Source organism: Aulonocara sp. 'chitande type north' Nkhata Bay, linkage group LG6 (assembly GCF_057382095.1).
Source record: "Aulonocara sp. 'chitande type north' Nkhata Bay isolate Kocher_YH1m ecotype deep benthic linkage group LG6, A_spYH_male_GT1.1, whole genome shotgun sequence".
In the NCBI taxonomy this organism is placed as follows: domain Eukaryota; kingdom Metazoa; phylum Chordata; class Actinopteri; order Cichliformes; family Cichlidae; genus Aulonocara; species Aulonocara sp. 'chitande type north' Nkhata Bay.
The window spans coordinates 33,124,773-33,196,861 of NC_141349.1; the positions used below are offsets into that span (position 1 = coordinate 33,124,773).

The window sequence follows — 72,089 nt, forward strand, 5'->3', positions numbered from 1 at the left end:
AAACTTACAGGAGGGGGTTGTGAGGAAAGTGCTGCATTAGCAGAAAAACAACTCCATAAAAGGAAAGCGGCCTTGGGTGTTCTAGTCTCTTCGCTTGCAGATATCTTTCACCTGCAGGATGAGGCGATCGCTTCTTATCGCTCTCAAGGCCAAAGTCGTGAGCACATTTTTATTACACAGTTGCACAGTAACTTTAAAGCTGAACAATATTTAAAGCTGAATAATGTTTGATCAGATTATATTTTCTTCAAATCCCCCTTTTGACCCATCTTAAATGGGTCAACACACAAAAATAAGTAACATTCAAAGGAACACAGAGACGTGTCGAAGCCTGGCTCGAAAAACTCCTCGGGTCTTATCATTTGTCTTTATCTGTCATTGCAGATGAGGAGAAAAGAGTCCAGGCACCACCCTGCCCAGGGGTCGGCTGCAAGCAGTCTCGGTTCCCGACGAAAGCAGTAACAGCTGTCCTGCACACAAGGGTACAACGAGTTAGTGCAACCAGGGTAGTGACACAAAATTAACAGTTCCTGTAACTCAGCAACCAAAAAGCATAAGTAATGATAAAAATGTGGAGAGTACAGAGTATACTATAATAATGAGAGATATAAACGTGAAAATGTGAAAGAATAAATCAACCGTAAAATAAACTCAGAACGGTAACTGCTAAGGACATTCAAAAGTGAATATGGTAAAACTGGAGAGGAAGTGGTGGGCAAGACCCTAGGGGCTACATTTGTCAGATTGGGACTGTCAGAAGGGGGCGAAGCTTTTGAACTTGAAGGTGTCAGAAGTGTCGGGGGCCCTTCACAGATCAGGATTATGCCAATGGGAATGAGACCCAGGGCCAGGAAGCAAACAAAGACGCAACATCTTTGCCTGCCTGTCATTTCAGGGGGAAAGGGCCAAGACATGTTTACTTAGCTTGGATGTCGTTTAATAGAGGATGATGGGGCAGAGAAAGGTGGTCCAGTTCCCCCCACCTCGCCAAGGGCGTGTTCTAGGAGTTAAAGAGCAACAACCTGCAATCTGTACCAAAAAATCTTCATAGTCCCACCGGAAAATCATAAGAGTAATAAACGATTCAGCTCAACAGACAAGTATCATGTTCAGGTTTCTCCAATCATTAAATCACTATTATTGTCACAATTTGCTTTATTCACCCTTTGGGCAATGTTATTCCAAGAGAGAGAGAGAGAGAGAGAGAGAGAGAGAGAGAGAGAGAGAGAGAGCGAGAGAGAGAGCGAGAGAGAGCCCCTAATGGCCAGTTAGTGGGCTCTAGGTCAAACTGTCCCCAAATTTGTTATTTGTTATTATTACTTGTTTTCATGTCACTTGTCTGTTTTCTACTGCACCCCTCTCACCAAAGCAAAGCAAACATTAGCAGCACATTGACCGTAGTCAGGCATCCTCATTCCATAGGTGCTATAAAACATTTCCTGTAAAAGAATCACAGTTTTCAAGACAGGGTGTGTCTCCCCCAACACTCTCACCAGAATACAGTGTAATAGCATCCCCAACTCCTAACCCATAAACACCGTTTCTTCACACATCCGCCCAGAAATCCTGTAATAGAAAAACATTAAAACTGTAACCCTGTAGGGAAGAAAATGTAAATGGTAACGCTGCGCAGTTACCTCTGTAAGCAACACAAGACACAAAAATGGCATTTACAGGTTCACTCATCCTCGAATATTTTGTCATCCTTCTACTCCTGTAAAAGAAACCCACATAAATTCATCCACCCTTTTATCCTATCTAGGTGGAGGTGGTTAACCTTGAGTCATGGTCAAGTCTTGTCATCTTTTACCAGTCAGTCCGTTTGTTTTTATTCCCAGTCTTTCATCCATTCATCCGTTCTTTGCTGATAGTGAAACCTGTCGTCGCATCTAGTTTCCACACTCAGCAAAATGACGTCATCTCAAAAAGAAACCAGAACTTGAGTTTGGATTACCTCGCTGAATCCTTTTTTAAACAGGGACTCTCGTTTCTAATTGTCCCCACAAGTGTTTCCTCCAGAACCCATTTCAATGCGGAGAAACTCACTTACAACAATTTTCTCGCCGACGTGTAATGCTTGTAATTTCCGATGTGCAGATCTGCTTAAAGAAAAGATTCACAAACAAAAATCAGTAAATATAAAACAAAATAAAATGAAAAATAACAAAAACAAAATGCAGACGCCCGGGTCTTAGGACTTGTCACTGAATATTCTTCCCATCAATAAAAATACCAACCTAAACCTACACAGAGTCAAATCAACACCACCTCAACCTTTTCATATTCATAAACCTATATGTTTTGCGTTCGTGAAACAAAGTTGAACCATTAAGTAAGTTGAGCTCTTGAAATGTTTTAATTCTCTTAATTCTGCCAGTTTATTTCAACACTTATTCAATGACTTTTATTCAACTGCTACTTGGTCACTCGACTTTTACCTGTTCAAATTGCCTAGGGTTCAACAAAGTCTAGATCCCCGTTTTCATGAAACTTGAACGGTGTACGATGATTTACTTACAGTAATTTAGAATCATCACTCAACCTAGCTCTACTACTGGCACTGCGTGACTTTTCTCACACTGGAAACCAGAATTTAGTACAGAACTTTAATGCCTCAGGCAATCGCGTTCAAGGGCTGCCCCCCCTTCTCTTCTTCTTTGTCCGTGTGTTCCTCCTTTATTAAATCTCCATCACAATGACGTGGCGCTCTGAAATAAACTCACACTGTTAATTCCTCGTTTTCACTCTGCACCACTGCTCAGAGTGTTTTCTTTTCTTTTTAGTGTAGAGTAAACAATTAAGTCGAGGCCTTAAGCCCCAGATATCTCGCACGGGCATCATTTTCATAACCAAAGCGCTCCGGACTCTGCTCCCCAGACCACACAAATGCCCTCTGGGCTTATTATTATAGCAAATTCTGTATTTGACTTTGTTGTGTGCAGCATTGAGCCTTTGTCAGTAAAGCATTCTTCATTGCAGCAGCTGGAGCATTGTGTGTCACTTCTTAGTAAATTAAATCAACATTTTGATTTTAGTGCATGGGTATGTATCAGTTTTTACTCCCTCAACAAGTGCATAAGTGTTCATGTGTGTGTTTCCCTTCATTCTAAGTAGGCGCATGCAGAAGTGTGTGTTCGTGTGTTGGTATATGTTTGTGTTCATCACCTTCCTGTTCTGTAGTTTAGGTAAACCAGCGGCCTGACGCATGGCCTAGGGTCCTCCCCTCCTCTTTGGGTCTGTTTATGTTGTCCTTACTTTGCTCCACGGCCTTCTGCAGCTCTGCTGTTCGGCTCTTCTCAGAGGTCAGCATCCTTCTGCTCACCGTCCCTTTTCCTCCGGGCTTAATGCGCGTCTCGTCACAGCTCTGTCAGCTGACGCAGCCTGGGAATTTCCCCCGTGTAGTGAAACGGGCTTTAGGTTTAGTGCTCTCCGTCTCTGCTGCATGAGATCACTCTTTTGCAGCACTGTTGACATCCTCAAGTTGTTGTTGTGAGTCCAGCTGCTGTGGCCTTCAGGGGTCAAAGGGTCAAAGATGGTCGCGGAGAGGGCAACGATGGTAGAGGGGAGGGTAGGAGTCCAGGTCAGCTTCGGCTCTCAGAAAAAACAAAAACAAAACAAAACAGGCGAACAGGAAAATGATGTTGTGTTGGCTGTGCTGTGTTGGCTGTGTTATCCCGAGAGGGGAGAAACAACGAGATCTCGTCTCCCCCCTTTTTTGTTTTTGTTTTTTTTTTTTTCTCACCATATAATCAACTCATAACCCCTCAAGTTGACAGGACAACACAGGTACGTGTTAAAATTCTTAAGATCCTGTTTAGAAACCTAAAAAGGAATTTCCTATCATTCAGTAGTCATTTGTCTTAAACAATCAACAAAAACATGTCCCAAGTCGACCCTTTTAACCACTAAATTTGTCGTGTCCTCACTTAATCCTCAGACCAGTGTCTTTGTCTTTTGACGTTACGTTGTTGTCCTGCAACCCAAAGCGTTTAATTGTCAGTAATGTATAAACTATATCATTTAAAAACAGGTGTATGTTAAGTGTCGCTACTTTAACCTTGCATGTACGTGCACATGTATGTAAGCTGTTTCTTCATTGCATGTATGGGTGCGTCTGTATATGGGTTACTTTAACTTTTTCTCAAACGAGGCATGTCTCTAACACGCACATGTGTCTGTTCCTCACCCTTCTCATATCTTTCTCTGGTTGTGTGTGGTTTTATTTGTTTCAGTGATTTACCAGGAACATCTTTTCCTTTTCTCCATGTCTTCCGCCAGAGGTTAACACTGGTGAGATTCAGGGACACAGCACCCAGAGCAGTTCAGCGAGAAAAACCCGCCTCAAACTACATTCTCTCTTTTTTGTTTTACCGGGAGGGGTGAGGACAACTCTGGTGTCCAGCCGTGAATTTTAGCCAAAGCTTGGCCTGTCTTCTGCTGCCGTACTCAGGCTTCCAGGTTAAGAAAAAACACCTGTATGAAGACACTAAACATACATTTAGTATTTGTATAAACATAACTGCCTAAATCATTGAACTCTTGAGGAGGGTGTATTTCAGAATCAGAATCAAAATCAAAAACTTTATTATCATTGTCATGAGACCGACGACATTAAGAATGGTCCCCGATCATTGCATCATCCCTAGTAATATCAAATATAAAAAAACAATAAAATTCAATCAATAAAATAGATAGAATACTTAAAATACTAAGTATTCCCACCGTCATGCTTCAGACCGTGCATAGATTAACACAAGAGTGGCATGGTGGACATTTTTGTAGTATTCAGATGTGTTATTGCAGTTGGATAACAGCTGTGTTTGAGTCTATTAGTCCTTGCTCTGATTGCCCTGTACCGTCTGCCTTAGGGCAACAGTTCGAACAGGGAGTGGCCAGGATGTGAGGTGTCTTTTATGATGTTTTGGGCCTTTTTAAAACAGTGGGCGTTGTTTGACTCTTTACTAACTTTAAAACCCCACCATAACAATTTCTCACTGACAAACTTCTATGCATCCATTTAAACATGCGAAGCCAGCACAAAATCACACACATACCCCTACAGCAAAGCTTTAACATAACCACAATGCAACTCCTCCCTTAAACGGGAGAAATCACCCTGAATCAACCAACTCTATATAAAACGTCAAACAAAGATAAACCACAAACATTTCTACACTTCTGTGTCTTCCACGCAGCACAATAGGCAGAAAAACACCGATTACTCACAGTCTACAACAAAAGAAAAACCTGCTCTTTTCACAACTCTCACAGCTAAAGTCAAAACTCTTACCCAGTGCCTCTGAAATAATAAAAAAAATCACCAAATACTCGATTACTCTTTTCACTCGCTCCCTCTCACTCCCTTCTTCCTCATACAGCATACACGCTCGCTCCCGCGGACCCGCTCGGCCCCGCGGGCTCACTCGGCCCCCACCTTTTTCCTCTCACAGAGACAGAGAGAGAGACCCTTTTCCTTTTTTTATTTCTCCAGCACACATACACACACAGAATCCCAACTGAGAGAAAGAGGGAGAGAAGAGAAAAGAGTTGTAGAGAGGAAGTTTTTTAGCAGGAGTTTCAGATCTAACAGATTTATACAACTTATTTACACACACCGGTAATTTATGTTCTATTTATTGATTTTAAAGGAGAATTTGGGCCAGCTGGGTTTCTGCCTCTGTTAGGCACTAACAGCTGGGGCGCTGCTTTAAAGGTGAGTCAGCACTGAAATATCCCTTCAGGTGTTACCAGGCTTCTACCAAACCGGAGTCTGGCGGGTAACCTTGCCTAGAGCTTCCTGATAGGGGTGCTAGTTGGTTGTCACCTTGTTCACACGTCTCATTCACACTTCATACATTACCTGCAGTCACTCATTACCCTCCTTATGTATGTAATAAATGTGTAAAAAAATTCTATGTGTGGTGTATTATTTTAACCAAAAGAGGAACCTAGTTCCTTTAATTGTGTAATCTGTGAACAACGGAGAACCAAACTGTCCTGCCCAGTGTTCCACAGCAAGCATTCAGCGTGTATTTATGTGTGTCCAATATCAAACAGAACATCAAAACATTTAAAACACTAAAATCATCGGGGTTTTAAGAAGAGATCCGTTTTCTCCTATTGATCAAAGGGACCCCTCCTTTGGACTCCAACCAGTACTTCTCCTTTTTAAGTTTTAGAGGATCTTTTCTAATAAAGTCCTCTGGGCCTTCCTAACCCTTCTGTAGTTTAGAGAATATTACTAAAAAATATTCTCAAGGCCTTTAACCTTTTAATTTGTTTAGAAAGGCGTTACTAATAAACCCTTTCAAGGTCCCAGACCTGCACTGAGGTATATATCCGACACCGGAGAGCAACCCGTCGGCTGCAACCGTGGTCAGACCTCAGTTCACTCTTATCTTTATTCACTTATTCACTTATTTCTTATTCACTTATCTCTTATTCACTTGTCTGATTCTCAGCAAGCCTTAAGTAAGCCAGACAATTTTGGTTATGAATTACTAGGAGTTTGGACACTAAGTATTTTTATAATGTTCAATATAGCAGAAATAAAAGGTCTGCTTACCTTGTTTTTGTGTGCACACAGCTTTTTGTCCAAACTCCGTTCACTCAGACCACTGCCGATGTCCTCCCAGCCGTTCCAGTTGCCCTGGAGCGGATCCTGTTCCGTGACGCCAATTGAAGGATTTAAAAAAACAACAACAGCAATAGAATAATATTAAACACAAAGTGAACCCGTCTTCCTTCATTAAATAGGTTCTTTTAGATGTTAAGGAGGAATTGACTTAACCAGGCTGGCGGAGAATGAAGACAACCGGACACCTGCTGCAGATGGGGAATCAGTGAACTTTTATTGAGACAGAGACAACCTCTCAACACAGCTCACATCAGGAGATTCCTAATATTTGCTGTGAGGATGGGTATATATTCTCTAAAACTTACAGGAGGGGGTTGTGAGGAAAGTGCTGCATTAGCAGAAAAACAACTCCATAAAAGGAAAGCGGCCTTGGGTGTTCTAGTCTCTTCGCTTGCAGATATCTTTCACCTGCAGGATGAGGCGATCGCTTCTTATCGCTCTCAAGGCCAAAGTCGTGAGCACATTTTTATTACACAGTTGCACAGTAACTTTAAAGCTGAACAATATTTAAAGCTGAATAATGTTTGATCAGATTATATTTTCTTCAATAGTCAGAAGGAAGAGCACAGGACAAGCTAGCGAGACAGAAGTTAAGCTCTCCTTGCAACAGGCAAATTGACCCTCATTCAGATCTGGCGTTTGGAATTATTTTGGTTTTCATGTGACGTATGACCCTGAAGGTAAGCGAGTCATGGACTAAAGTAAAACAGTATGTTGGATGTGCCATGCAATGCTCAATTACATTGGTGTGAACTAGTGTGTTAGCGCAGTTAGCTCGTTAACGTGTTGGCCGTCTAGCCCCATGCACGGAGCGATCGGCGGTAGCTCGTTAACGGAGATTTGCCTGTTGTGGCGTTAAGGTCATTTCAACGAGATTAACCTGAAAGCACTAGTGGGAACACAACGAATATGAGTGCACATTTACACCGACATCATCCTAGTGCAAAGACAAAAACAACAAGCATGCTACTAACTTTAGCCGAGTCATTTAGACAGCTGTTAGCACATGATTCTCCTTATGCTGCTGAGAATATAGCCCAGAAGAAGCGGATAGTATAGCTTTTATTTTGGAAAGAGCCATTTCTCTGTAATAAACTCTCTTTTCCAAAGATGAGTGATTCCTCAATCAGATACAGGGCTTGCAATATCGCTAGCCCGACGTCCCGGAGCTAGCGATTTTTTCAGTCGGGCTACCAAAATCTATCTCTTCCCTGCCCATCGGGCTATTGTAGGAAAAATATATGTCAATGCTTTTGCATTCTTTCAGAAATGTAGCTGGGTAATTATGTCATTGGCATCGGTGAGCCACTGTCAATATGTGACATATTGAAGTCGCGTTTGAATTTGCGCTTGTTTTTTTGCTTTCACTTTGCAATCGTGCGAACTGTGTATAGAGAGCGACAGCACTGATCTGTGAGTGATGATAATTTGTGCACCAATTCCTCTGACATCGTCTTATTAATCGTTAGCTTACTATGCAAACATGACAAGTGAAATCTCCCGCAGCAAGCTTAAACATGTGAGAGGTTGATCGCGCAGAGAATCGCTGAGCTTATGTGAGTGCATGTGTAAAAGCATTTCAGTTCTGCTGAGCCAAATAAGACAGGTCAGGGTGAAGAAGTGACAGCCAAAGAAAAGCTTACCACAAAACGGAGAAGTTATGACAAATCAGACTATAAGGCAAAAAGAAAGTGCAGCTTTATGGTTTCATGGACAAAATAATTTCTGTGGCTGCAATATGACGAGCTATATAACCAGGGCTGCACATAAGTGGTCCGCAGGTGCGCATACGCTGTCAAAATAAAAAACGCGCACAAGGGTTAGGGTTAGGGTTAAATTTAAAAACTGTACTTTTGAGTTAAAATATATATTTATAATTTTAATAAATGACAAATTAAAAATGCATGAACATTTTTTTTGTATCGAAAAAATATCGAACCGTGACACCAAAGTATCGAACCGAACCGTGAATTTTGTGTATCGTTGCACCCCTAGTAATAATATCTACAAATGCATCTTAAAGCTGTTATATTAGCACTCGGTGTATTACTAACCCACATTAACATTATTGACACTCGCTGACTTTTAACAGTCATTCTATAAATGCTGTCCGTTTAAATGGTCTTACCTGTACACACTGCTGTATCCACCGGATTGCAGCCAGAGTGGATTCTGGAGTCTTCCACGCTCCTTTGTTCTTTTTACCATATTTTGCATCAGGATGCATTATGTTGCAGGCTGTGAAGACTGTTAAATTCATCTGAACCAGAGTATTACATCAGTACTACAGCTTTCTTACTGATGAAGGCAACAGGTGGAAGAGTTACTGATTAGGCAGATGGTCAATGTCTCACACTGGCTTTGGAATTACAAATAATGTATCAATGTTCATTTTAATTGGATGAAAATGATTAAATTATATTGAAAAACTGATAAATATAATCATTTAATAATTCATTGAATGTTTAGAATATACTTGTACTTAAACAGATTTGACTTTTTAAAATTAATACTATTATGCAGTTATTTTCCTTGTGCAACCCACTTGAGGCACCGCTGGACATGTAGCAGCAGTCACCATTTAAATTCCTTTGCTGGCTCAACATCCCATCCTTTGAGTGAGTGGCAGCTGTTGTCTGATGACTTAAAAAATCTAAAGCTGCCTTGTCACTAACAAAACCATCTCTCTTTTTTTTGTTATTGCTGAGTGAGAGATATATTATCCCGCGTTTAGGATTTCACATTTTGCTAACAGTGTGCTTTGTTTATTCGCTTCAGTTAACATCAGGGGCAGATCCCAGGTTACCCTGTTAACCCCACCACCAACCTTATACGGCAAACCTGTGACTTTATATAACAAGTGCCAGTCTAATTATAATCTTGGCCAAAATGTTCAAAAGCAAAGTTATCCAGAGTATAAGTACAAACCTTTGGGGTTTTCGAGGTGTGGCTGCACCTGTAACAATACATTAGCCATTAGCCATGTAGCTAATTAGTCATGTAGCACACATGCGCAAAGTTACAGGCATGAAACTAAAGCCTGATACAGTGTTAGGTTAGTTGTTCAAACGACTATATGGGCCTGAACATAAGCTCTTTTTTTCCTTACCTTCTCGTTTGCAGAGAAACAGGTAAAGGCGCATGCGCACACCTGTGTGAAAGTCCATCAGATCCGTCCCTGCTTGCTGAGTAGCTGTTCAAGTTGATTGTTGCAGAACAAAAATCAACATAAGTTACCCGTGGTTAAGATCAAGGACGTCAGCTACCCATTTCAAATCATCAGCTAACATAAAAAAAAAAATATTAATAAAATAAAAAAAATTAAATGTTTTGAAAAAAAGAAGAAGCAGTACATTTAGTAAATTTATAAAATAAAATATTTAAAAAAAAGTTGGATGTGGCTGCATTTACAACATTAGGAAAATTGGGAAATTTGGGTTTACATAGTAGCTCCTTAGAATTATAGCATGTTTACATACCTATCTAATACATACATATATTAGAAAGGTATGTAGGAGATTTCACTAGTATTTGTGTTTTATTTATTCTAAACTTGTAAACTTACTCAGAGATATTTAATTAACTCAATGTGCCAAATGAGGTGTTGTAGCTGGTAGCTATATTATCTGCACTTTATCCCAAGATCCATCCAAAAAATCCATTTGCAGAGTTACCGCATTACAAATGTTGGTCCAGGACTTCCATAACTTAGGATTTTGTGAATGTACACAAAGCCAGATTTATTTTTACAATTTGTAGCAGGATATACTCACTGTGCTTACTGGGATCTAATAAATTAGTTTTCTTTTCTCCTTCGGAGAGCAAAAGTCTCTAACCCTTCTGCAATTCATCTCTCACCACAACGTCCAGGGGCTTCAGGTCAGGCTTTGGATCAGTTACATGACCACAATCACATGTCTGTGATGGGAAAAACAGTGAGACAAATAGACAGATGACAGACTGACTGATCAGCTGACAGGCGCTTAAAACAGACGGATGACTTTGGAGCGGCCGGGAGGAATAAGCAGTCAGAGTGTTGGGCCTACATGGCAGATGGACCACCATGAAGTGCAAGGACAGAGCCAATCTTTTCACATGGTTCCCCCCTCCTCCTCTCTCCACTGCAGTTAATAAGCACCTGTTACACAACAAATTAACTTGACTGAAAAAATACCCGGACAGCTTTATGCCTTTTCTATGATAAGGAGCTTGATTATGGGAGCTGGTATTATCTGTCTATTACTGTACTCCATATTTTGATAGCAGGGAGCAGAGGGGTGAGCAGATGGCTTGAAAGGATATGGTGTTTATTGTTTGACTATGAGAAGAAGCTTGATGCCGGGCGAGAGGTGGTGCTGGTCTGATGATTAATCTGTTAATTAAAAATGAAATTCAAAGCTGCACAAAGTTTTTGGCTTATAAACATGTCAGTATTTTATATGAATAAAGTTGACATCAGCAGATTCATGCATCTGGCTATTCATGCTGGCTCATTTATTAATCCAACCATCCATTTTCTTCCGCAGCATTTTCTTGGGCAGCAGCCCAAGCAGAGAAGCCCAGACCTCCCTCTCCCCAGCCACCTCCGCCAGCTTATCCGGGGGAACACCAAGGCGTTCCCAGGCCAGCCAAGAGATATAATCTCTCCAGCGTGTCCTGGGTCTGCCCCGGGGCCTCCTCCCGGTGGGACATGCCTGGAAAACCTCGCCCAGGAGGCGCCCAGGAGGCATCCTTGTCAGATGCCCGATCGAACCACCTCAACTGGCTCCTTTCAATGTGGAGGAGCAGCGGCTCTACTCTGAGCCCCTCCCGGATGGCCGAACTTCTCACCCTATCACTAAGGGAGAGGCCGCCCTTTGGAGGAAACCCATTTCCATCGCTTGTATTCGCGATCTCGTTCTTTTGGTCACTACCCACAGCTCGTGACCATAGGTGAGGATGGGGGCGTAGACTGACCGGTAAATTGAGAGCTTTACTTTTACATTCAGCTCTCTCTTCACCAGGCTCCGCATCACTGCAGCCGCTGCACCAATCCGTCTGTCGATCTCCCGCTCCCTTCTCCCATCACTCATGAACCACTCCCCGAGATACTTAAACTCCTCCACTTGGGGCAGGCTCTCGTCCCTGACCCAGAGTGGCGTGAGAGAATCCTGCAAATAAACCAAGTAAAGCTTAATGAGGATGGGATGGATTTGAATTTTACTTGCTGTCTTTGCTGTTTACACCTGTGTGAGAGGAGAGCAGATCATGCTTTTCTATTGGTGGAATGAGAACGTCAGTGTGGGTAGGTACGTGTGACGCTTTTTGACGTATGTCAGCTGACGTGGTGACAGAGAGCATGCAGAGTTGTTAATATGTGACACATCTGCATCCACGGGGTGAGGGGGGACAGGCGGATGAGCTGTGCTGACAATGAGGTGAGGTATAAGCAGGTGTTTTTATTACAGCTGTGGACATTTAAGAGGGAATAACTGTTCTGGATGAGGTGGGATAAATGGTTGTTATTTTCCAATTGTTTATGTCAAGAGTGTGAATTAGATTTAGAGGCACTGGCTCTTAAATACAGAAAACCTGTCATGGCTGGAGAAAGTCAAAATTTATTCCTGTTTGATTTCTCTTAGCAGTCACCCCCACACACCAACTTCAGGCCAGAAATAGATTTCTGTTTTAGATCACGACTAACAACAGAAGTGGAGTCATGAAGTGGAGGACAAAGCTCCTGGTGCTCTGCTTTCAAAGGGGAAAGCACTCTGACGTAAGATACCACGCGAGTGCTGGCAAACGCCGTGGACCGAGATGCTCTGGAGGTCTGCAGTATTACAAGAGGGATCTAAGACTTGATCTCAAGAGGTCACAACCTTTTAAATGCGCTGCCAGAGCAAGGTGATGTTACACTGGAATGGCAGCCATGCATGGGTGACATGCGGGAGCTCCCCTGGCACAAAGTAATTCAGGATCATTGCTATCAAAAAGAAAATATAACACAGGTGTAAGGGCTGTGTAATGTGTGCCAGACACCGACCTTGTTGCTACAGTTGCTGACCACATGTCTACTGTGCCCTGTGTCTGAATCTACAGCGGCCGTGGATTAGGTTTCCTTCTTAAGTTAGATTAATTTGGTGTTGAAATTAAGGATTAGACACAGACAAGTGTTGTGACGGAACACAATCGGGTGTGAGAATATACACGGGCTTTTCTTTTTGTAAATACATCTTTCTTTCATGAATGTAGCTTTTCAAAGATGTTTTAAGATCAAATCTATCAGTTTACATTGCCAGTATACAGTGCTTATCACATTTATTAGACCAAGATCTAATCTAAGGTTTATGACACAGCTGTAGCTTCAAGGTATCCATCAGGTACAAAATCACATTTTTAATACTACTAAAACACATTTATTTTTATTAAGTGGCCAAATAGTCATTTACTTGGATTTATGATCAGAAACAGTTTTTAATGGTTGAACATTGAACCTGCACACAAATTAATCAAGTCTAAAGTTCGGTATAAAACATGAAATTATTATTTGCATTAATTATTATCCATGTATATTTTTCAATATATTTTTAAACATTTTTGCTTTGTTTTAATCACAGGTGGACTAATAAATATATTGAGCACGGTAAAACCAAACATAATTGCTCTAAAATATTTTTGTTGAGATAATTTGATTAGTTTGGCTGTACACACACACTTGTGTTCTGATGAAAATGTGAAGAAACTAAATGTAAAAGTAACATATATCATAAATATGTTACTTTACCACCAATGGACTTTGCTGTAAAAAAAAAAAAAATCAATTAAAGAGCACCACCTAGTGGTGGCAGTCTCATGAAGCGGAGATGACGTGTTTATTTATTTTATTTTATTTTTTTTCACCTTTTATTATTTTCTATTTTCTCATTACATAAAAAGGAACACAAACATTTAAAAAAAAGAAAGCTTTGAAACAAGGTACAACATATGAGGAGTTCAATCCCAAACAAAGACTCCATGAAGGAAATTTAAGATTAATAACATCTTGGCTTCCTAGAAAACAGCGACTGACCGAGTACTGAACCCAAGTGGACACGGTCAGGTTTCACAAACATTCTTGTTAGGAGGATGTGTTGGTTCCCAAATGGGTATCTGTTGTTTTGGAATTAAACTTCATATATTGAAATGACCTCAAGACCAGAATTGACAGAATACAAGCATAAAAAGGGAACCACAAGCTTTGAACATTTTAAGCCAAGTGGCTTTTGTGACAGAAGTAATATTTCATGAGTACAAAGAGTATACATTACAGAAACCAGAGTAAGAATGAACACATCCAGATGAGCCTAAGGCCCCCAAAGATTCATCCAAGTCATATCAAAACACTCAACTGTACACAAGAGGAAAGATCCTGAAGGGTTACATCTCTGGTGCTTTTATCATTGGATGACAGATTACCAAAATTCGGCTAAAATAAATCATCGCAGTAACACAAACATGAAGTGCTCCCTTCAGAACCTTTTTTTTTTCAGTGTAAAATAACTACACCTCTCTTAACTGTCATCTATAATGAGGCTGATTCACATCAAGTCCGTCAGCTTAAAGATTATCAACATAGCCGCATTTTGTCCTCCAGATTTTTCGTATCAGCCTTTGAAGATTTAACTCTAAATATGAGTAATGGTCAGTTTCTGGGCATGAATTAAATTACATCTTAATCACAAGGACGTCACAAGAAGCTGAGACTTCCTGTGTTGTTTATGTTTAACACGACTATAAAAAGGTTTTTGGACTGAGTGGGATATGTCTGTGTTTGGGCCCTGTTTTGGAGGCCTTTGAGGTTTGCAGTGCGCTGTAGAGATGGAGGAAGAGGGGCTGGAGGTGGGGGCCGAGAGGACGATAAAGAGCAGGAGACTCTTAACCATGGGTGGTGTCATCCTCCACAAAGTCTTTGGCCTGCTCCGCTGTGATCACGTCGATGTGACTCACCTAAAAAACACAGAGACGGTTAATGACTAATCAATGCTGCACCGACTGAGCAGTAATCGTTTTTCTTAAGAGACAGACACAAAAGAAATTACTATCACTTTTCTGATGGAGAACAAAGACACAAATGAACTTTGAATGCTATTGATTTAAGACAAATGGAGTTTGAACAGAATGCAAAATTATGTTTACAACACTGTCACCACCACTGCATTTTCTCCCTTGAATCCTAAAGCTAAAGTGAAGAAAATAGTTGTTTTTCCCCCCACTGACTTTAGTAGGCTGGGCTGTGTGAGAACAAATGAGCAGCCTCTCTTAAGACTTATTTTTCTTGCTATTGTTGTAAAAAAATAAATAAAATAAAATCACCACCTACTATTGGGAGAAAAAAAAAGTCAAATGCATTTGAATTCTCAGAAACATCATCACGCTGTAAACGATCACCGATGATTGTGAGAAAACTTGCTCAGGTACGTTTAAAACTTGTTAATCCCGGAGCATAGTCTGACTCTCAGTAGATATACAGAGACTCGAAGGAAGAGGCCTCACCTTGTTTCTGAATTTGACACCATAGAACTTGTCGGCAGATTCGAGCAGCTCAGGTCTGAAGGTGGTGGTGATGAACTGGGCGTGGCCAGCCAGCTCAACAATCATATCTGTAATAAGAAGGTTGGTTTGCTTTGAATAAAGTTTCCAATATTTCAGCAACTGTCATTTTAACTTTCTTTTGGTCAGTAAATATTTTCTCCAAACCATGCATCGCACCAGGTCTCACTACAGTTTCATAAGCCTTCCCTTTCACCCCTGATGCTCATCTCCTACTTCTACTAGCTTTCATTTGTTTTCTCTCCAGGCTATCGTCCACCTTCTACCTACTCTTACTACAGAGGAGACTGCGATCAATGATGAGAGGTATTTTTATTAATCAACCCTACTAAGCCATAGGGATTAAATTGCCATCATTTAATCTGTGTAGACACATAACTCATCGTTACCTGAGACAGCCTTTCTGTGCTGTGCGTCCAGGGCCTGGTCGATCTCATCAAACAGGTAGAAAGGAGCAGGGTCACACTTCTGGATGGCAAATATCAGAGCCAAAGCCACCAGAGACTTCTGACCTCCAGACAGCTGCTGCATCTCTCTCATCTCGCCCTGCTTCCCGGTGAAGGACACCTACGCAGGACGTGCATCAAATTAGACCATCAAACTTTACTTGAAACAAAAACAGAGAAATCAATTTCTTTACTGTAAGAACTTTATTATAAGAGTCTCTGATTCATGAAGTTAAACAAATCCTCTGCAATGTTACAACAGCTCTGATAATGATAAAGATAAATTTAGCCCTAAGAGGACTGCGCATTACTCATTGCATGACCAATCTCACCTTGGTTCTTTCTCTGTGTGGGAGGACCAGAAATCATAACAGTCCAGAAATACACATTCACATGTTTCCAAACAAAGACTCAAGGAAACTCAATATACTGAGGGTACTCAAGAAGCACAATTCTACCTCAGAAATGATAAAACTTTATATAATGGGAAAAACTAAAGAGCTGAAGCATTTTGCTTACTTATAGCATCTTCTTCTTATTTGATTATCTTCCATTCATTTTTAAAAAAAAAGCTGATTTATAAATGGTAATCAGTAAAGCCCGTCAACTAACAGCAGATAAAACAACTGAACTGAAAAAGACTCCCACCCTGATGCCGACTCCAGTGAACTGGTCCACGGAGGGAACGCTACTCTGTGAACCGGAGCCCCTCTCGCTGTCAGCACCCCCCTCTCCTTCATCCTGAGACTGGCTTCCTTCAGCATCACCTTTCTTCATCACCAGCGTAGCTTTGCCACCCGGCACCAGTTTCTGGAAAACCTCACTGAAGTTCTTCGACACCTGAGAGGAGCAGAAGGTAAGAAGAGATAGAAAGTGAATTTTAGTCACATTTTGATGAATTTTTCACATTCTGAGAAAATGCTTTAAATTAGTGTTGAACTTCTTCAGGGATAAACCTCTTGCCATCTTCTAGGTTTCACCTCAGTCGAAGTGAGGTCACCACACTGGACCACTCAACCATGTTTGTAGCTTCTGAAGCATTTTTAATGTAGCTTTTGTGTAACTGGGTGTACTAACAGTCTGCCCAAGAAAGATTTGCTCCAGTTTTGGGTGTGTGAAATTATAGTGTGTTATTAGTGTCTTACCAGGAATTTACAATCCTACGATTTACGTATGAAGTGTGCTAGCTTTGGCTGGTAAGTTAGCACTGCTTATCCAAATAAGATCACTTCTGCTTTCCCCAAAAAATGTGGGTGATTTACATACAGGTCTAAGGTAAAAACCATGGACTTGTATCACTGAAGATTTTAATCAGAGTCTGAGCTGCAATGTACCTGTTTGAAGGTGAGCTGAATGGCCTCGTACTTGCGCAGCTCCAAGACATTCATGAGCTCCATGATGGATTTGTAGCCACGGTCCAGCTCATCCTGACGCTTGATTAGCTTTTCCTTCTGCTCGGAGAAGTTGACAAACTGGTCTAGAGCCTTTTTGTTGACATGGCTGTACTTCTTCAGCTCAGTGTTGCACTGCTCCAGTTTTCTGAACAACTGTTGGAGGAGAGGAAAAAAAGTGGAATACAATACCTCATTAGTTCCAGGCAAGATCAGATCTGCTTTAAATCAGTATCATTTTAAATTACGCCTCAAAACATGCTCTCTTTCAAAATTATAATTTAGATTGCTTGTGCATTCATCCATCCATCTTTCAGAAAACAATACTTTTTGTGTCTGTGAAGGTTCTCAGTCATCCAGGTCATCGTAGTCAAAGGAGCTTGCAAAAGAAAAGCGTCTGGACTTCTTTAAGTTGTTTGAAGACGTTTCACCTCTCATCAAGAAGCTTCTCGGATGAGAGGTGAAACGTCTTCAAGCAACTTAAAGAAGTCCAGATGCTTTTCTTTTGCAAGCTCCTTTGAATACTTTTTGTGAAATAACAGTATATTAAGTGATGCACACAGAAAGCCACCAATGTAAAAAATAATAATAATAAAAAATGCATACATGCGTGTTTTAATTTTTATGTTTTTAAAACCTGAACTCACTAATTTGGCAATTTTGCTTTGATGTTACAACTACACTTTCAGGAAATATTGCTCAGTACTTTTATATTTTCAGATTATTTTTCCACTCAAGGACAGGTTTCATAATGCTAGAAAATGAGTTTCACATGTTTAACTAAACATACATTCATTATGCATTTCATGGACGCGTTTTGCACCTTTTATTCATATCTGAAAGAGGACACGGCCTGATCAATTAAGATCTAGTTTAGTCTAGCCTGAAAGTGTCTCACTGTCTCTCCAAACTCTCAAACTATAAATTCATCTCTTTGAGTCACTAATGACCAAGTGCCATTATTACATGGCTCTCTCAAACACTTCTGCAATCAATGGCACCATCATGCCCCCAAGCAGTGTCCTGTGGAGAAAGATTAACTATATGGAGTGTTTATGAGCAAGCGAGCCTATTTTCGGCATTGTTGAGGAGGGGGGCTTACACAAGCACACACGCATAGACACACACATAGTGTGCGCACTCAGACACTTATGAAAGAAGCAGCCAAGTCCACTCAACACACAGTCTTTACCCCCAGTGTCTAGTGAGTCACTAGTGAGTGGGTGGGATGTGATGGCCTTGGGCTTTATTCCTAAAGAGACCTGGCTCTGGCTGCATGTGTATGTGCAGATATTTCTAAATGGATTTGGGGGACAAAATGCACATAAAGACTGACCTCAACCCAGCTATTTCATTATTGTTTGTGTTGCTGCTGTAATGGCTAACATGTGAAATAAAACTGTTCCTGTAAGATTGCGCTGCTTTGCAGGATACTGTCTTTCAGGTCACCAATTTACTCTCACTGATGCCAACAGCTTTTCAGGAGCAAGGCTCTCTACTCAGCTGAACCCCAGAACAAAGGTTATAAGCTAATGAACATTGGTGGGAATAGATTTTGGACCTAAAATAATCAGGCAGACAGTAATGTGATTCCAAGCTAGTGTTGTTCTGTGTCTGTTAAATGTGTGCTAGAGTAATGATTTGAATGTATTTTGTACAATCACCAATTCAACTTCATAAAGTAATGAATAATATGTCAGTGTGTTCAATGACTCGAGTGATCCACAGTGGGTGTGTGGATGTTTTGTGATTTACTCTTTCTGATCCTATGCATGTAACTTGCCAAGGGACTGCCGATTCATATTAGCTTTATGAATTTGAATTTTGAATTTATTTATTTAAAGGGACAGTGCAGTTAAACATAGTTCAAGTGCAAGACATGAGACTGATGTACTGCACATAGGTTTATAGCTACTGCTATGCTAACTAAAGCTAACTAAGCTAACAGTTAATATTGTACATATTTCCTTCTTAAGTGAAACCAATTAAATTAAAATGAATAATTATTATCTTTACCAGTCTATCTATTCATATAAAGTCACTCTAAACAACACATGGAGGATGCCATCAACTGGCTCCTGCACCCAGCACACTCCCTCTTTGAAATAACTGCAAACACTGTGAGAATTATGCTCTTTGCTGTCTTTGTGTGGATGTGGGTGGATGGTGTTTTGGGACGGGATCAATAGGATGTTACTTTGGGCATAACCCGGCTGGTATGAGCCCCTCTCCAAGAATTGAGAGGGTTTCATTGCATAACTGATGTACAGAAGTACAGCAGAGTGGTGGACAGTTTTATAGATGGTGTGAGCTAATCTACAGCTTGCCATCACTAATACTAAGCCACTGATTTTAGCCAATAGGAAACAGGTTCCTCCTATTCTCCTGGCAGCACCAAGGAGTTAGATTAAGAGGTGGCTGAGGACAACAGATACGCATAGACAGTGAATTGTGACTGGTCCAGGAACGCTGAAGTTGTCTTTAAGAAGGTCCAACAAGCTGATCAGGAAAGCTGGGCCAATTCTAGGAGTAGAACTTAAGACTCTGTGTCTGAGAGCAGGATGCTGAAGAAAGTCTTCAGCATCATGGAAAATCCATTCTACCCTGTGCATGCTTCCCTGACTGGTCACCAGAGCAAATACAGTAAAAGCCTCATTGCCCTGAGATGCAGGTCTGAGTGCTACAGAAGATATTTGTCTCACTGTGACTCTATAACTCCTCTCCATTGTGTATGGGAGGTGGGACTCTTACAAACACTTTAACACACGCACAACAGTGCTCTTTTAAATCACTCCATCTGTTCTTTCCAGGATAGATGGATTATTATAATCTCTGATTTTTCTCTCTCTATTATCACTTACCTCATCTGCTCATAGCATAGACATCATTATCACTGTGTCAGTTTCTGCCTATTTGCACTTCAACTCACATGCGAGATGCTGTACATATGTGTATTTCTACTCATACTAAAACTGCTTTTCTTTTTTGTGTATCTTGTTTTTCCAATAAACTGTGCCTTATTCTATGTTTAAAATGCATTTTATTCTGTTTTTGACACTTTCCCACTGAAACTTGTTAGTTTAAAGTGACTGAGCATGACTCCCAGCTCCCAGTGAAAATAAAAGCCCCCAGTGCTTTGTTTCCATTGAGCATGTAAAAGGCAGAACAATTTCCCCACTGAAAATAATAAATATTGTATTTTAATAAACTCCCACTGAAAAATAACACTGTACACTACATGTCTGAAAAGTGCTAGGGCTGGCTGATAAAAAAGAAAAGAAATTTTAAAGCCAGCGGCGAGCATATAACGTCATTAAGCACTGTGTGTGAGTGTGTGTGTGTGTGTGGGTGGCAAGGCGTACCTGTTTGAGTGTGAGGGTCTGGTATTTCTCAAACGCCTCCTGAGGCAGCGAGCCAAGCTCTCTGATTTTCTTCATGCACTCCTCTTTCTTCTTGAGCAGCATGCCCTGTCTGTTGGTCATTTTCTCCAGCTCCTTTGTGTCATGGTTGATGGCGTCATTCTGCTCCTTCTCTATGTTCTTCCATCGCTCCATGCTCTTTATGTGCTCCTTGATCTCCGCCTCAGTCTTGTCAATCAGAGAATCCAGATCTGGGAAAGACATTTGAGGAGGTGATATGGGTTAGATTTTTATCTACACATAGTATACTGCCGAATTCCTGACTTTAAAAAAAGATGACTTTCTTTAATAGTTACTGCAATTTGCTTCGTCTGGGAAAAACAAACAAACAAACAAAAAAAAACAAACAACAAAGATGGTAAGGGGAAGTTTTTTACCAACTTATTTTGGGTGGACTGTTTGAGCCTTTTATTGAATTAGATTTGAGTGGTTACTTTCTTTGATGATGTAACATTTTAAATGCTGCTGACATGTGCGGCACAACATGCATGCACTTTCAGATGAGTTTGCCAACAGTAGCCAATGCTAGCCAGTGTACTGGCAGTGTAAAACCCATCCACATCCACACACCTTTGCTGAATGTGGTTACACACTGAAAGCCTCGACTTTTCTTTCCTTGATCAAAGGAGAACGCACCAAGTTTGTAGCACTGCCACCTCCTTTGATTTCCAACTTGTCACAGACCAGAGAGAGAAAGGTGCTGCAAAGATCACGGCTGGAAAGATCTTTGAGATGTTGTAACTCACTAAAATACGAATAATTACTTAAACTGACTATTTTAAGTGCCATCTAGCGAAGGCCTGCAACTTTTAATTATTTTGTCGACCACTCTCGTATATCCTTAGTTTCAAGATGGCTCGTAAGACTTTGTGTCATCTTTGTTCAGCAGAAGCGATTACATCATTTGTCTTTAGAGCCTTTTCTCAACAACCTACAAAAAGGGAGACAATGTCTCTTACTTTCATTTAAATAAAGAAGAAATTAAGATTTTTCTTCTTTCTTTTTTGGAACAAAGGTAAAACTGACAATAGTCAAGAGTGGATGACTGAATATAGCGCCTACATAAGAAAAGGATGATGCTGTGAATGCCTTTAATTAGTTAGTGCCAATGATGAAATATGAATCCATGCAAATTAAGGGTATTCAGAAACAAGTGCTTTTTGACAACTGCATTTTATCACCTCTGAGTCACTGCACCACATTTATAGAACATTTATACAAATGTGCGACCAGGCAGTCTGTGCAAAAACATATTATTCAAATTGTGATTCGAAGGCATCACAGCCATTCTCACCATCTGCTGGCAGTACCAACTCAATGAAGGTATCCTACAGTTTTTCAATTTACACTCAAATGACAACAATAAATTGAGCCAGACAGGTAATAAATTAACTAAGCATAAGAGATAGAAGACTGGAACGATTTGATTTTTTTTTCTCTGCTTTCATTTTACCCGGAAATGTGCAGTAATGAGCACTACATAGCTACAGATTACACAGAGATACAGATATTTACCTATAGCCTATCTATAGATGAAAAAATAAGACTTAAAAGTCAACGTCAAAAGTTAAGGTATAATTTAAAGTCCAGCTGCAGCCTCTCCTCTCGAACACTAGAGCAGGCAGTGAACCTAGTTGTTAAAGTATTATTTACAGCTGTCAGCTATGCTTTAAGGGCAAAGCCTTTGTGACAGCAGAAGACCCAGATACTTGATCCACCTTTTATATTAGCTCAATGATGTTTAATTAAAAAAAATAACTGAATATTGTGTCCTATATAATTACTGTAAAAAAGGTTTTAACTGAGTCACATTATTTCATGTGTATTTTTAAAGCAAGTGTCCATGGCTTTTTGGGTTTATTTCATTTTCAAAAACCCTTCCTGCCCTGAAAAATAACATTTTCATTATTTTTCCTGGTCTTTAATGACAAAAATCAGTAATTTACTTTAAATACTAAAAACTCTTTAAAAATACTTTTCTTTGTGATCATAATAAAATTAAAACTTATTCCAAAACACATGCTTTCAGGCATTTTCTTTATAAATTCAAATTTAACTTCTGGACAACTGTAAGACAGACTTACATTTAATGAAAGCAAACAATTACAATAGAGGAGCAACCATTAAAAATACACCAACAGGATCCCCTGTAAGTGATTATGTCTAAAGTGAAACCTAATCTAACTTAAACCACTTTTAAGTAGGTATAAACTGTCCTGTTAGTAAAATAATACGTGAGCTTCTATATATGTGTCATAAATGTAGCCACAACCACAGCAGTGACTATTTTATCCCAACATATGAGCAGTAGTACTGACAAACATATCAATAAATTAAAAACCACATACCTTCTGATCGAGCTAAAGTCTCTTTAACACGTTTGTTGATGCCGTCCAGCTCAGAGGTTGTGGCCGTGAGCACCGTGCCTCCCTCCGTCTCACGCAGCTCGTTTAGCTCCTGTGAAATACAAAGTGAGGGAACATCAAAATAGTAGAATAAATAAAAAGGGAGGGTCATTCAAACACCCCTCTACCTAGAAAATGAAAACATTATTTATAATTAAATCGGCTATATCCAAGAATTAATTTGTAACAGACCACAATTTAACAGCAGAAAACAAAGAATCAGAACTTAAAATAATCTGACTTTGTTAATATGAAAAGGGAAATAATTCAACAAACATACACATATAGATCATGTGACAAACATATTCTACAAGCAAAGTGCTTAAAGGGATGATGTACCTGCTCCACTTGGTCAAGACGTTTCCTTAAGTTCTCATTGAGATATGTTTCCACTCTGGTCATGATGCCCTCAAGCTTGATTCTCTCATTCAGCAACTGTCTGTTGTCCTGCAAGTGAATAAAGACATCGAAGCACAAAAGTTACTTATGTGATATTTTCACTATGTGTTGAAATACCAGTGATTTGATATTTGAATGGGTTTTTCTTGCTTTGTTTATCACATAAAAGAAATCTCTTGCATGAAATGGTGCTGTCAGAGTGACGGATGTGTGAGGAGTGATAGTCATTTATCTAAAAGCCAATTTTGCAGTTTCTGCCTTTATAAACATCCTGACAATCCTAAGATGAGAGCAACTTTAACTGTTCAGTCTACACAGAATACAATCTGCTAAAAATAAATAAATAAAAATTGTGTATACACTTATCTGCCTCAGCGACAGTTATCAGTGAATGTTATGTAAAGGAACAAGTCTTTGCCCACTTATGTCGAAGCAAATATCATATTAACCAAAACCCATGAAAACTAAACCAGGAGTTCTGTTGCAGGTAATATAATCTGACAACAGCAAACATAACAGAACCATATATGAAAGGCTTCATGTTGTGGGGGCGGAGTTGTTGCACAACGATGGCAGGAATGGCTGAAAGTTCAATGAGGGGAAAGCCGAGAGCAGCTGGCCGTGAAAGAGAAAGACAGGGCAATGCTGTATCACAGGAACATCCCACACACAGCTGCTGCCTGCTTCTCTCACCTCAGTCAGAGCATGTGAATACACTAGGAGGAGGCAGAAAGCGAAAGGACACCGAGAAACAAATGTAGGTAACCGGCATGTTCTCTGAACTCCATGTAAGCACGCACAGATGCTGCCACAATTTCAGATTCAACACATTTCTAAAAGACAGTAATTATTTCACTGGAACATTTTTCTTAAATGTCTCACAGTTGATACATAAGTTTTTTGTTTTTTCACATCAGTGTGATTTCCCCCCCTGAAAAACCTGAATAAATTGCACAATAAAGTTTTGAGCAATAAACTGCTGTAAACTGATATAGCACAATTACACAAATGAAAATTCATGTGTGTGTGTCAGTTATTTTACAGTGCAGAAACACTGTCACAAATGCTGCAACAGACACAGTCTGTGTCCACTGACCTGCTGCAACTGACGAATCTCATCGTTGAGGTCGTCGACACGCCTCTGATCTTCCAGGCTGAGCTGAGACAGCAAATCTGTACCGAGCTCCGCCTTTAGCGACTCTCTGGTGGACTCCATGGCATGGAGGCTGGCCTCCAAACTCTGAAGGCTGCGTTGCTGGACAGAGAGAGAGAAAAAACGAAGGAACGTTAGACAGCAGTGGGCAACATTAAGACAATAATGGGGACAGGCTGAACCTGAGGCACAGACCAAGTTAAACATCAATAACAAAATCTGGTCATAGTGATCTTGAACACAGGGTTTTTATACAGGTTACAATACACTACAACAATGAGGTAATATTACCTTGGGCATGAAAGTCTTCTCTGACTGCTGCCTCTTCTCCTTCAGCATCTTCATTTCTGACAGAATACTGTCTCTGGATGCCTTAAACTTCCTCTGCTGTGTCTCGATCTGCTGCATCTGATTCATCAGTTGGTCAATCTCATTGTTGATACGTGGAGGTGGCAGTTAAGGAAGTATATGCCAATTTTTACTACAGACGAGCATTTTCAGTTTTTCTTAATAGCCACTCTTGAGCTAATCACAGTTACGTCATATTGCAGTGCCTATTATAAGGTCCCTGATGCGATGCATTGTTAAATCGTTATTACCATTTCCCCAAGCAAGTTAAGTGCTGGGACTGCAAGAAACCTGGATATGCAGCCCATGAAACCCATTCAAGCATTGAAACACTAGTGACTTACACAATAAATACAACTGTATGTCAACTCAGCTGAGCAAACATTACAAACCAACATAAAACATGCCAGACAATGAAAACACCTGCAAACTGCAATATTTACAAGAGTAAACACTACATTTCAAACCTCACAAACAATCTGATATAACTAGTTTGATGTGACCTGTCGCAATGCAACAATTAAATTACCCCCAGGTAAAAAAGTGTAACATACACTTAAAAATACACTTGTGACATACACTTTCCAAAATGATATTAATGTTTTCAGTGCTTTTGCTAGTCCCCAAGCTGAGAAAGAAACAAATTTTCCCTTATAGCAAAAGAAGAAAAAAGAAATGAGTTGGTGCAAGATTAATGAATGTCACAGAACAATGATACAATACATAGCACATAAACACCTGATTACCCTGTTAGTTTAAGTGTCATACTTTTCTTCTAATAGGTCTTGAACTAGAGATTAAAATCACCAGTTGTGCTTCTAATGCCACAGGAAGAAGGTTCCACGTTTAGAAGTCAGTTTTTGGTTTTGTTAATTTATTTGTTTTTGTTAGTCAACCAAACTACTTGAAACGGTTAAATAAAAAGGATAAGAAATGATTCAGCTTTAATTAAGCACTTTGGCACAGAATCCCTAAACAACAGAGACAGTTTTGTTGAAGCTGAAGCAGCAAACTGGAAGGGCACTCAGAGAGTTGATCTTCTGCCAAGGCCAAAGTCACATTCAGCTATTTTAAGTGACTTGGATCTAAAATTAAAGCATGTAAAGGGTTCTTCTTTTGCACATACACCACCTCTTCCCAAAGTTTCAAGAAATTCAGCCTGGTTCAATTTTCTGTAATCGTACTGACAGACACACAAAAGACACTGATCAGATAATGAGTAAAGTCATGGGGCATGTTGTAGGCTATTTAGTGCTCCAATAATGTGATTGGGCTTTTAGGGAAGGAGGTGTCTCTAAAATCAAAGCAGAGGATTAAGAAGGGCTGCACATGCTCATCATTAAGTTAATTTAACAGACAGGCTTATTGATCTTCAAAGGACTGCAAAACTCCTGTGGCTCCAGGACTCAATGAACACCAAGACCAATCAATGTAGTGATATAAAAAGGACTGAAGGAAAGTGGATTTTCCTGCCTGCTGACCAGAGAAGACTGAGAAAACAGATGTTCAAAGATAATCTGACAAATGTGAACAGATAATATCAGGCTGCAAACAGTTTTTTTCCATAGAAAAACAAGATAAATTAGCACAACCACATAAAATCAGGTACATTTAAAATTTCTGTTTCACATAAAAACTGTATGAAGTTTCACTGCAATGTAATGGAACAGTGAAGACGGCAACTAAAAGAAGGAAGGAAGGAAGGAATGGCTGGGAGCTCATGCTTATTGACAGGGCAGAGGTGGAGAGTGAAAAACAAGGTGTCTTAAATAATTAATTCATTCTCTGACTCACTCCTCTGGGGAGTGAAGTGAAGCACCATGTCATCGGCACAGATGCCCATTTCGCCTACTGACTCATACATATACGTAATCACCAGGTGCGCACACACCAAGCAGCATACGCTTTACTGGCTGTGAGTGAGTGAGAAGCTACACACCATAACACAGGTGTGCAAACAGACATTTAATCATACTGGGCCGGAAGTGACCATATTCATAAATACATCGCACATGCAAACACAAATCCTCTGTGATCCACTTGTTTGGCCTTCATGAGCTGTCCAGCAGTGAGTCATGGCTCTGGCCGATATGACCCAACACACACTAATCCTTCTTGACCCGATTAAACTCTGCCACAGCGTCCCAGCTAGGCTCCAACTGGCCTTAAGGTAGCTACACAACCCAGACTGATTTAATACACAATTAAAACAAAGGTTCAGCCATGTGACATCACTGCATAATTGAATGAGGGTGGTGTAACTTTCAATAACATAGTTTTATACAGAAAACAGCTCCAATTTAAATTAAAATTTTAGTCCTAAGAGGGTGCAAAGTTTTCTGTTGTCAACACAAAGCAATGTTTACTTTAAAAGTCAATATGAAAACTATTTTAGAAAGGCTAGTTTTAACTGTACATCATGATTTAAACCTTTCAGGCAAACACAATCTCTATCCTGAAAAGGAAAGAAAATCTACTTGGCTCTAACAGATACCGATTATTAACTGTCTGTCTCCAGTGTTTATGAATTTCATAACATTTCAAAGTGGGAGATGTCTGTTTAGTCATTTTCAAATTCAGTCTTGAATCACATACTCCCTTTTCCCTCGGTATTCCAGTCAAACCCAGGCCATTTTTCTATTGTCAGTAAGTCTAAGCAGGGGGCCAAAACTCTGCCTCACTAATAACGCGATTCTTCAGTGAAGCTTTCAAGTTTGCTCATACTCTCAACGGACAGCAACACACAGCGCTCTAACATCAACATGATAAACAAACTCGCCACACGTTTTAATAGAAAGGATATGTTCAATGTTCCTGCGCAGGTTTTCATTGAGTTTGGCCTCCAGCTCACCCAGCTCCTCCTCAGCCTTCCTCATGTCTTTCTGAAGCTCCAGGCGAGACTTTCTGGTATCATAGTATCCTCCTGTCAGAGCTCCACGGTGGCTGACTTGGTCACCTAGTAAGTAACAAAACAATGATATGAATGTTCTCAACTGGAGTATTTTGCACTGAGAATTGTTGAAGCTGTATTGCATTTCACAGCAAAGCTTACCCTCCAGAGTAATACAGTCCATGGTGAAAGCTCTTGCCAACTGGGTGGAAACCTCCATGCTACGACAAATGAGGGTCTTCCCAAACACGTGCTTGAAGGCTTTGTCAAAGTTGGAACTGTAGCGGAGCTTGCTGATCATTGGGATGGCATCCTGATGGAGAAAAATGAAACAAACAAACAAAAAAAATCATTGGTAATAATGAAACTAATTTGTCAGTAGAAATCTTGATGAGAAAAATGGAATGAAGAGGACTGAACAAAGGGAAAGTTGAATGCAGTTTTTATGTTAACTGCCACTGTCAATTACTGTATACCACTATTTGCTAGTAGATTCAAAATTTAATACATGCAAAGCGCCCATTCATGTCAGGTACTTACGTTGGTTTCTGGGTAGGCGGTGTCTCTGACGTCCAGCTTGCTCAGAGGTAGGAATGTGACTTCTCCAGGCAAGTTCATTTTGTTGAACTCCATGAGTATTTTAGTGCTCACTTCATCAGTCTCCACAATGTGGTAAAACAGCCTTAAAAAAAACAAAGAAACAAACAAAGACGAAAAAACAAAACAAACAAAAGTAATTTTTTACTATAAATCATAAATTGTTTATAAAATCTACAACACCTGCTCTGTGAGTAAACATGAAAACTCCCATTTGATATTTAAAAATTTTAACAGGTTCTAAAGAGGAAGAATAAAGCAATAATAAAAAAGCCCAAGGCAGATGGTATACTGATACTACAAACGGGGGAGTAACTTCAGACTAAATATTTTAAACTGACTGGGCTGATGGCTTCCCACGCAGCAACCTGCTCCTTTTACCCACCGGGCACATTTGTATAATCTTGCATAATAAAAGGACTTGGAGCCAGAAAGTGTTGTTTTCATTTCAGCCTACACAGACATTTGAATGAAAATACAAAAGCAAACCACACCTGGTCCCAGCTGTAACCTCCACGCAGGTGTAAAAAGCAGGCTCACATTCAAAGTTATTCATGACGATGCCATGATAACCATTGATGACATGCTGGTTGATGCCCTTTCGACGGAAATGCTCAAGGACTTTGTTGATGCTGTCAATACCGTTCAAGATGGCCTGGAGGAAAGATCTACATTCTCAGTATGCAAAATAACACACAAAAAAGCACAGAAAAATAAACTCATATTGTATGAGCCATGAAAAAAACCCCAGGTCTGTATTAACTCCATGGTGCAATCCTACACTGAAATATACACTGCGAATATAAAAATGTGAGATAGATATAGCCCATCAAAGGCTGGAGACGGATGAGTCAGCCGGGAGTAATGTAAGAAAAATAAATGTAGGACATTTGTCCATGAAGCTACACACAGCCTCCTTTCATCTGGGCAGACATTATTCAGAAGTGATATTTGATTGATGTATATGCCCCGAAGAAATGACTGGATGAGGCAGAAAGGAGTGAGTCATATGTAAATTTAGCTAGCTATCATAAGGTGCCAGTAGCGACGCAGATGAATGATTCCATTTGATATATCTATTCTGACAACCGGCTGAGTCACAAAGTGAGTCGGTCGCTGTATTAAGGTGGGCTCGTTTAGAGAGCGAGGCCTCTTTTTCTTTTTTAAACTTGGGATTTGATTTATTTTCTCTTGCCCATTTCTTCGCTAACAGCTCTTCTGTATGTAAGTGCGTGTGTGAACTATAATGGCAGGTCTACCTGTGGCTTACAAGTGACATCCTGGGAAAGAGGAAGATAAATCCATGTACTGTGTGTGTGTGTTCAAGTAAAAGGATTCAATCCTCTGAAAAAAAAAAAAACCATCCACTTCTGTGCCCATACATGCATAGTCACACTTTCACTTGTATCCAGGTGGAAGCATTGGGGATCCTATAGTTGCATTATGCACGTCAATAATTTCGCAGTCATGTACAGTGACACAGACCTTGCCGGTGGCTGCTCTGAGGAGCTGCTGTTTTTTCTCCAGGTCCTCTCGTTTGGCTGCCAGAGCCTGCTGCTCTGCGTTCTCCTCACGCCACAGGTAGCTGGGCAGATACAGAGAGTCACACACTGTTACACTTATGTCACCAGAAGCACTAAAACGCAAGTGCAGTCATGACACTAAAACAAAAACAAAAAAACCCCTTCAAACTAAAACTCTCTTTTATAAAGGGTTACATCTTTTATCTCTGTATTCCTTCATCTTGGAAATAGATTATGAAACCAACACAGCTGCTGATTCATAGTTTGAATGTATTTAAACATAAATATTCATTCACTTTCACATAATTTCAAGTCAAGCTGTTTTTAATTGCAAACTGTAACTATCATCCTCAAGTAAAAATATATCATCTCGATTCCCTGCCAAACCATCTCATTGTTTCGGTTTGAGTAAATTCATCATTTGTTCTCATTTTTAGATATGCTACTAATAGCTTGCAGCTGTCATTTTGCCTTCTCACCCGACAGACTGCGCAGCGGATCACAGTGATGGGTGCATAATTAAAAATCTGACATACACAAACTATTCGTGGAATCTGTTTTACATGCTGACAGTAATAAGGGTCTTGCTGAATTTAATAGAATTCAGTTTAAAAAAAAAAGAAAGATCACAACCTCTTTTTATGCTTAAGGCAAATTATGCGTTTTGAGTGTCATTCCTAATAATAGCTGGAGAATGTGAATGCTGCCTTTGTCGTGCTTCAAGAAACATGGAACAATATTGCGCGTTTTCACTAAAAAGCCTCATGACACAATTCAACCACCCTGAAGGACCTTTTAAAGGCAAGGAAACTGTGGCAGCAGAAGCCTGAGGTATCATCCTCTGTGTTACATAAACACACCTCATTGTTTAAGTGGACTGAGAAGGCCTGGTGACATTCACAGGAGACAATACACTGGCATCTATCTAAAGGTTGCCAAGCGGAAACAGCATACTGGCTAAAAGAAAGGCTAAACAACAACCTTTCAACTCAATTCAACATGCAGGTCTGACTTATGTAAAGCTTCATTTTATCATGAGATGTCAAACTAATCAAAACTGCACACTAAAAAAAAAGTTTAAAATATGACTGAATTTTATACATTTACATCTTAAAGATGTGAGGTCAGAGAGAAGATTAAAAACAAAGACGAGGTCCTTACTTTCTTTCGCTCTGCAGTTCATCTTTCTTGTTCTTCACTTCATAATACTTTTTGTCCAGCTCCTCCACACGGGTCTTGACCTCATTCAGATCTTGATCGAGTTTCTAAAGATACAAGTTTGAAGTGAGACACATTAACCTGCCAGGATGTCAGATCAAAACAGCAGAAATGTTTTTCTAAACGACATATATCACACCACTAATCCGAAATAAATAAATGCAAAATTATTTATTTTAAATCTGTGTAAAGTTAAGGAGCCAAATGAAAGTCTATGCCTTGTTGACTGTTTTTTTTTTTTTTTTCACTTTTTTGTTGTGGATTTTGCACCAAATGTTCACAAGTCATGTAATGAAAAGCTTAGTCTCAAACTGTTAACTTCATAATAAAGATTTGTTTCCCCCTTTCAAAATTTCCCACCAGTCCATCCCCTAGAAACATTTTTTTTTACCACTTCTTCAAGCTGTATGCACAAGACTGCAAAATACCAAAATAAAAGGGAAAAATAAGTATAGGTTAAAATGTTCCAGTAAAAACAGTGTCAGAAAAAAAGAATAGCTAGTTATTTCAACTAGAGCAACAAAAGACAGGAAAGCAAAACTCAGTGTGCAATTCTTTTTCATGGAAAAGGAGGTCTGAAACATTTTGAATTATCTTACGTTATACTGCTCGAGGTTCTTCTCCTTGTTTGCTTCTGTGTCCTCCAGGTCTTTGTGGATGGCAGCAATCTGCCTCTTTTTGTCATTGATAGCCTGGTCCAGAGACTTCAACTCCTTTTTGATCCACTTGTCCCTTTCTTCCTTAGAGGTGAACTGACTGCCACGACCCTGCTTAGCATACAAGTCTGTCCTCTCTTGTGTAGCTTGAGCTAATCTGCAAGACAACAAAGGGGGATGATAGATTTATAAACTGAACCGATAATTTTCTTTGGCTCTCCTTCCTTCCTGTATTCAAATGTTTGTATAACACATGCAATAAAATAATTTTACAACGGAATTCGCAAATATCTCATGTGAAGACACCTTTAATCTCTCACTATCAAATTATATTTAACTCAGGTTGACTGACTCATTGAATCACGCCCGGTCACCGCCTGCTCGGGGAATGATAACTGAGAATGAGTCATCCCTACCTGGAGATGCCCCGCTCCTCCTTTTCCTTGACCATGTTGAACTTGGGTTCAGTCTCCTGCAGCTCTTTTTGTTTCTCCTCAATTTTCTCCAGGAGCTTCTGACGCTCCTTCAACAAGCGTTTCTGGAAGATCAAGAGCAGATTATTAATCCAACAAATCTGACAAATGAAAGGTTAAGAAAAGAAGAGTTACATGTGAGGAAAAGTGTTGAAGAATAAACAATCCTCATGACAATTATGAAAAATGTATACTTATATTTTTAGGGCTGTCAAAGTTAACAGGATAATAACGCATTAATGCTTATTCCTTTTAACACCTCTATTTTCTTTCGATTAACACATGCGTGCTTGGGCTGTGACCTGTGGCCCACCATCCTTAGATTGGGGTGTCTGGAAGTGAAGCATCAGAACATTGTGAATGATAAGCAGAAATGGATGAAGAAAAGGGTCGTTTGAATAACAAGTTTAGCTTTAATGCTCTGCCAGACGGTTCCCTTGAGAAGAACAAAATTATTTGTACAATCGATGTGAATCGAGTTAACACCGTAGTACGTGAAGTCTTAAATACTGCTTCCTGGCCAAAAACACCACTGATAATGTAATAAAATATATACATTTTTAAAAATCTGCAATTAACTGAGAGTTAACTATGGACAATCACGCGATTGATCGCAATTAAATATTTTAATAGACCGACAGCCCTAACACATTTACAACAGATTTATATAAAAGGTATCTACTGGAAGAGAATCCTATAAAAAGAGCATTAATATTCAGTAAACCAAAATGTGCTAGTATTAATAGAAAATGTAACTGACAACTGATTTGGACAAATTCCTTTGTGAGATGGCTGTGCTCACTTTTTTCCCCCCGTGGTTTGATCAGCCACCTCAAAGCTGATCAAACCAGGATCCCCTGTAGCTAGAGAGGCTTTTCATTTTGCTCCAATAACTTTTGGCTGGTGTTGTGCCAGCCGCAGCCAGGTGGGCTTAATCCAACCACTAGCCAGCATGCTGCCTGGGACCCACCATGAACCATAAAAACTGAGCCAATAGAGCTGTTATGTATAATTATCGTCTTCATACTCACATGTGCACACAAACACCAAGCCATATGGAGAGTGATGCATGCCAATTCTGTACACGAAACCTCATGCCAGGGATGATGTATAGTGGAGCTGTAAGCAGAGTCTGATACGCAACCTGGTGCTTACTCCGTTTTGCTTCTCATCCCATCCCACAAGCCAACTGCACATTTTTTTGCACTGGTTGACCTGTTTTAATATTACTCATGATATTAGATATTATACAGATACTGGATGCATGATCACATACATTAAAATATAGTTATATTAAACTGACAAGTAACAGCTGCATCCATTAAATGAAATAAATACCTTTAAAACACCTTAACCAAAACCACATATTATTAGTTTTGTAAGAATGAAGCACTTGAATATTTGGATCAGTGCCTTTTGGTTTACTGATTAAGTTTTATGCTGTTTTCTTTTGGACATTCTCGGAATAATATCCCACCATACTAAATAAAATAAGTCATGATTTGGGGATTTCTGGTTTTATAAACAGACTGAAAAATTGACAGACACCCTTGCCAAAATTCTTGAAAAGTAAAGCAACCTTGGACAAGTAATAATAATAATAATAATAATAATAATAATAATAACAACAACAACAACAACGGATTGGATTTATATAGCGCTTTTCGAGACCCTCAAAGCGCTTTACAATTCCACTATTCATTCACTCTCACATTCACACACTGGTGGAGGTAAGCTACAGTTGTAGCCACAGCTGCCCTGGAACAGACTGACAGAAGCGAGGCTGCCATATCGCACCATCGGCCCCTCTGGCCAACACCAGAGGGGCTGGAAAGTACCCACATTTCCGGCTATAACAGGGGTGAGTGGAGTGGATTAAAAGAGAAAAAACTGCCAGCCTTTTCTTTATACAGAGATGGTAAAGGGAAAGAGGCAGGGGGAGTGTGGTTGGTGCATCATCACGTGTTTAGAGTGACGCAGATGGGAGGCTTCCGTACCCTCTGTTCACTGTTGCCTGCCAGCTCGTCCTGCAGGTCCTTGGCCTTCAACTCGAGTTTGGTCCTCTGCTTGATCTGCTCCTGGCGCTCTGCCGACAGCTGCTCTCTCTCCTCCTTCATGGCAGAGATCTTAGACTTCAGCTCTCGCACAACACGCTCCGTTTCCTACACAAAGAGAGCCAAAATAAAGAATCATTGTATGAGGGGAAAACAAAACAAAACAAAACAAAAAAACCCACAACAACCTACTTCCTTTACAGCGACTAAATGATGCGTCATTTATTTAACAAGGTCACAAAGATGAGCTGATGACATTAACCATCTAGAAATGCGTGATATATTTAGATAAGCAATGATATATTAGAGAAAAAAAAAAAGAGGTCAACAAACATTAGATGTGAAAATAACACACAAAAGTAAAATTTAATTGCATTTTTTTGTGGTTATGGTACCTGAAATGTTGCACTGAACAAAATCAAACAATATTAACAAATGACTTTGTTACTAAAACACAAAAATGTCAAAGTAGATCAATTACCAGAGCACAAACACATCATTCACGGTCATTTACAAAATACTGTAACACCATCTTAAATATCATTCTGTGATGAGATTTCACTGAAGCCAAGCAATGGTTGTTGGGGTTTTTTGTTTCTTTACCTCCACTTTGTCTCTGGCATCTTGCTGAGCATCACGCAGTTGTCTGGACTTGTCTCCACAGGTTTCTCTCTTGGTGGACAACTATTAAAAGAGCCAAACAAAGTACAAAAGTCTTGTTACTGAGGCAGTAAAGTCTACTTGATACTGGCATTTGTTCACATTTAATTAAGTTTATAATGATGTCTAGGACAATAGAATTCGTGTTTTACTGCATAAATAATGCAACTGGGTTGCAACATGGGTTGCGTTACATTCTTACGCCTGCATCAAAATACAGAGAAGTCTATGTTTTGTGTTTTTTTTCTGCATGTGTACTTCAACGTTTTTCACAACTTTATTACCTCATCCAGCTTGGCACGGGTTTCATTCAGCTCCTGGTTGTAGATTGTGTACTCCAAAGCTCTTCTCATTTTGTCCCACTTCTGGTACTGAGCCAGTTCTTCCTTTTCATCTTCCAAGGTGTGCAGACGCTCCTCGATGTATTTCAGCAGTTCATTGATCTTCTCTCGCTTCCCCTCTGAGGAAAACACACAGTGGATTGTTTTCAGGTTTTTCTCTTTGTAACTCCTTCACCAAAGGTATACAAAATTAAGCAGTACTTCTGTTATAGAAACAATTTAATGCCACGGGTTACAGTCATGCACAACGGTGACTGTGATGGAAATCCGACAGTACTGCTATAAGACAGTGGAAATGGAGTACGTTTTTCTATACATTTAAGTGCTTTGACGACCACACAAACAATGAAACTAAAATGCTGCAGGAAGGAAAGCCCTGGAATGGATCTGAACCAGGAACATTCTTGCTGTGAGGCGACAGTACATGTGACACAAATTACAAATCCTGCCTAAGGCTAATGAAACATGGTACATATAGATATACATTATAAAGCCTTTTCAAAACAATCTAGCTGATGTCATGTAATAACAAAACTGTTCACAGACAATTAAAAACATTAATGAATTAAAATCTACCAATCAACGGTTGTACAAAATGAAAGGTATTCAAAAGCGTTTACCTGTCTCCTTCATGAGGGAAATACTCTCCTCTTTGCGTTCATCATACACTCGTGTCCCTGCCACCTCTCTCAGCAGCTTTAGACGCTGTGAGTCAGGGGCTGTGGCCATTTGGTTGATCTACATAAAACAGTAACATAAGGTAAATTTTCCAAATATCTGGTGTACCTCTGAGATATTCCTATCAGAAAACAAATGATAATAATTATAATTAATTAATGATTTTTTTTTTTTAAATTAACATCAATTATTTAGTCTACTAATACTCTTAGTTTTTGGAAAACAGACTAAGGTAAATAAATAGTGAGGACAACACTGTTTTACTGTCTGTTCGACTAGAACTACCCACCCAATGACCACTGCTTGAAGAATGAAATTCATTTCACATCACCAAAAACTACTGTGCATTAAATTAGGCTTGGCACTGCACTTGTCTCTCACCTTTCCCTGCTTGACAATGTAGTAGGGGTTACTCCGAGAGAAGCCAGCACTCTCCAAAAGGTTCATGACATCATTCTTACTGCAACAAGAAGAGTGCATAGAATAGATGGAATCGCACATGTAGTATTGGCCTTTGGCAAATTTAACATGGACAGCTGATCCCTCGCAATACTTACGTCACCATCTTCTTGTCTAAAAAGTACTGGTCCTTCTTTGCTCCAATGACACGACGAAGGGAGACTTCCTCTTTGTCAATCTAGAAAGAGATGCATTTATCACTGGGCAAGCTGAGGGTCACACAGAGGACGATAATTGGCAGGTTATGCCACAGTATCACCAGGCTGCAACATTTCACAGACATCCGGCCTTCATCATCAGAATAAGAAGGACTGTGTGTACTGAAGGCAACGCAGTGCAATCAGTGGTCTTCATAACAGTCATCACCAGGAGAGACTTCAATATTCAATATGAAATGAACAACTTAAATTGGAATAAGGATGTTCACCATTTTAATACCCAAGATTAAGAGTCTTGTTACAAAAGAAAGCATAAAAGGGTTGATGTTGCTGATTTTTTGGATTTTAGTTTATTGTGTTTTCCTTTTTTTTATTTTGAGGTTTACTTTGATACAAACCAATGTAAACAATAATGCAAATTTAATTGTGAAACAAATATCAGCACTGAAAAGAGACTATATGATCATACACGTTTAGCCACAAGCTGCTCAGTGACCATTTATTTAACACATACACACACATTCCTTGAGAGGCCTATGGAATTTTTTAAATAATATCACAATGGAATCAAGCTGAAAATACAGTAATAGAATAAATTTGAAATGTTTGCCATTCCTACCGGCAGTCGGTTGTCAGAGTTGTCAAATATAATCTCCACAAAAGCCGAAATGACACGTGGACCAGTTCCCTCCTACAGTGACAGGGAGAGAGAGATTTTTACACAACGAGGTTTTGGCATCTACCAAAGAGGTTTTAGTCAAAGCTAAAGCAAAATCACTCACACTGTGATAAAAGTTAATTAAAAAAACAAAACAAAAAACATTTTTGCCAATTGGCACAGGTAGAAAAATGCAAAGATTTTGATTGAGAGTAATCTGTTATTTAGCAAGCATTCTTGCATTCATAGCTTCCCACTAAAGGCTCATGTTCCCAGTACATTTTCCTGTACTTACATGGAGCAGGGCCAAGCGTTGTTCAGGTCGCAGGTGGCTGAATTCATCACTGAGCACAAACTGGATGGCTAAAAAAAAGAGAACGGGAGTTAAAGTCTTAGAAGTCTAAATGTTTGAATTCTATATTGCAGCAAGTTTTGAGGCTTCATACCATAGAAAAAGTTACTTTTTCCTGATCCATTCCTCCCAACTGTAAGACGAAGGGAAAAATAAACACAAAATGAGGATATGGTGACATACAGTACATAAAGTATCCGAAAAACCTGATTAGCAACTCAGGTGCAATACAAAATAATTATGGAAAGATGTGGATGAACACATACCGATGACATTGTGCTTTGGGCTAAAAGGGTCTACCACAGTTTGGTCCCTGTAACTTCGGAACCCCTGAATGATCACCTGCACAGGGAACCAGAGACCACCGTGAACACACCGACAACAACATCAGCTGTTTCAGTGCAATATTTTAACCACATGCTACAGTTAAACATGGTCAAAGAGCTCCTGGGTCTATGAATATTTGTAAACATAAGGTGTGTAAACTGTTTATGCTGAATAGCACCATCACAGATAAAACGAGGCAACAGGGCCTTGGCTGATGGTCACTCTGATGGTCTACCGCTACTTTCATTCAGGACATTTTTGAAGGTTTGAAATCAACAATGCCGAGTTAGCCGACAACTATACAATAAACTCTCGTATTCTGCATCATATGCAACATTAAACGTTATAACAACAATGAAAAGAAGCATACAAATCGGAAAACCTGAGCCTGGCCTAGTTGCGTTAGCTTAGCATCTCGAGAGGGGACAGGCAATTCACTTCTACACTAATTCAAATAGCGCTAGCTAACGTTAGCTAGATAGCTACACAACGTTTGCCGTTTATGGAGTGCCTGTACACAGTTTTGCAATCCAATCAACGTTATACTTTGAGTGAAGCCTCGATAGCTATATATTTATCATTCAGTGGAAAAACGTTAAGCTGGCCTAAATCTTGTTATTAGACCAGTAACAGTCGGCAACACGCATCAGTCTGGTCTCGTTAGCTTACCTGTTTAATATACATGGCTGCTTATCCAGGGCGTCCCCTCTGCAAATTTGGAGATGAAACACTCCCTGCGCCAAGCTGGAGAAACCACAACTATAATAATCCAAACTTAACAATCAAACTGTTGCATTAAAAATCATAAAATACTGTAAGGCAGGAAAGAATAACATGGAAAATGGCGGCGGGGGCGGGATAGAATGGATGATACCATTTTGTGAAACTGGGTTGTAGGGATATACTTGCACTATATTCCTACATGTGGGGAAGCTAAATAATTCATATGAAAGGTAAAAATTCAAATATAACAATAATATAATGTGTATCTACGGTTGGGTTACGTTTGTGACATAACATTAGGTCTTTTATTATTGCTGTTTATTCGCCTTTCTTTTTGTTTAGTTGGTACAGTCTAGCAGTCTGCGCTCTGGGCGCCAAAATTGTTTTGATGAGCAGCATTGGGAAATATAAGACTAAAAGCGGTAAAAAAAAATAAAAAAAAAATCATCATAATGACTGTGGTAATAATGATCAACATTGTTGTATTAATGATTATCAAAATTATTTATAGTGTCTTTAAATAACAGTGCAGACAGTTTTCTACCAGGAATTTTGACTGTAATTATTTTCTAGTAGTTGATGTCTCAAAATTCTGATTAAAATTGGTTTAAGTTTTCTATGAAAGCGACAAGTTTCATCGCTTTCATAGATTATGCATAAAAAATACGGCTGTGTGGAAGGCGACTATAGGTACGAAATACATGCAAGGCTTCTGATCTAAATATACCTCTAGTCACAAGGGCCAGCTCTAAGCCACTGTAGGTGTCACTATTGCCTCTACTGCTGCATTTATGCCTGTCTAGACAGGATTTATTATCTAAACCCATAAATATTGGTCATTCCTTTGTCTTGTTTTTATGAACATGTTTATGTTGGCTTGAATGAAAAAGGGCATTTGCCACATGCACAATAAAAGATTACACGGCAACAATGTTTTTTGCAGTGAAAACATTTATTAAACACATATTTGTATCCACATTATTGAAAAAACGGACCATCATTTTCAAATAAATTAGGTTTAAATGCCTGACCATGTTTGTGAGTAGGCAAATGAATCACAATATCAACCTAAGGCATGTATATTGCAGTTTATCACTGTGCTGTGTTGTTTCATCGCTGCAGTTCAGAAGACAGGAAAAAAGCATCAGTGTCTGTAGCCGATGGATTTCATAGGCTTCAAGTCCTATTATGAATACAGTTGTCTTTGACTCTTCTTTGTGTCTGTGGCTGATCTCCAGTCTATCTGCTCTGCCGGAGGCACACAGAGAGAGCGTTGATTTTTATATTTTCAAGTAAGACTACAAGCAGTCACAGTTTATTTTAAGGCAGTGCAGTTATTGGGCTCAGTTTGAACTGGTGGTGGACTGGGGACTGCAGGCAAGAGGTAGGGAGGGTGAACACAGACGGCTCAAAGTTTTTGGTGTTGAAGGTAGTGGCAAAGTCATTGGCAAAAAAGGAAGCGGACTCCGAGACACAGGGCGTGGCCGGTTCAGGTGTGGCAGCATGAACCGGTGCATTGGACAGCACCTCGGACTCAAACTGAAGCAGCTGACCCATGAAACTGAAGTTTGGTGAGATGACTGCCCGGCGCTGCTTGATGATGTCGAAGGCTGCATCAAGCCGCAGCTGCTGGGTCCTCATGATGTAGGCCATGCAGATGGTAGGTGAGCGAGAGATGCCTGCTTCGCAGTGTACCAGGACCTTCCCCCCTGATTGCTTCACATGATCTGGAAGAAAAAGGGAGGAATCTGGTGAGACAGTGACATATTTCTCTTTCTTTAATCATCAGCATAAGAAAACCACACATCAAACTGATTTCAAATCAGGAGTTTGGAACAGGAAAGAAATTTAACTGGGCTATTATTGTCTAGTCGATCACTCTCACTATATTATAGGAACACTTTTCCCCAAATATTTTATCTCTCTTTCTTTCTCATGAACATCTAGTTTGCCACATTTATTTTGTAGAAAGAAATGAGCACACGTCATTTGCTACTGTAAGTGGCACACACAGAGGCACGTGGGAGGCTTGACTTAGTCACAGAGTGCAGCTGTACATGTGATTTGTTTTCTGCTGCACCACTGTGGGGGTGCTGGGTGCTGCTGTGGTGTTCGCTGTGGCAGAGAGAAGTGTATTCTAATTTGGAGCCGCCTCGCTCCTACATACTCGTCAGTATGTTTTAAGGCCTACACACGAGTTCCCTTTCACACATCTGTCTAAATGTCCTTCGCAACACGTTTCAAGAATTCTTAGAAGCAAACACCCACATGTCTTCTTTTCTGTCTCGCATCTAAGTCTGATCTACATATTGACACTTAGTTCCACGAGCCGGTAACGACACCTACACATCACCTCGTCCACTAAGCAGAAACATTAAGGGCCACTTCTGTGCGTTTATGAAGGAGAATGACTGATTTCTGACTGCTCTGATTCCCGATAAAACCACATGAATGAATAATGAACCTTCATCTGGAGAGGAGGGTGCTATGAGAGCGGGGCAGCAGCAGCAGTGGGTGTTTTAATTACCGTCCTTTGGCTGGAGATGTCATGGCATGCTTCAACTGCTGTTTTCATCCACGAGGTCAATAATATTTATTTTCTCCTCTCCGGTTTACATCACCCGCTTGGTCGGAAGGGTTTCCGATTTATTGATTGATTTTATGAGACCAGCAGCCCGTGTCTAATCAGTTAGCGTGCCTGATGAAATGTTGAGGCCCTCTTTGAATGTAGGCTAAAACTGCCTTATGTAATGGACAAGATATTTAAACACACCCTAAATGTAGGCTGCATCCCCAAACAGTGCACAATACTATCCAGCTAATACAGGTCAGCCAAGCTGCTTGTGGGTAAGCTTTGTCCTTGGTTATGCCTGGATATAAATAGCCGCCAGCACATTTTGTACATCTTTTGCTGTTGCTGCTATTATCCGACACCTCTCTCCCTCCCACGCACTCTCTTTTCCTCTGTAACACATTTGCTGCCCTGCTGGCCACAGGTCCACCAATGAGTCCCTCTTGCTAACAAAAAAACTGATGTCCTCCCTCATTGTGTAGCTGTCATTAATCCTCCACCCAACCATCATAAACAATGCTGTTGTGCATGCATGCACGTATGTGTGTGTGCCAGCCAGCCCCCAGCCTCCTACACCCGGTCATTACTAAACACGTACAGCTCACCCAGTTGTCACACTGACTGGCCACACCCGGCACCATGTGATTTGGCCAGCATGGGATTGTCTTTTTCAAGGAAAGAAGGGGGGGGAGGTCGGAAGGGAACGGGGGAAGTGAGCAAATCCTGAATGAAAGCAGACAGGCAGTATATGTTGGCGGGGGATTGAAGGCTGGCGATTAACTTAAACTGATTACAGCCGGGTTTCTTAGAGCCCTCTATTTGTGAATGGCAGCAGGTGAGCAGCACCGATAAAGGGAGGCTATTTGAAGACAAAGACGCATTTCAAAAATAAATGCATCCATGTATAGATATCTCGCTCACTCAGCGTGGGTATTTTTGAGACTCCTTGGGGTGAAGCTGGATTATAAATACATATAGACCGAGGCTGATCTTGTGGCCGGAAAAGCAGCCATCTAATGTTGGTCTATTTATTCCCTTTCCTAGCTGGTTTGAGCATTAGTGAGTCAGCCGTATTCTAAGATAGCAAAACATCTCAAGGCAAACCCTGTGAAGCAGAAATCAACAGTTAAATGCATTTACTCTCCTCAACTCACCTATAAAGTCTATTGCCTCCTGGAAGTGGGAGCTGATGTCGGCCATGTGGCTGTCCTCCACAGGGATCCACTTGTAGTCATAGTGGCCCTTGGCCGGCTGCAGGTCCCTGCGTGACACGTTGAGCAAGGCTGTGATGTGAAGGTCGCTGAGATAATCCTGTCTGGAGGCATGGTAGGCACTACCGAGGTAGAGGAAAGGCAGGATCTCTACTGGTTTACCCTGAGGAAGGAAAAGAGGGAGAAAGCGGAGACATGAGTCAAGCTCACGACACACAGCTTCGATCGCCAGATTTATCCATCTGCTATGACACAACCATTGTCCAAGCAGGAACATCCAAACACCTGCCAGCCGATCATTACAGTCATTTGCAGACAAAATGGACGCAGGATGCTAGAGGAATTCCCCGGTATTGAAAGAGCCCATAATGCATCAACCAGGCACAACAGTGTTCTTTGAAATCTAAACTAGCCACATGTTTTCTATTTGGTCAGTGGAAATAATAGCAGAAAGGTCAGGGATGAAAGGCTGTCTTTTCTATGGGGTGTCCTGATATCAGCTGGGCATCATGCTGTCTTTATAAAAAGACCGGGGAGCAGCGAAGGTCATATAATATCATATGTAAGTTGAGAAAATGTTTTGATGTGCCAAAAATAAAATTCTCTGATGTCAGCATGCGTTGAGCGTGCCTGTGTGTATGTATCTTTTTAGATTAAGTTTAAAAAAAAAACTGGCAGTGGCTTTGTGCCCCGTGGTCCTGTAGGAGAGATGGTGGGAAGTACTGCATTGTACGCTAAAGGGTGTTTCCATACCTGATCATAATCTGGTTTGTGGTGTGAAAGCTTCTCGCTGTGGTTGCTGACTCTTTTCTCGGTTTCACTTCCGCTCTGGTCAATGGTTTTCACCTCAGTGCAAAGTTCAGGGTATTGAGAGTGGAAATTCTCGAATCCTCCTGAGAGAAGCAGTCAAAAAAAAAACCAAAAACAAACAAACACACTTTTAATAAATGAGCTTACAATAATTCTGCCTCCTCCGACCAACACCACAAATCTTGTGAAATGGCAGCGTTTATGAAACAGACTTAGCACCGGATTATAACCTCTATAACCTGATTACAGACGCGTAATTAATTACAGGAGCCCGCAGCGAAGGACCGGTAATCGATTTAGGCCAACATTCTGAAGGACGCACAAGTGACAGACGGAGATGGATGTGTTTAAACACAAACCCCGGGGGATTTGTTTAGCCTAAAGAGGTAGTGCGGATAGGGAGGGGTGAAATTCTTCGTTTTATCAACGAAAGCAATTGCACCACCAATTTGCTGGCGTTTCTCTCGCACTGACTCATCCGCTCCACTGACGCACGCAGGACATCTACAGTATGTCCAAGAAGTAAAAGAAAATGTCGGCTACTCTTAACACAGGCAAAAGGGGCGAAGAACTGCCCCGAACAGTACCAGTGTTATCAGGGAAAAAATAGACTAAGATTAAATATTAAAGGTTTCTTTCTGCCCTTTCGTCTCCTTTTGAAATAAAATCACAATAACTTCTTAATATTTCATTTAGTCAATTATAAGGATACATTTTAGATTATAACAAACAATATTTACAATTTGTCATAATAATAAAAAAGATTTCATCTTTAAGTCTGTGCCACAACAACATACAAAGCCATAAAAGATATAAAACTGACTCTGAATTTATATCCCCACAAATAAAAATATGGACGAATTCAAAACTCTTATGAAATAAAATAAAATAGATTAAATGATAAAAACAAACAAATATAAAACTGAGTTGCCTTAATGGCTTTTTAAAAGGTCTATTTAGTAAAAAAAAAAAAACTTTCCGACTTTTCTTTTTGTCTATATTAAAATAATTCATCTCGCCAAATCTCTCACCTTTCAAGAAACAGATGTTGGCCCCGCTCGCAAGATGTGACAGGGTGTTTATTACTATTTGAGCTACGCTGTCCTTTTTCAGTTTTTGCCAGTGGGACGTCCGGTCATCCAGCGCTACTATAGCCGAAATGCTCCCTTCCCGAAGCCTAAACAGAGCTCTCTCATCCGGGATGACAAACTGCAGGGGCACCGGTCCTCCTCGGGATCTCCGGACTACCACTGAGTTAAGATTAACATTGACTGAGCCTTTGATATTAGAGTTCGTGAATGAAAAATAAGGTCGACAGTCCACAATAAGGCAGCTTCCATACTCCTTCCTGATGATTTTCCTCAGACGCCGGCAGTCTATGCTAGAGACCTTCATTTTGATTTGTTGGACTTGTTTTTATTGCCTAAAAAATTCAACTGATTACTCCTGAATACGGGCGAGAGAAGTGCCCGCGCCAGTGCCTACATTTCCTCCAAGGGGATTCCTGCCGATCAGTTTTATGTGAATGGAACCTCCGGAGCAAGACGTCACGAACCATATATGGACACCGGCGCGGCGCGATGGCAAGAAAACACGCCCACAGCTCTGACTCGACTGTGTGACTCCTCCCGCGGCCCTTGTAAACACGACACCCCGATTACAACTGCGGTGAATTTGATTCAGCCATTACTCACAGAGTGTCCTCTGCCTGCACCTACACCTGTCCTTTCATTATTTTCAGGTTCCACTTCGTGTTCAGTGACCATTGAAAGGACACAGAGGCAGACGCTTTAAAGGGATGACCCTACAGCTCACTGCACAAAATAAAACGAAAGGGTCCCACACGGCCAAAAAAAGATGAAGTGTTTTGGAGGAAGGATATCAACCATAACATCCAGAAATACGAGTGCAACACAAATGTGCACCTTACTAAAGCCAGCCTATTAAACGACAACCATACAAAATGTCTGAAATAGAGGTGCAACTATCATTTCATTAACCTTTTACTGCTTTCTTTTGTCTGACTAATTAAAGCTTAGTTAAGTATGAGCATTATAAGTATTCATTTTCCTCTTTTTCAGCTAAACTTGTTAACAAAAACATCATGTAGTTGTTTTTGCAATTTAGAGCTGTGCTTTCCCGTAAAAGTATGCCCTTTTCATGTGTTTTTAATGTTTTTTTATTGCCTGCAGCAGTTTATCCAACATGATTTTCCTCTACAGGACACAATTAAGCGACCTTAAACCGAGAAAAACAAGAGACGCAATTGTGAGTCAGCTGTGAAATCTGATTATATCTGCTGCTCTGGATTAGAAGGTTCCTGGTTCATACCCTTGCTGGGGCCTTTCTTTGAGGAGTTTGAATGTTTTCACCAGAGTGAACAAAGTAGCCCACTCTATGAATGCATGGTTAAATGTGACATGTAGTCTGAAGTACTTTGAGCGGTCAGTAAGACTACAAAAGTGCTATATGAATATGAAATGATTTCAATGAATGTTGGTATCAATTAAGTGGAAGCAGAATGACAAAAGTCCGCACCAAACCCATCACATCAAATATCCAGAAAGAATTCTTCTCAGTTGCTTTAACTGATATCTCAAATGTTGTCAAAGCAAAATGCTATCACACAGAGGTAGCACTTCATAACACTCCCCACAAGTTTTTGCGTAATGTGGCGAAATTTCCCATGTTATTGTTCTCGATTTTGAGTGTAGTTTTTTACCTAACATAATTATCAGTAAGTAAAGTTCAATGGGGAAGCAACATTCAGTAAAACTGCAGTAAATTTCTCAGTAACTTACAGGCAGATAGATAACAACAAGTTACTATAAAATCTTTAAGTTATATATTACTCTATGTTTTTTTTTACACTACTACTTTATGTTTATTTACAACGCTATATCTGCATGATTTCTTCATTTTCACAAGTTGTAAAGAAAATGATTTAAAAATTATGCTGCTATTTACTATTTCTAAGAAACAAGTACCTTTAAGATATTTAAAATCAAATGATACACTGATTGTACCCAAAGTAATTTTTCAAGTATTGATTAATTTCGACATTATGCAGGGGTCTTTGCAGATCTGTGGACATACTAAAGACATTCCAATAATGTCATACTGTAGTAAACTTCAGCTCTAAAGTAGGTCTAAACTACATCTTTAGAGCTGAGAGCTTCAAATGCAGTTTTAAAAATATGCCAAACAATTAAGAAATAAATGCAAAACAAATTCACATAACTCATCACAAGGCTTACAAGTAACAACATTTACACCAAGAGCAAAAGAAAACGGTTCATACGGTGCATGTTTGTGAGTAACACACCTACTCTACTGTAAATACCTAAAGAAGAGTTTTGTTTTGTTTTCTTTTTTTCTAAAGGCTACGTGAGAATAATCTTCCATGTAGTATTCAGCAATGTAGGGAATGTCATAGAGAGCTCAGACAAAGTAGCTGACAAACACAACCTCTAACTTCCGCTTACCATGTAAAACCCAGTGAACCAGCGTTATATCCTCCCAACATCCCTGGTCTTAAAATCCTAATCCCACAAATGAATTAACAAGTTTAAACGTCACACTGCCTACACTCACATGACATGCAAACAATCCTGACACACTGCTCAGGACTGTGTATGAGTTTTGTTTACATTTGCACATTTGGATTTCAATATGTAGCTGTGACTGTCTGCAGCCCTTAATCCAACCGAAACCTTTTTGGATTGAATGTATGTCATACTTGGTATATGAGTACATGCAAAAGAAGAACCAACACCCTGAAGTAGAATACGTTCATTGGTGACTTTGTTGTTTTTTCTGAATCTGCTAAAGATGAGAAAAGCATAGAAATTAGTCAAGTGTTATGTATACCACTTTTTAAATCCAGAAACAAACCAGCCGTACATAATGTAAAGATGGGACACGGACAGCCTCTTTGGGTAAATGAACCTAACAAATAGGTGTTACATCATGTTGTGTCTGCTGCATGAATGAGTGGGAACTAACAGAGCAAAACAGAGCAGCAGTCAACAACAGAAATATGACAAACGCGCAGACAGTGAAACAGACGCAGTGGCAGACACAGATGGACTGACACTGTGAAAGAACAAAAACAAAACTATCTCTATGCGCCCCATGACAGAGAGAAAAGGACCTAGCCTAGATAGATAGATAGATAGATAGATAGATAGATAGATAGATAGATAGATAGATAGATAGATAGATAGATAGATAGATAGATGCTGGAATGGCAGCAGAGGATTAGAGGTGACAGCAGGCAGCGTGCCATATGGTCTGGTCTAATCTTGGCTTGTGACATCACTGCTGATGAGTGGGGAGGCCCGCCATCCGTTTCCGAGCCCTCATTTTATTATGGGTTTTGTTAGAGTAGCTGTAAATAACAACAGTGGACCCATGCGAGCCAGGTAAACAAGAAACATGTTCTCAGGCCTTTCTCCTCATCTCTTTCCTTCCATCTCTCTGCTCTTGCTCTCTCACATGGATGGTCTATGTCCATACATATCACTCTAATAGGATTGCTTCAGTATATAATTGGCTATGTGTTATAGATAATACATTAAGGAAGCAGGCAGGCAGCTTTTAAACCACAGTGTTGCTTGCACAGCGACCTGTAACCGGAATTAATTTTGATGCTCAAGATTTAATTGAATTGTTAAAGCATGCACAACTACTGTGCTCCTGTTACAGTCAACAAAATCGGATTCAAAATAGATTACACACACAAACTAATTAATATAAATACAGAAATAAAGTTAAGAAGAACTGTGGGAACAGAAACAGAAAGAAATCTCCTCCTCACAAATTACTTATTATTTCATCTAACTCACCGTCTGGATGAAGTACTATAACTTTAAAAAGACACAAGTTTGAATTTTGCTAAAGAGATTAGCTTTTTAGTTTGTCTGAATGTTGGATTGTTGGTTGTAAAATACAAAACATTTAAGGCATAAGGCTTTGTGTCTATCTTCACAGTGATAATCTTTTCTGTCCACCATTTTAAAATGTCAGCAATCTATGGTGTTTAGTGCTTTTCTAAACTTTGAACTTAAGGTTTGTCCACTTCCTTATGTGTTTACTGTAATCTGACCGCACTATTTTGTGATTTACTGACTCTGGGAAAACAGTTGTTCTACCTTAAGAGTGACTGAGTATGATTTCTTACTGTTTTATTAGTGAGGCCTAATCCAAAATTGGGGATCTAGAAATGCTTCTTTACATCATTTGTTGACAGAACTGCGCCATGTGTGTTTTTGTGCTTGAACAAGAATTCATTTTTTTTTATATATACCCTGGACAATAAGTGTTGGCCACACAGCATATGTATGGAAAGCCACTTCCTGTTCAGAATGTCCCTTTTTACACGTGACTTCTAAAAAGAACTCCTACACAATAGGTTGCCTTCGCAGGAACGTGTACCCCTCTCACCCCCACTCACCCTTCCTCCTTTCTCGGCTCCACAGGTGCTTCCTGGTTTGCTGACAGAGGCTCCAGATTGTGATGCAGTTTCCCAATAAGTCCCACATTACTCGCCTACCACTCAGCTGACCATGGAGTGAAGCAGGTTGGAATTCAACTCTTCTATCAAAATAACTAAAAGATTGGCCTTTTGTCTAAAACTAAAATCAGAAATTTAATAGAGTAACTTCTGGTAATGCCACCCACAGAATTATATTTAAAAAATGCCTTCACAATGAACTAATCAACTAGTGTTTCTCAGACTTCTTCTGGTATGCTCCAATTCAGAAGCCAAAAAAAGCGTATGCCCCCCTGTTGCATTTAATCATTAACATTAAAAAGTACTAAGTTTAAAGGTTTATCATCATTAGCATCAGCAAACTCTTTTTTTCTTGTACCCCCCCAAAAATCACATTTACTCATCTTAAGTTAACTTCATATTTTTCACCTTGGTCTCTCATGAATGTAAACATGGTGCAAAATGCGGGAACTTCTTGCTGAGGATTTCTGACTGCTGAATGATACTTAACATTACATTTTTTTGCTTTGATCTTATGGTTTTCTTTTTGAATTAAAAGTTTAGGTTATTTAGGTTTTTTTTTAAAATTGATGATGCAGCTGCCAGGGAGGAGGGAAAAAGGAAGACCTCAGAGGAGGTTAATGGATGTAGTGAAGGAGGAAATGAAGAGGGTGGGAGAGATAGAGGAGGACAGAGGAGATAGAGGAGGCTAGAGGAGATAGAGGAGGCTAGAGGAGATAGAGGAGGACAGAGGAGATAGAGGAGGCTAGAGGAGATAGAGGAGGACAGAGGAGATAGAGGAGGATAGAGGAGATAGAGGAGGCTAGAGGAGATAGAGGAGGATAGAGGAGATAGAGGAGGATAGAGGAGATAGAGGAGGCTAGGATGAGAAGGAGACAGATGATCTCCTGTGGTGACCTCCAAAGAAGAAAAAGAAAAAGAACATTATTTGGCTTCTGAATTGATTTGACCAACGTTTTGATCTATAGGTTTGGGTAAACTTTAAACAATGAATTAGCTTCTATACTACTGTGTTTTGATATTGTTTTTTTTTTATGCTTGCTGGAACTTTTATGGTTCTCTTGGTAACTGATTATAGCATTTGGCTTTATAAATTAGTTATAAATGCATTATTCGGCTTCATAATTTGCCTGAATCGCTTTCAGTTTAATGTCCTATTCAATCTTTTAGATTTATAATATTTTATCTTTTTTGTATTTCTTTTTACTGGGAATACCAATGTCCAATAATAGTTTGATAACCCATTTCTATTACTCAAAGTGGCATATTAGCTCCAGAAAGCTACACAATCTCTACAATTAAATTCTTTATTTTAGTTACGAGAGGAGGGTCCCTCTTCCAAGACAGACAAAGTGTTACCATATTAGGCTGCAATCTTCAAAAGTGTTAAGAGACTTATTTACAAGAAGCATTGACAATGAAGGATTTCTCAATAGTGGTACTGGTAATATTTCTGGGGTTGCTGATGACATGTTGTTACATGCTGGCTCTTGTTAATGCAGAGAATACTCAGAGTCAGCAGCAACAACACATTTCAGTGTTGTGAGTAACTATGCAGTCAAATCGCATCACATCCAGTTCTCCAGTAAAGCAGCGTCTGCCAAATTCAGTATGAAACAGGAATGTTTGGTATTCATGGGTTCAAGTCATGATATGATGGCCCAGATGACACATGCTGAACACACACACACACACAAACACTTCAAAGTCTTGACTCACCCACTGTTTCCACCCACCACCGATCGTCATGCCGTGACTTTTTGAGGCAAGCCAAACTCTTAGGCAAGACATGGAAGGAGAGGGAGAGATACCGAGGAAAAGAAGGAGAGAGAGAGAGACAGATTGTTGTGCATGATAAGCAGAAACGAATTTACCTTTTATGATTGTTCAAAAGAAAAAAACAATCGCTTCTGATCTTCTGTGAAATTTCCACTGAATTGACGCTTCATGCGGTGACTAATTTGGCTTGCCCTTTTTATACTTCAGAGGTAAGGGAACTTAGTGAATTTATTGTGGTGCCTGGGGTTTTCTTGTGCGACTCTGTGACGCTGGAGATATAAAGAAAAACAAACCCAACTGATAATTTTTATTTTTTTACTCATTGTGTCCAGACAAAACGTCCAATTATCAGTATGCTGTAACTTGATGTCCAAGTAGAGCAAAATTACATTCTGTACTGTACTGTGAATCACAGCATGACCTGGTTATTGAAGAGGAGGTTTACAGCAGAGCCCACACTTCTCGCATCTCTTAAAATACCCACCAGCAGACCTGTGAAAGCTACCACAACAGATGGTAATCAAAGAAAGCTGCTCTTCATCTGCTTTACATTCACACTTACACAGACTCACATGAAACCCAGCACACTACTGTGCTGAAACCCATAACCTTTATCTGCACTTCCTAGACTGAAATGAGTAAGTTACTCGAAGCAAAGATGAAATAGGAACATGTGATCAAAAAGTAATATGTCCCCAAACAAAAAGGTGTAGTCATTTCCTGTTTTGGCTTGTGAACTAGCCAGCTTCTCGTACCTAAAATGGGTTGCAGAATCAATGCATTCTGCTCTCTTGTGCAGTGAAGAGCAGGGGTGACTTTCTTTGACCTTTTTTCCAAGTCAGTTCAATAAGTTCAGGTTATTTCACTTCTGAAATTACTTTAAACTCTTTCAGTAAGTTTAAAGTAAATAGCCAGAAGAGTTAAAACACAAAGTGATTATTATTATCTATGTTTGTCTTGTCAACAAATAAAAACAGGACAATTGTAAATCTATCTTATTTAGTGATGACCCTAGAGTCTTTTTTCACGGGGCTGTAAACAGACTGCAGACTTGACCTGCCTTTGCTCCATAGAAAGTCAATTTGGTCTTGGGTATTGTTGCCAAAATAAGCATGATCTCTGCCGTTTCTAACGTCTAACCTGTCATGTTGTAGGACTCTTGTTGGCTGTTGTTGTTTGTGCCAAAGCTTGTTGAGTATTAAGTACCCTAAACTGTAACTGTTGACCAAAAATTCTTAGATTAATAATTCCCAGACTGTTCCACCAGGCAAGGTGGTCCTGTTTTTAGTTTGCGCTAATATCCGCAATATCTGTACCCTCAATAATACTCCTCTGACTAGAATTACTGCATGCTACCTCAATACCTTATTAGCATACCTTGCATACACATTTTATATTTAGCACCTTTCATATCTAGCACATTCTGTTTTTAGCTACTGTGTAAATCACTGCATGTTTGTTCTTTGCTTTTGCAAGTGGAGGTGTAGCTGCTCTGCAGTTTCATTATCAATGTATAATGTCAAAAGTTTGAACGTGAGTGTTATTACTTCTTTAGATAGAAAAAGTTCAAAGTTAATGAAGTCAGAGCTGCACGGTGTATTATTGGTTACAGTTCACATTAAACAGAAATAGTAAATAATCTTGGACTATGTTTGTATCGGCTCTTTCTTTTCTTAGAGCAAAAGGAAACTGATCTCTGTTGTTGTGCCAAAAACATGTATTTCTTTCTAAATTTGTTATTATGCCCTCTTTCTGTGAATGTGCTGTAGAACATTTGGGCAGAAATATGACAGTAACCCAGCCTCACTGCCTGTAATCAGTGAAAATAGTACAAAGTACACTGCAGCTATCTGCTTGGCTGTTCACCATCATTTGAACACATCCTCCTTGCATATAAAACAATACCTCTGCAAAGCCTTCCTTTTCAGCTTTGTGTTCAAGTTCATTTGAGCATCTATAAATAACTGTATATTTCACTATATTGTTATCTGTCTTCCCTTCCCGTCAGTATAGTGGGTCACAGAAGAGAAAGAGGAAGGAAGCCAGAAGAAAAATAAACACACAGAGTACTGAGAAGTAGCTGGTTAGCCTGACAGTATTAATGTTATTTTGAGGAGGCAGTAAATATCACTGTAAGCCTGTGGCACTATGTCAGCCAGCTGGATCAATGGGCGAATACAGAAAAAGAACCTGCGTTGTGTGAAAAGCAGAAGAAAGCTTTTAATATCATAGGGGTTTTTTAAGAGTGTTTCCCAGGAGGCTGTGCTTTTGTCAGAGTTCCCCTTCACTCGCACTCTGATAAGAGATATAATACATGGAAGACAAATAATTGCTACAAACACTTTCAGATAATAAAGTTTTCTATTGAAGTTTCATTTAAATTTACTCATTTCAAGAAGCTTTGAAGTGCAGAGGAAGTGAAAGTTGTTGTTTAGGCATGCCAGTGCCTTCTTCCATGTCTTCTGTACAGTTACAGCTAACAAAGGCTGTTTTGCCTGTAAATTAAACAGATTTGTTGGCAAAACAGCCTTCTGCTGCTGGATACTTATCAAGCAGACAAGTGTAAGCATATTCCTGCCAGAAATCAAATGTCTGCACCTGCAGCTCATTGTGTGTTTCATACGTAGCTGTAGATGTGCAAGCAGTGAGGCCTCGGGTCAACCAAAGATGAAGAAATATTTTTCACTGAGCTGTAAAACTTCAGTAATTACGAAAGTGGAAAAATGAAATTACTAGTAATGTTGTGGCATTCTCTTTGCATGAAACAGACTCCGTTTACAGTATAACAATATTTGTTTATATTTCAGACATTAACTCAGGTCAGCATCTGAGTAGTCATGCACAGAAATTAAGTTTTGACCACAATTAGATGAATCTCAGTAGCAGTACATCACCACATGCTGGATTCCCAAGCAGCTCAGAGACAATTTATCCAATAAGGCTTGGATCTGGCCCTGGGTCTTCTTGTATTGGACAGGTTTGAAAAGCCTTAATAAAGAGATGTCCATGAGGACTGCTTCAGTTCACCTTTTCCAACATGTCATATAGAACGACACAATGTTCAGTTCTCTTGAAATGTAGGCTGAGCTAAAAAACAAACAAAAAAGCACCAAGACAAAACTAGTTCTGCACAAGCACCACACCGGTGGAAGTCAAGTCACTGGACCGATGCCCTGACTCTGCAGCGTGAGCCCAGACACCCTTTGGAGAATACTTGTTTGAGCCGCTTGTAACTGTAGTCATATATTTTGGTCACTGCCAGTTGCTCTTGGCCATAGATAAAGGCAGGGATGTAGACTGAACAGTAAATTGTCAGCTTCACCAAAAGTAACAATAATACATCTAATACAATATTTTGGTTGATTTTAAATGGAATTGCAACACTGATAAACACACAATGACCATAAATAGAAAGTATTCAGAGATACAAATGTTTTTCCACTGGAAAAATACAAGTTAGCGAACACAAAGCAACCTTTTAACCTTGCAATGTTGTTTTTTACTTTTCAATAGTGTTAGCATAAGAACTGTGGCTCATCATCGAAGCAAACAGGACCTGACCTTCATAGGAAACGATATCTGAAGTCTTCCCATCCACAGGTGCAGAGATACGGGGTTTTTTTTCTCATTTACTTAGGCGTCATTCCCAAACTCTCCCCTCCATCTGTCTCCCCCCTTTTGTCTTTTACTTCCAATATCTTTCCTCATCCCCTGTTGTCCAGCCTGCTTCCTCACTCTGCTCTGCCTCCCCATCCTATTCTCTCATCACCTGTGTGGGAGGCACAAAGCCAAATCCACTCAGCTGGAATTAAACTCACTGGGACCACATAGCACTTCTGCACTTTAAATACACACATGGACTCATATACACGCACCTGCATGCTCAGCGGATGGAAAAACCTAGGCAGGGATGGAAAGATGTAGATAGGAGCGCTGGGAGTGGGTGATGGCTGGGGAGCGCCCACGTCACAGGAAGTAGGTATGGACATTACTGTCACAGACACACACACTCCCATGCATGCATGCGCACACACATAGTGCAGTATATAAAGCATCAGTACAAACACAGGCTGTTATCACTGGGAGCAGCTGTCATTGCATCGCAGAAATACAAAAAAAGATAACATAAAATAAAATTTGCAGGGAGGGTTCTCTTTATTCTGAATACGGTGAGATGATAGCTCGGTAACATCCACATCACCGGCGCCCAGTTGGTTACAGCTGTGGCTCTGCACCTCCAGTGTTTAAAGGAAAATTACACTATTACACCTAGACTGTGCATCAAATTACAGTCTGTTTTCTAGACGGATTCCTACGCTCTGCTTGAGGCTTAAGTGGCTCTAGGGTATATGAGTCACTACTAGCACAATACTGTTGCATTTTGGGTAAAATGTAAGCCAGTTTTTGATAAGAAAGGAGAAGTAAAATAAAAAAATATGAAGCCAGTATCACTATTTCTGCTGCATCAGTTTCTACATAACAAAAGAACTGTGCATTATAAGTTTGATAATGGCAGAGGAAAAGGACTAATCATGGTGGCATAACAACAAACTTCATTAAGCATTTCTAAGAAAAAGGGCTGCTTACATAGCTGTTGATACATTAATGCAAAAAAAAAAAACCCCAAGCATGTTTTCTGTCACACTTCATTTTGGTTTCTCATCGCTGACTGGTTGTTAGCTTCTTTCCAGTAAAGAAAAATAAAACTGTAAAGAATGCAAATATGTTTATTACCAAAATATTTGTTTTCCTTAAAGGTAGATGTTTTAAGAAGATTAAGGTTGCCAGTTGACAGGCTAACAAACCCTCCTGTGTCAGTGGCAGCTGTGTCAGTGGCAGCTGAACTTCATTCGACCATGGCCTGCAATGACTTTGCCAAATTCTTCACTGAAAAAATCCAAAAAATTAGACAAGCAATTGGTACATCAACAGCAGATCCAGGATATGTACTGTGTCCACCAAAAAACTGTTTAAACACCATGAAACAGTTTCAACCTATTAACAGCAAAGACCTGGAGGACATCTTAGGTCAACTGAACTCCTCCTCCTGCTGTTTAGATGTCCTGCCAACAAGTTTTTTCAAAAAGGTCTCAAAGACTTTAGAGTCAGACCTGTTACAGATCGTCAACTTTTCTTTATTATCAGGTGTGTTTCCAGAATCACTAAAAACTGCTGTAATCAAACCTATACTGAAAAAGGACAATCTTGACAAGACACAAATGAACAACTACAGGCCGATCTCAAATCTCCCGTTTTTAAGTAAGATCATTGAAAAAGCAGTTTCTCAACAGCTCAGTTACTTCTTAAAACAGAATAATTGCTACGATGCCTTCCAGTCAGGTTTTAGACAGAACCACAGCACTGAAACCGCTCTGACCAAAGTGTTTAATGACATATGTCTGAATACAGACAGTGGAAAAATGTCAGTCCTAGTTTTACTGGATCTCAGTGCAGCATTTGATACAGTTGACCACAACATATTACTCAAACGACTGGAGAACTGGACAGGTCTTTCAGGAACTGTACTAAACTGGTTCAAAACATACGTAGAAAACAGGAAATACTTTGTATCAATAGGTAACTTCACATCTGAGCAGACAAGTATCACATGTGGAGTTCCCCAAGGTTCCATCTTGGGACCCCCTCTGTTTAACATTTACATGCTCCCACTGGCACAGATTATAAAGAACAACAAAATAAACTACCACAGCTATGCAGATGACACACAAATATATATCACAATGTCACCAGGAGACCGAGGCCCTGTACAGGCTCTTGGTAAATGCATTGAGGAAATCAATGACTGGTTGTGCCACAATTTTCTCCAGCTAAACAAAAACAAAACTGAGGTAATAGTCTTTGGCGCCAAAGAAAAACGATTACAGGTCACCAGAGAACTTCAATCTATACATCTAAAAACCACAAACCAGGCGAGAAATTTGGGTGTAGTGATGGATGCAGACCTAAACTTAGAAAAACACATTAAGACAATAACAAAGTCAGCTTACTATCACCTCAAGAATATATCAAGGATAAAAGATCTGATGTCTCAACAGGACCTGGAAAAACTAGTCCATGCATTCATCTTTAGTAGGCTTGATTACTGTAACAGCATCTTTACAGGTCTACCTAAAAAATCAGTCAGACAACTACAGCTCATTCAGAACTCTGCTGCTCGAGTCCTCACTAAGACCAAAAAAGTGGACCACATCAGTCCAGCTCTGAGGTCCTTACACTGGCTGCCTGTCCGTCAGAGGATAGACTTTAAAGTTCTGATGCTGGCCTATAAAGCTCTGAATGGTTTAGGACCAAAATACATCAATGACCTCCTGACCCAGTATGAACCATCCAGATCCCTCAGGTCATCTGGATCCGGTCTTTTATCAGTTCCCAGAGTCAGAACCAGACACGGAGAAGCTGCATTCAGCTTTTATGCTCCTTATATCTGGAACAAACTCCCAGAAAGCCTCAGATCAGCTGAAACACTCAGTTTATTTAAATCCAGGTTGAAGACTCACCTATTCTCAGCTGCATTTGAATAAAGCACCAAATCCACACTTTAAGCTTAAATTTCAAAACTTACATTTAACTACTGATTTTATCTACTGTTCTGATTTTATCTGTTTTGATTTTATATACTGTTGTTTGTTTGTTTGTTTGTTTGTTAATTAGTTAGTTAGTTTATTTGCTTGTTTTAATCAATTTTAAATCATGCTTTTTATTTGTTCTTGTTTCTAATGTCTCTGTAAAGCACTTTGAATCACCTTGTTGTTGAATTGTGCTATACAAATAAACTTGCCTTGCCTTGCCTTGCCTTGCCTTGCCTTGCCTTGCCATAGCTATTTAGTATTTTCAGAGGTGCAAAGATCACTACGTGTGCGACAAGAAGCTGACCCAAAATATCAGCAACTTACTGCCTAAAACACCGTCCAGGTTCATATTTCATCTTGTATAATGTGCAGTGACAGATTATCAGTGCGTGGGTGAGAACTGTACAATGTAATCTCTTAAGGTGGACCATGCCTCTGCACACAAATGCATACACAAAAATATAATGTATGCTTATTATGTGGCTATTCTGCTTAATTTTTATAGAAGTGTGACATTTGTGGTTAAGCTGACGCAATGCATTACACTGAAGTTGGTGGAATTATCAGGGTTGCTGACAGGCAGCTGGGTTGTGATATTTCCTCTTTCTATATCATTCTTTTACAGTCTCACAGAGGAGATGAGGTGGGGGCTGGGCTGGTGACTCATACGTTGTCTGTCTCCATCTAACTACCCCCAATCAGGACGGCGGGAGGAAGCAATGTGGGATGTTTGACTCTCAATTTTTCTTTTTTTCCACTTTTCATATTGGCTGGAACACCCAAGGGAGCCACCTTGACCAAATTACTCAAGGAAAACCTCTTTTTAAATTTTTAATTGTATTTTTTTTGGAGACGACATGAAAGTTATAGCATCCTATATCACTGTGGTCCTCCCCCACCCATGGCATCCATCATTCCCGCTGAGCCATCAGATAGAATGAGGGGCTAATTTTAGCTTGTAAACTCGTCTCCTTGATTATGAGGAACTGCTGCTTCTTGATAACACTGTGGGTGGGGTAGTGGGTCAGAGAAGTATCAGGAATGGTAGCGGTAGTAATTTACAAGAGGAAGAAGAAGAAACAACGTAAGCATCACAGCTGCCAAGTGGCCACATCACACCTAAGATTCTCAGTTATGCTGAAACACAAAAGGTTTCACATGATTTTATTAACAAACAAACCGTAAAGATGGAGGTCATCTTGACATCTGTGCTAGATTATGGCAGCACATGTTTCTCTAAAAGTTCTCCAAGGTAAATAATAAAAGAAATCATCTGTTCATGCTGTACAGTGAGGGTTACTCCTTGCTGATCCATTGTTGTAAGACGGATGCTGCAGGGGAATTAAATTCCATTCATGGTCATGTGCTCATAATAGTAAAACAAAACAGCACCAAAAATTCATGCTCCACAATAACTGTCTCATTCATTAGCTGCTTAGCTACCAGCTGACTAGAAGCATCGTGTTACATCCTTGCTGGCAGAGAGTGAGCTCATTATAACATGATAAGAGAAAATGTTGCTCATTATTACCCTACATTCATGCCAGTCTTGCTGTAGTTCCCTCATTTCCTTTATTATCCCACCCAGGCCTTATTGCCCCACCCATCATTACTATGCACCATTTAACGTTTTGTTTCTAAGAGAATTTCTGTAGGTTTTTGATGGGTTAAGATTCCTTGCCAAGGGAAGAGTAACTTAGTCGTTATAAGAACATTTCTATAAAACATGTTCTTCTTTATACAAAACATTAAAGTGGATTAGCTATATCAGCATAGCATTGTTTAAACTCCCCAGCCTGTCTGAATATTGTTGCTGACCTCGTTCATCCCATTATGACCTCAGCGTGCCCATCTTCTGATTGCTGCTTCCAACAGTATAATTTACCAAATGATTTGAGATTATCTAAGCTCACAAAGCTCAGATCATCTCAAAGTGGTTTCTTGAGTTCACTGTACTCAAATAGCCTCCATAGACAGAATTTCTCAATCCAGCAGAAAACCTCTGGGATACTGTGGAACAGGAGATTTGTATTACAGATGTGCAGCTGACAAATCTGCAGTTGTGTGATCGTATCATGTCAACATGGACCAGACTCTGTGCCTTGAAGATTAAGGCTGTTTTGAAGGTAAACGTGGGACTAAGCCAGTACTAGCAAGGCGAACCTAATGAAAAGTGTATGTACACAAATCACTTAACTGTTGATAAATTATAGTTTCTGAATGAACCCCTGTTTTTCCAACAGAAAATGAAACAAGGTGTGTTCCAGTGGACATTAAACAACAAGGAGTATAAGCTTCCATTTGTTCTTTAGTAGTCTTATTTTCAGGAAAGTTCTATTAAACCATTTTTAGAAGAACAAGGGTGGTTTTTTTTAGTAACCACCACTATAATTCTTTCCAAACCATTTATGTATTTTTCTGCTACATAAATGGTGAAGTTAGCTCTTTGGGTTATCAGTCACTCTAACAAATAGATTAGGACATGTCTTGTAATAAATTCAAGCAAGCTGCTATATTCTGTACATAAAGTGTCTTTTATGCTGCAAATTAATCGTTTGGCGATAAAACAGAAAACATATAATAAAAGACAAAAAGTCATGATAGTCTCTGTCAGGGCATATTGTTTTTTAATTTTTTTCTCCAAAGTGAGACACATACTTTTAATGGGAAGCTGTTAAAATGACCCTTGACCGTGACAAACAGGCCAGCCTTTTCTTTAAGCAGGTTCATAACAGGTTAACTGAGATCAAAATGACATGGATGACTCAGCTGGTTGAAAAATAAGCTCACCAACCCCCACAAACCAGTGGAGACTGAGGAAGAATGGTCTTTAGGGAATACCCTCACAGTCATTTCATTTTTCACAGTAGCAAAGAAGACAGACTCCCTCTAATATGAGAGAAGTTAGAAGAGACCAGTAGCTAAAAGATTTCAGAAACAGAAGCAAAAGTGCATTATAAAAACTCTGGGCAATGCACCTCTGGATTGCTCACCTAGCTTTGGGGTTAACGAAGAAAGGGTTTGAGTCAGTCCAGTAGAAATCAAAAGTTTTTTTCTAATAGGTTTTTGTGGTAACACCAGAAACTTTTGCTCTCAGAGTATCTGTTGCAACATAGACTTAATTTAAATTTTGATCTCTTACTCACCTCTCTACCAAAAACTGTTTGGGCGTGTTCCCTAAAAAAGTCTGATTCACCTCCTGGAGAAGATTGAAAATCACTGACAGAAGAAGAAAACAATGAGATAAGTTTACACAAAGAAGACACTCATAAAAAACTAATTTACAACATTTTCTTACAAGATAAGCTGTAGAGTGTGGATGATGGTGACTAATGGTGTGGGAGCATCCCTTGATTATTACAGGGAACATGGCTTCCTGTACCAAAGAAATATCCCGTAATCTTAGTTCACCTCCTTTAAATTCATGTATTTTACTTCCCTTATCCCATTTCCTCTGACATACAATGACATAAAGTTTTAAATGAGAAATGCAGTGAAGTAAAATTAAGCTAGCAGTTCGGCCTCACGCTACATTTTTTTTTATGTAGCACTACTGAAGCAGTTTGAGCCATAAAAGAAGAAAATATATCTGACATTAGTTTCTAGTGTTTCATTCTAAATTTATACAATTCAGGTTCAACATTAAAGGTAAAGTCTGTAAAATCACACTTCTAGACGTCAGTAGATTTGTCCAATCTGTCTATCTGTAGTGAGTGTATGCAATCAGTTAGTTTACCTCATGTCCATGTCTATATACTCTTGGTTGTAAGGAGTCTGGTACAAGTTGCAGAGATAGTGATCCCCATTTCTGTCCAATGACAGCAGTGCTGAGGAAAGTTGTTGAGGATATCCTAATCCTTTTGCCAGCGTTAGCTGCTGTTAGCTTGTGATAGCATGGAACTTTCCTTGAAGTGGAACTAATATTGTTGGACTTGGACACCTAAACACAAATAAAATCTCATATGATGCGTGAATGTAATCAGACTGTTTATCAGAGGGAAAGTATGATTTTTAGGATACATAAAAACATAAAATTAGCTTGTCTAATGTTAGCTTATAACTGGCTGATGTTGTTGTTTAGCCACCTCCTTGTCTGCTGTCCAGAGACAGGAGGCTAGCATAGCTAATGTGCTGGCAATAAGAAATTGCAATAATATCCGAGATACATAAGCATGCTGGTCTTAACCCACATGCATAAAACAAGATTAGGTGGATGTCCCACTATCTTGAATACAGAGCCACTATCCACGATCTTATTATTAACCATTAGGTGCAACTGCACCTTATGTACATTTTGTAGTATTCATTCCACCTCATTCATTTCTGTATTTTATGTATATAAGTTTAGATTCGTTATTTATAGTTGGTTTACATAGCTTTGTGTATGTATGTGTAATGTGTATATATAGACACTTGTGTGTGTGAGATTTACATTGCTGTGCTTGAGAGCCACCATCTACCGGAACCAAATTCCCTGTATGTGTCTGCACATATACTTGGCCAATAAACACGATTCTGATTCTGATTCTGATTAAATAACCTCATAAAGTTATTTGCTGTACCTTTAAAGCTGACATTTTTGAACTTTCTCATTTGTTTGTTTATAGTACTTAACAAATTTATTAAATCACCTGATCTAAAAACAAGAAAACACATTTTTGAGAAAAAACTTATGTCTGTCAAAAATAAGTTTAAAACTAAAAAATATTGTTATTGAATAAGCAAATAATAAACTGAATTCATGTTTTGTTCCCAAATTTGAGCTGTCACACTGAACTTCTCTGAGACATCAGAAATTAATTAAGCATAGGATTTAACTATTAAAACCATAAATAACTGTAATTTGGCACTTTAATCAAAACATAGTAATCTGCTTTACTATTTTTTCTCTTCTTTTTTTAAAACAGTATATTTTTAAAATTAATGGATAAAAATACTTTGAATAACTTTGAATAAAGAGCTTGCACATACTGGTGGATTAACCATTACAGAATTATTTTGGTAATTACAAATACAATTAAATTAGGACAATGAAGCATAAACCTTACATTAAATGGTATGCTAATAAATTTGTTATGCACTGTAATCTAAAGAAAATTGAGCTTTTTTTCAGAGTAGCTTCCTTAACCACAGCAAACTAATGATTAGCTGTTCATTTTCTTGCTGTAAAGATCAATAGAAATAGTAACAAAATCAAAAAGAAAGATCAGAAAGTCATTTTCTTTCCCCTGAAAGTCAAGCCCCAGTTGCCCGATAATGGGCATATAATCTACCTTTGCTTCAGAGCATTTTGTTGTTCTTCCGCTCTTAATGTGAATTAAGGAAGATTTACTCTATTTACTCTAGGTTATTGTTGTTCTTTGTTTGTCTGAGTTTTACCACTATAAATGTAAAGCTCAGAGTCTTTATACAAAAGGCTCCTTGGTGTCTGTTCATTAAGGAAGCGATCAATGCCCTGGAAATGAGCCAGTGCACCTGAATTCAATCAGCGACGGAGCTAAAGCTTGTTATCACAAAGACCTCTGGCACTGATGAAAGGGGACGAGGGAGGCAGACATCTCTCAGCTGAGAGGAGACGGGTGTGGTGAGACGCTAGCAAGGTAATTTACCCTGAGATTGGAATTCACAGAGAAGATCTGAGCAAGGGGCTGGTCAGTGGTATCCCAATTTATGTTTATAGTTTTAACGTAAGTAAAGCGGAAGTAGACTCTAAGTAAAATCCTGAATCAGCTATAAAGTGATATATAGATCAAAAATCAGCATGAATACCTATTGAATGCAGGCTGTTGTAGTTTTAGAAACTTTGCATTCAAACACAACCAACCTGCCACTATTCGAACAGCCATCAAGTTTCACAGTTTGCCACATACAGGTATTTTTTATAGATATTCAATTAAATTCAATTTTATTTATACAGCATCAAATCACAACAATAGCCACTTCGAGGTGCTTTATATTGTAAGGTAGACCCTACAATAATACATACTGATAAAAATCCAACAATCATATGACCTCCAATGAGACTTTGGCGACAGTGGGAGGGAAAAACTCCCTTTTAGTCTGTGTCTCCCTTAGCATATCAGACTCAAAAATGCTTTACACAAATGCAAGTAAAACATAACCCTCATCAAAAGTAATACAACAAAGTCCTCTTAAAGCATACACTGGTTAGTTCATGTGCTTTGAGTTTTGTTTAGTTTTTTCTTTTTACAATAAACTAGGAAACTGTTTGAGAACTATTAGTAAGGAATATTTTTATTTTATGATTTACAGTATGATGAATTAAAACTGATCTGCTGATACAGCAGCTAAAGCCATTTGACAAACGTTTATGGAAGACTTTGTAAAAATGTACATTTGCTTATAATAATGTTTAAAAGCCTTTTTTTTTTTTTTTTTCCTTGTTTTCCTTTTTTGTTTTGTTTTTTCTTGAGAATGTTAATAATTCTACCTTATAAAGAACGAGAAAAAAACTTTAAAATTATTGAGAATACAGTACATTATAACATCAAAACGTCTGTGAACGTTCTCAGTCATCCAGGTCATCGTAGTCTAAGGAGCTTGGAGAGGTGAGATGTCTTTAAGCAACTTAAAGAAGTCCAGACGCTTTTCTTTCCAAGCTCCTTAGAATAAAATAAAATAAAAAAAATTAATTAAACATTTCAGGTTTCATTCAACCTTCCACCAGTTTAGAAACAGCCATTCGATCTCCAACCAAGTACTTCTGTGTCTAAACCTATGATTGTTATGAATCATATTGCTTTTTTGTGGTAACATGGCCATTTAAAAAGCAATGACAAATCATTTGCTTGGACTTGTTGGAAAGTAGTCATCACCATTACTGTATATAAACATCACAGTGCTTCCTGTTTTGGTACTAAATGTTGCCAGTGAATAACAGCACTAATACAAAGTAGCTAATGTGGATGTATCCTGCAGGAGATGACGTTGAAGCATAGTCATATCGTTCACAAATACCCCCACACACACACCTCAAGACACTAATGTGACTTTCAGGTTGACTAATATATGAAAGAGAGGATTAGAAGAAAAAATAAATTCCATACACCCAAACTACAGTGTGCTACAGTGGCACAGATGAAAACCTTATACATGAACAAAGTGAATGAGTCAGAAGACTGAATCCTTCCCCCCAAACTAAACACTTTCTCGGTGACAGCTGTGGTTTTAAAAGCCTACTTTATCCCATTTATGCCATTTATGGCAATTACCTTTCCTCTTGATTCATCCTCCCAAAATGAACTTTGTTTCACATATTTCGAATATCCTTCCCTTATTACCTGGGACCTTTCCTGTTTCACTCCGTCCTCACCTGCTGTGTGCTCCACCTCTTTTGAGCCTGTCAGTTCCACCCGACATCACAGTGCATAAGTTAATTGTCTTTCTTGCTCTTCTTCGGATGTGACTGCTTCCACGGTTCAGTTTTAATTAATAGTTATCTCTTCTGTACTAAAATAGTGGAAGTTTTTGATGGTGAATTGCTCTGAAGTGAAAACTGATGTAAAGTTTTTCAAATAGAACAAAACCAGGACCAGCACATCGTAAACCTCATTAAAGAAGCAAAGTGAACAAATCACATTTATTACATGTTAATAGTCATAGAGTACTGCCATGTATGTCAACCATTATTAGACCAGCTATTTATTTAATTTGAATTTTCCCTAAAAATGAGGTAACAGAAACCACTTCTATAAATTATGATAAAACAGCTGAATCTTCATATTTTTTAAGTCGTCAATTTTTGGGAATTTTTCTCCCTAATTTCCTTCGGGATTAATAAAGTATTCTGATTCTGATTCTGATTTTGTAAATGACCTATTTGCTTTTGCCCCCTCCAAGAAAATATGCTTCACTTCAAGCTATTTAACTAAAATACAGTTAAATAGCTTGAACACAGCTTTAAAGACAGCTTAGAACTTTAAAGCAACAACACAGCTCAATGTTCCTGTTTGGAAAAAAAAACTGTGAATCTTTTTATACATTAACATTGATTGACAGGATTAACAAGTTCAGAACTTTCCATCTGTAAAACAAACCTGTGGACTCAGCACAAACAAAGAGCAGATTAGAAAGGTCGTCCAAACATTGCTTTGGACACTGTTTAGCCTGTTGAAGGGACTGTTTCCTGTCAGCCAGTGTACTCTTCCTGTCCTCACCGCAAGTGACACTGAACTTCCTCTGCAGCAGGAAACCGGGCCCACTTTGTCAGGGCAGGTGGTAGAGCAGATCGCCCGGAGGGACGCGCTCTTCAGCTATGACTGGTATGTTGCTGTTAGGCTAATAATGACGCTCTGGGCTTTGGAAAAGGTCTCATGGCAGTTAACTGGGTCAGGTGTGGACTTCTTTAATGGAGTTTGTTCTTTAATGTGTTTTTATTTAAACTTGTTTGATGATGATTAGTATAAGTAAGTTACACTGATTGAAATATCGAGTGGTTTGTGCAGATCTCTTTATTTACCAAGATGTGGTGGGTAGGAAGGTGGAAAGTGATATGTGCACATGCAGTCCAAGTGGCAACCAACAATCAAACACCAGATACCCTTTCTAAGGCTGAGTTTGTGTCTCCTGCCAGATATCAACCAGGCATCTTTTATATGTAAGGCTTACATGTTAACCCCTCCTGTGTGGGAGTGCACAGCATTTTTAACCTTTTTATTCCTTGTCCCCCTGTCCCAAATTTTAAGACAATATCACACATTTTGACTGGTTCTGTGTGGCACGCTTTAAGGAAAGATTTTTATTATCGTCAGTATGAGATTAGCCTGTCTATTTATCAGGGAAACTTATAAGTCACCAAGGTTTTGCAGAATTTGCTTGAGGGAAAATACCTTAAACAAAATGAAGTGCTAGTATATTCTGAGCAGTCAAATAAAAAAGAATGTAGAAGTATATGAAGATGACTGCACCATGAGACCATAAGAACAATATTAAGCTTTCTTTATACTTATTGTCTTTATGTAGCATGACAGTTGGAAATATATTTAGCCCATGCATGCTAAATGACCAGTAACATACAAAGGTTATTATATTTTCAAGTAAAACATTTAGATTATCTTTCATCACTATGGATGTGTCCCACAAACACAGTTTACCCACAGCTAGTTTGATGGTATCTGGTCACCCTGTTGAAAGTAATCGGTATTTGAAGCGCTTATGTAAATGTAGTAAATTAAAAAGCGTTATTTTTACCTCCAAAATGTAGAAAAGTGTAGTAAAGCATTGAGAATGCACTGATCCATTATTTGGAAGAGAGGAGAACTGCAGCAATTGCTGCAGAGCTAGCATAACACGGAGGAAGCTAAGAGCAAAATGTCAGCATGTTTTATGACACTACACCAACAGCTTATGTTTCCATTAAAAAACCCAACTTAATTTTTTTTTTTTTTTTTGGCCTGTCCCGTTTGGCTCTTTTGCCATCAGAATTGTTGTCTAAAGGCAAAGAAAGATGCCCAACGGATTTACTTTACCAAACTGACCATCCCAGCCTTGCCGTAATGGTCCATTTGATTCACCTTTTATTGTTTATTTTATTTTCACTTACTGAATACGGGACAGACTTGACTGGGGGAAAGAAGGGGAGAAAGAAAGAGGGAAAGAGAAACAGCTGAGAAGAGGGACGGGGGAGAAGGGCAAAAGACAAAAACCAACAGAACGGGCAGAGAAAAAAAAAATGCATATATCAATCACCTGGATCACCTGCTGAGAAAGAAAAAAGAAAGCAAGCAGAAGAGAACAAGAGTAATAGAATAAACAACATCACAATGATATATGGGAATATGACAGTAAATACTAAATGTTAAACATTATTGTGCAGCACATAAGATCAACAGAACACAGTGTGCTTTGAGGTAGGAGCCAAAAAGGGTGTAGTTTGTGGGTGTGATCACCCGTGTGTACACCTGTGAGCATGGACGCGCTTGTTTTTTGTTTTTTTAAAAGGTTCCTTCATGTAATAATCTGCTAGATTATTACATGAATTACAAACTGTGTCTCAAATTGAGCTGACAGTACTGAAAGGATCTGAGGACATTGCTTTGTCTCTCTTTCTTGCTAGCTTACTTCAGCTCTAATTGTGTTTGGTCTGAGATCTTATCTGAGAAGCTAGAAGAACCATGTAATACTTGGTTCCTTTACTTGGTAAACTTTTTTATTATCCTGCGGTAATAAGATTTGATTGATTTGATTTGATTTGATTGATTAGCATTCAAATTCAAATCTCAGTGAAAACAGTGAGAAAAAAAAAACAAAAAACAGTGAAAACAGAACAAAAATCTACCATAAAGAAAGAAAGCATGAGACAAGGCTAATCAAAAGGTATTGGCTGAAGCATTTGCTTATTACGCCAACCCTTTTCACAAAATATCTTTTTGTATGCAGCTCCTGTACACAGGGCTTGAAGAAAATAATAAAACAAAGCAAAAACAAAACAAAACAAACAAACAAACAAACAAACAAACAAACAAACAAACAAAACAAAGAAAAAAAAAACTTTCCACCTTAGATAAGTAACTACATCAAAGTAAAGAATCAAGAGGTTGTTGTTTTTTTTCTCCTTTTTGTTCTTTTCATTCTTGATATATATATTTTTCTAATACTCTATTTTTAAACATATTTTTAAACAAGGAAAATGAACTACACCTTTTTAAATCACTGTCATAACTATTCCACAGGTTAACTCCTCTAACAGAAACACATCTCTGCTTTATATTTGTCCTCATCTTGTTTTTCTTAAAGAAATCTGTTCCCCTTAAGTCATATTGACTCTCTCTGACTTTGAACAGCTTCTGAGTACTGGGGCAAAGCAAGTTATTTTGTGCTTTATACATTATCTGTGCCATTTTATATTCAACTAAATCATAAAATTTCAGGGTATTCAGATTAATAAACAAAATGTTAGTTGGTTCTATATAGTTTGATTGGTTTATAATTCTTATAGCTCTTTTTTGTAACTTGAAAATATGAAGAGTGTTCGTTTTATATGCATTACCCCATATCTCCAGACAGTAAGTCATATATGGAACAGAGTACAATAAAGTGTGTATGATGATTTTTTGTTCAGGACATGCTTTGTTTTATAGAGAATAGCAATGGTTTTTGACATTTTTGTTTTCACGTGGTTTATATGAGACTTCCAACTCAGCTTATCATCAATTATCACTCCAAGAAATTTATTTTCGTACACTCTTTCAATTTCAATTCCATTAACCCTTATTTTAGATACATTTTTCACTTGTCTAGTGCCAAAAATAATCAATTTTGTTTTCTTTATATTTAATGATAACTTATTTACATCAAACCAGTTTTTTAATATATTTAACTCCTTTTCCGCTGTAGTCAGAAGCTGTTCTAAGTTTTTACCTGAGCAGTACAGAGTCGTATCATCAGCAAACAATACACATTTTAACAGTTTGGAAATGCTACATATGTCATTTATATATAATATAAATAATTTAGGGCCCAGCACAGAGCCCTGAGGAACACCACAAGTTACCTTCAACTGCTTAGATTTTACATTATTGAATTCGACATATTGATATCTTTCATCCAGGTAACTTTTCATCCACTTGTATGCTAACCCTCTTATGCCATATCTCTCTAGTTTATTTATTAATATAGAATGATCAATTGTATCAAACGCCTTTTTTAAGTCTATAAAAACACCAACAGTATATTCCTTATTATCTATTGCATTAGATATCCCTTCAACAAGTTCCATCACTGCCATTGAAGTGGACCTTTTCACTCTAAAGCCATATTGGTTATCACTTAGGAGATTATGCTTCTCAATATATTTATCAAGTCTATTAACAAATAACTTTTCTAAAATTTTTGAGAACTGTGGGAGTAGTGATATTGGCCTATAATTGGTAAACTGACATCTCTCTCCGTTTTTATGGATTGGAATAACTTTTGCTATTTTCATTTGTGAGGGAAACACACCAGTTTGAAAGGACAGATTACAAATGTATGCAAAAGGTTGCACTATATATTCTATAATACTTTTAACTAATATCATGTCAATACCAAAACAGTCAGTGGACTTTTTATTTTTAAATGTCTTCACAATGTTAATTATTTCTCTATGAGTTACAGCACCAATAAACATGGAGGACACATTCTGAGTAATATGTTTATTTAGGTCGTTATTATTTCTTGACTCTGGAATTTCTTTTGCTAAATTAAAGCCAACATTTACAAAGAAATCATTAAATTCATTTGCAATGTCTTTAGTTTTATCAAGCACAATATCTTTATCTTTTTTAAAATAATCTGGATAATTCTTATTTTTTTAGCCCTTTTTGATTAGACTGTTTAATATCCTCCATGTTTCTTGTGTGTTACTTCTACTTTGCTCCAATAATTTGTGGTAATATTCTTTCTTACTTGTTCTTATAATATTTACTAATCTATTTTTATATAACTTGTACTTTATTTCAGCATCTTTTGTCCTCTGTTTTATGAATCTCTTATATAGATTATTTTTCTTTTTACATGCATCTTCTATCCCCTTTGTGATCCATGGCTTATTTGATCTGTGATGCTTTCTAGTGATTTTCATTAAAGGACAATGTTTTTCATATAGTGAAATTACAGTTGATAAGAATGCATCATATGCACTATTTAAATCTTCATTTGCAAAAACCTCATTCCAATTGTGTTCCTTTAAGTCCACCTGGAGGGCAGCAATGGCTCTTGTTGTTCTATGTCGTATCATATCAAATATTTGATTCTTTTGTTTAGTTTTAATCCCAAAATAATTTTGAAAAATTGCAAAAACAGGAAGATGATCGCTTATATCAGTTATAAGAAGTCCACCTACTATTTCATGGTCAATTTTATTTGTGAATATATTATCTATCAATGTAGCTGTATCAATTGTTATTCTACTTGGTTTTATAATTACAGGGAAAAGGGAGTTACTATACATTGTATTTATGAAATCTGTTGTTTTCTGATGTCCATTTGGGTTTAGCAAATCTATATTAAAATCACCACAAATTATTTGCACTTTTTTATCATTTAGGTTGCTAAACATAGCAGCAAGTTTTTCATTGAATATCTCAAGGCATGAACCTGGTGTCCTATAGATGCAACTTATAATTATATTGTTAGCTTTTTCAACATGAATTTCAATAGTGACACATTCCAATAAGTTATCTATGGTGCTTGACATGCATTCAATCAGACTACATTTCAAAACTTTATCTACATATAAAGCAACACCACCTCCTTTTTTATTCACCCTGTTCATTGTAAATAATTCGTATCCTTCCAGTCCCATTTCACTAACTTTCTCATTATCGAGCCATGTTTCTGATATTGCAATTATATTAAACTTTTTTAACTTACTTAAACATTCTGTAATTTTAGAAAAATTTTTATACAGGCTTCTACTATTGAAATGTATGACCGACAATGCATTTGCCATTTTAATATTCACATTGAATTGGTCATCTGTATAGTACTCACAAGTATTATTGGTGTTATTGTAGAAGTGGGTATCTGGGTCAATGCTACTTTCAGGGTCATTCATGTTGTGCTCTGCATAGTTAAACGTTTTGAAGTTCGTTTTCTCAGCGTGTGTGGCAAAATAACCACCTTGACAGTCCTTTTCATAATCAAAGTCTTCCTCTTCAATATCTCCGAATGGAAACCTATAATCTGTGTCCAAACTTGTCATTTATGTGTTTTTGTTGTTGTTGTTTCCATTGTTTTTGAGCCATAAGGCCAGAAATACTTTCCATACCCATTGTTCATTATCCAATCGTCACTTTTCCAATAGATTCCATAGCAGATTCCTGATTATTTATATTGCTCTAAGTCTTTGAGTTCTCTTATCATCACAACTTTCGCTTCTTCGGGATTGCCATTTAGTCTTATCATTACTTTGCAGTTCCTCGTCCATGTCGCTTGTATCTTATTTTGTTTTCTCAGGATGCGTGCCTGTCTTGCAATTTCAGCAGTCTTTTTCGTTAAATGTTCATTTAAATACACACCAGTCCCTTTTAGCTTCTTACCCTGTTTCAGTAACTCAATCTTTGTTTTGCGACTCACAAACCGAAGAATGATTGCTGGCTTTGTTTTACTGTCTTTTCTGGGGAGCGTGTGGCATGCTGCAATATGATGGCTCTGAATACGTACATTCTTCGTTTGAAGGAATTTTATCACTTGCTGTTCAAGCGTTTGCTGCTCCTCTACCGGGGCATCTTCACCGTCTTTACCTCCGCCAGCTGTTACTCTGGCGTAGGTTCGGTGTTGCGTCTCCAGACCACTTATGATTAAATCATCCATTCTTGTGTATTGTTCAAGGTCCTCGATTCGCCGTTCCAAGTCGTCTATTTTCTTGTCCTTGTCCTTTATGAGGTTTTTTAGTTGTTTTATTTCATCCATTAGGTCATGTAGCATACCTTGTTGTTTAGCCACTTTGCTCAGTTCATCAGACATGAAATTAAGCGATTTCCTAATCTCCTCCAACTCCTCTTCAACTCCTGGGTTTGCTTTTTTAGGTGGCATTTTGAAAATGATGAGATTGGTATTTCCTTGTGATGGCCCGTTGAAGTCACTGTTGATTTATTTGTTGGTGCCTTGCTAGAGGAGCCTGGGCCTGGTGGCTGCTGGAAGATCCTGGGCCTGGTGGCTGCTGCAGGATCCTGGGCCTGGTGGCTGCTGGAGGATCCTGGGCCTGGTGGCTGCTGGAAGAGCCTGGGCCTGTGGCTGCTGGAGGATCCTGGGCCTGGTGGCTGCTGGAAGAGCCTGGGCCTGTGGCTGCTGGAGGATCCTGGGCCTGGTGGCTGCTGGAAGAGCCTGGGCCTGGTGGCTGCTGGAAGAGCCTGGGCCTGGTGGCTGCTGCAGGATCCTGGGCCTGGTGGCTGCTGGAAGAGCCTGGGCCTGGTGGCTGCTGGAAGAGCCTGGGCCTGGTGGCTGCTGGAAGAGCCTGGGCCTGGTGGCTGCTGGAGGATCTTTGATAATGCAAATATCAACATACGCTAAGCCTCGCTGGGCTGATGGCTTGTAGTTTGGGAAAATTTGCTTGTGATTTTAATGAAACCCCATATTT

General features: G+C 39.1%; 2 protein-coding genes and 1 long non-coding RNA gene across 3 annotated transcripts; 1 reads left to right on the plus strand and 2 right to left on the minus strand.

Annotated features, from left to right (window-relative positions):
* Positions 1–13,480: 13,480 nt before the first annotated feature.
* On the minus strand, positions 13,481–38,677 carry smc3 (structural maintenance of chromosomes 3). Its single transcript, XM_086296401.1, has 29 exons — positions 38,480–38,677; positions 37,750–37,825; positions 37,578–37,616; positions 37,427–37,494; positions 37,093–37,164; positions 36,414–36,493; positions 36,238–36,316; positions 35,799–35,916; positions 35,122–35,297; positions 34,781–34,861; positions 34,121–34,285; positions 32,067–32,188; positions 31,594–31,807; positions 30,938–31,041; positions 29,739–29,838; positions 28,748–28,908; positions 28,197–28,338; positions 27,819–27,969; positions 27,570–27,722; positions 24,710–24,861; positions 24,362–24,520; positions 23,206–23,313; positions 22,810–22,918; positions 20,405–20,652; positions 16,986–17,198; positions 16,300–16,491; positions 15,595–15,772; positions 15,149–15,255; positions 13,481–14,602 (listed from the first exon to the last, which is right to left on the minus strand). The coding sequence occupies exons 1-29, from the start codon at positions 38,492–38,494 to the stop codon at positions 14,531–14,533; spliced, it is 3,654 nt and encodes a 1,217-aa protein (XP_086152527.1). The 5' UTR covers positions 38,495–38,677; the 3' UTR covers positions 13,481–14,530.
* Positions 38,678–39,466: 789 nt separating this feature from the next.
* Positions 39,467–44,645, minus strand: dusp5 (dual specificity phosphatase 5). The gene is made up of 4 exons (XM_086296402.1): positions 44,158–44,645; positions 43,070–43,209; positions 42,260–42,479; positions 39,467–40,260 (listed from the first exon to the last, which is right to left on the minus strand). The coding sequence occupies exons 1-4, from the start codon at positions 44,519–44,521 to the stop codon at positions 39,854–39,856; spliced, it is 1,131 nt and encodes a 376-aa protein (XP_086152528.1). The 5' UTR covers positions 44,522–44,645; the 3' UTR covers positions 39,467–39,853.
* Positions 44,646–50,266: 5,621 nt separating this feature from the next.
* On the plus strand, positions 50,267–59,456 carry LOC147328196 (uncharacterized). The gene is made up of 3 exons (XR_015129924.1): positions 50,267–50,629; positions 50,836–50,936; positions 57,636–59,456. It is a non-coding gene; the product is annotated as an uncharacterized LOC147328196 (long non-coding RNA).
* Positions 59,457–72,089: the final 12,633 nt, after the last annotated feature.

Bases quoted from the DNA above. Each gene is read 5' to 3' on its own strand.
- dusp5 (XM_086296402.1), bottom strand. From the start codon at position 44,521: ATGAAGGTCTCTAGCATAGACTGCCGGCGTCTGAGGAAAATCATCAGG. The intron at 43,210-44,157 runs GTGAGAGATTTG...TGCTTCTCTCAG, and splicing joins CAACATCTGTTTCTTGAAAG to GAGGATTCGAGAATTTCCAC. The intron at 42,480-43,069 runs GTATGGAAACAC...TTCCTTCCTCAG, and splicing joins ACAAACCAGATTATGATCAG to GGTAAACCAGTAGAGATCCT.
- smc3 (XM_086296401.1), bottom strand. The intron at 34,286-34,780 runs GTAAAGAAACAA...CTCTTTGTGTAG, and splicing joins ATGCCAGAGACAAAGTGGAG to GAAACGGAGCGTGTTGTGCG. The intron at 27,723-27,818 runs GTAAGCTTTGCT...GTTACTTACTAG, and splicing joins GGACTGTATTACTCTGGAGG to GTGACCAAGTCAGCCACCGT.